This window comes from Lissotriton vulgaris, chromosome 1_1 (assembly GCF_964263255.1).
Source record: "Lissotriton vulgaris chromosome 1_1, aLisVul1.2, whole genome shotgun sequence".
Classification (NCBI taxonomy): Eukaryota; Metazoa; Chordata; class Amphibia; order Caudata; family Salamandridae; genus Lissotriton; species Lissotriton vulgaris.
The window spans coordinates 24,853,386-24,925,474 of NC_141685.1; the positions used below are offsets into that span (position 1 = coordinate 24,853,386).

A 72,089-nucleotide genomic window follows, 5' to 3' on the forward strand; every position below is an offset into this window, starting at 1 on the left:
AATAACGATTGGTTATATGTTGTTCTGAATTTCCAGACACATAGAAGGTCAACATGCATTGTGTACTGTGAATATGTCTTATCAACAATGATTACCGTATTTGGTTTATGTTAAACACACACAGGTTTTCAGCCTAGATATAATATATATGTATATGTATATATCATGTCGTTCTATATTGGCTACCCACAACCTAAGTGATATGATGTTTTATGTTTAAACAGAATACAGTTACATGCCCTTTACCCGTTCAATATCTCTCCAGGGCAATTAGAATTGTAAGACTAGGATTTTTTTTTTTTAAATACAGCTTGACAAGCAACACAGCCTTTGTGCTTCTAAAAGACATCAAGCTTAGGGCCCTGAAAACCAATTCTCAGACAATGACCTCACGGATCGAGCAAATTCTTCTATACACTTTAGACATACTCCCTTAACATGACGTCGATACTACATCCCGATTGGCTGTCCATGACGAGCCTCCGGGAAGTATCCAGCGCCTGCACCTCGCGGCTTGCTCACTCGCGGCCGGGCAGTGTTGCTGAATAGACTTGATCTAACGAAGCACAGAAGGTAAGCGCCCCACAGCAGTCAGTATGAGATATGTCAACTTCTCAGACCTGCTAAACTTGGCGTCAAGGCAAAGCATGTTTAAGAGGCCACGATATAATATTACCACGAGATGTAAAAACGATCTGTCAATTTCCCCTTTTTTGCACGTTTTGAAACCAACGCGTAATTTAGACAAATGGAAGCGATTTAACTGGCTAAAGCAACCCAACCATTATGTTTACAATAAGATCTGTCTTTACATAAATCGCAACCCCCTTTTTTCAAATTTGAGCGAGGCTTGTATAAGATGCGATACTACAGTATCACATCGGTTTGTGGAAATAATTTCCCTTTGCTGCGCGCCTTCAAACCGACGCGCAATTTAGACTAATTGAGGCAATTTATATTCTTGTGAATTTAACTTATCACAGCAACCTAACCATTGCCTTTACAATTAGACCCGTTTTTACATAAATTACAATCCTCTTTTTAAATCCTCAGAAATAATGCATCTGAAGGAACAATGCAAATGGATATGAAAACGCACATGGACAGACTGGAAAGCCCCGGAAGTCCCAGTAAGTTCCCCTTTGGTCTCGCGCTAAACACATTACAGATAGGGTTACATAATCAACCCAGTACTGAAACCTATACCTCCAATTCTTTTAAAACACCTTTAGGTCACTTTTAATTCCAGAGGAACCGACGATGGTCCAACTTTAACAGGCCACTGGACGGCCCAACATTAAGTAAGGAGCCCACCTTTGATACTTAAGTAGTTGTAGTACAAATGTGCCTCAGACCCAAGTTTTGATATATTCCCTTTCACAATTATATTACTTTTAGGCGCTCCTGTATTCTTAAGTCCTGAAGAAGACCCCAGAATGAGGCTTCAATCAACCCTTAATCCAGGGGTCGAAACGTAGACCGGATTACATTTATTCTCTTAGCACAGGAAGCAACCCATGGATATATACAGATCCTATGCTAAAGAGTCACATGGAACTAATGAACAAAATTAGTCTGTAAAGGTTGCATTTGAATATCACTGTGATTGAGTATAGTCACAACATCCTTTACCTAGTCCTCACCCTTACCACACCCATCCTACCTAAACTGTCTCCCTTTCTTATCACTTTTTGAGCGCATGGAAAATGTTAATCGTATAGACAATATATGTCAATTGAACCCACAAGGGAATGTTGAAACCAATTTTATGGAGATTTATGCCTGTTTGGTTTTGCTTGATCCAATGAAGTAATTGGTTTCTTGCGTTGTGTATTACTTGTGGTTTTCAAACACCTTGACTACTGAAATGTTTGAGTAAATGAAAACTTTTTATGTACTACTTTGAAGGAATCCTACAACAATTGATTTATGTATAGGTTCCCATGATGAATTCTTGGTTGTAATCAATAGACCCTGACCACTTTATACATACTTACCTTTACTGACCCAGGTCAGGGAGTTCTTAGGGTATACCCCATTGTAAACTCACTACTCTTGCTTCTGCTTGGCTTCTTTTCTCTCTCCTTTATCTCTTCCTCTAACTTTGTGGCAGCTAGGTGAGCTGCTTTTCGTAGCTCTTTCTCTAATCTGACTTCGTTTCTCTTTTTTCGTTGTTCTGTTTCTTTGCGCCACATGCCGAGACTGTCAAGCATAGTGGGCGTTGTCTTATTGTTACGAAGGGCTGCTTCCAGCACGTTTATTTTATTGTCATTGAAGGATCCTACCAGTGGCCACTGACTTTCTTGATCCTTTCTTGTATATTTGTGCCATAGCTTGCTATAGGCTATAGTGACTAGTCCATGCTTCATGAACATGTCCTTATTACGGGTGCCTTCCAGTGGAGCTGGATGGTTCATCTCTAATAAGCGGTCCGGGCTGAACCAACTACCAATCAGTGGGGAGAAGATAGGCATGACAGATTACAACGGGGGACAAAGGTCCGCACTACCTATCCTTCACTACTTGCAAAGACTAGACAGAATATTTCTATTCTACGTTATTTGCAAACAGAGAATATTTCTAAAGAACCAACTTCGAACAGTCAATGTTCGGACAATCAATCAATCAGTGGAGAGAAAAAATAGGCACAACAGATTACAACGGGGGACAACAGTCCACGTTACCTACCCTTCACTATCTGCAAAGGAAGAGAGAATATTTCTATTCTTCCCTGTTTGCAGGCAGAGAATATCTCAAAAGAAAAACAATTGAAGAGTAATACTAGTATTTTCCAAACAATCAAACAATCGTTTCGCAATTTGTCGTGCTACATGACCTTACCCGGACCGCATGGACAGTTTCTCGTCTTCCGCTTCCAGCGCCCGATCGTCCTCTATTCTCCGTAACCGTTGCGGCACTCCTGATGGTTCCGAGTCAGGACCGTAGATCACTCGAGAGAGGTCTGCTCGGAACCGGTGAAGTTCGGATGATCGGCTGCCAGACGAGGGTCTATCGGGCAGGTGCACTTCCCGATCGTTGCAGTCGTTCACTCTGTCGTCAGGACCTCTCCCACTGGATCCACGTGTCGCTGATGGGCCCCACGTTTGGGACGCCAATTTTTAAAAGGTAGGGCCGATATCGACTGATAACCTTTAAGTATTGCCCGGCGTTAGCCGCCTCTCATACCATTCGAGATTATCAAACAAAGAGGCAGGCGCTGGAGACTGGAATGCAGAAAACAGGAGTTTATTCCGACGGAACAGAACACCTCAAATCAGACAACAGGGTATCTTCTCGAGGTGCTCTAAACGCATCTCTGAGGCCTGGCCTCTTATATACAGGTTTATGGTCTTTATTACAGTTTATTACATGTGGCACATTCCTGCAAACACTTTGAAGTACGGAAAGACATCCTCGGAATCCCCGCTTCAAGCCCGTTCCCACATACATTTACAGTAGAAGTCCTCACCCCGGTCACAGTAGGTGATGACTGTCGCGCAGCTGGACATTCCGCCGGGTCCCGGAATGTGTGCAGTTGATCGGATCTCATAGGGTGGGGGCTTTGATCAGTTGTAGATCCTTTGAAGAGAGAAGCTTCCTGCTGTATGGGGGCAATAAACTGCATCCGCAGGGCCAGGTGGCGGCCTGGGAACGGGCAGGACAATCGGGCACAGAGGAAAAGGGAGGTTCATCAAAGGATGTATGATCAAGAAAGGGATGGAGGGAGGTGTTGGCTGGGTACGGGATGTGGTTCCGAGGCACGGTCGCGCTGAAAGGGAGGTTTATGGCCCAAGCATGTGAGAGCGGGGGCTGTCAGCGGGCGGGGGATGCTTTCGAGGTTAGAGGGAGAGAGAGAGAGAGAGAGAGAGAGACGCGCTGGCTATCGGCAGTGGGCAGAGAGGCCATGGCATTCAAAATGGCTGCTACTTACGCGCACATATGAGCCTGAAAAGGGACAAGATGGCGCCGATAATGTTGATGTCGCAAACTAGATTTCAACAAGATGAATTAATCTTAAGAATGGACTGTCTACTTGGAGAGGTACGTTAAAACGTAACCTATAAAATGTGCAATAAAGATATGTTTAAAAGAAAAAAGGAAAACATCAAGTCATTCTCAAAGCTGTTGCAAAGGTAACCCATGAAACTTACAAGAGGGGCTGTGAACTGTGCTTGGTAGAACCAAAGATTTATTTGAGTAATTATCAGCGTCAGCTTTTTGAGATTGGAAATAAACCAGTTTTGCTCTTAGTATACATTGTTTACAACCACTGCAATGGATATGACAATTGTTTCTGGCAAAGGGAATATTTTTAAGGTTCTTCACTCAGTGTGGGTTCTCTCATGTCAACGGGCGTCCATTTTACAACTCAAATGTTTCTGACATTCAGAACAGTGATAAGGATTTGGCACAGGACGTGTTCTTTCTTGTTCATTGAAAATAATTTTATGAATAAAGCTTTTCTGACATCCCGACCACTAATAAACGCTTTTCCTTTATAACATGGATCTTCCAACTGAATCTTTACATGCCTTCATAACACTCTTACATTAATTTTAGATAGTATGGGCTTTTACATGCGGAGTAAGAATTATTTTATAACTAAAGCTACTCTGGAATTCAGAGCACCGAGGAGGTACTTCCCCCATTGTGTGTTCTCTCATGAACAGTAAGGTGACTTTTCAGACTAATGGTTTTCTGGCATTCAGAGCACTAATGAGGTTTTTCCCCACGATGAGTTCTCTCATGTAAAGTTAGACTGAGTTTATGACTGAAGCTTTTCTGGCATTCACGGCGCTGATAAGGTTTTTCCCCAGTGTGAGTTCTCTGATGTACAATAAGACTGTTTTATAACTGAACTTTTTTAGGCATTCAGAGCACTGATAAGGTTTTTGCCCAGTATGGGCTTGTTCATGGTGAGTGAGACCAGCTCATTCACTAAAGTGTTTGTGACATTCAGAGCACTGATATGGTTTTTCCCCGGTGTGGGTTCTCTCATGTAGACTAAGAAGGTATGTACGACTAAGGTGTTTTTGGCATTCAGAGCACTGATGGGATTTCTGCCCAGTATGGGTTAACTCATGCCGAGTGAGAATGTTTTACCGACTGAAGGTTTTCTGGCATTCAGAGCACTTATGAGGTTTTTGCTCAGTATGGGTTCTCTCGTGTCGAGTGAGATCTGATTTACATTGATAACTATTTAGGCATTCAGATCACTGATAAGATTTCTGTCCAGTGTGAGTTCTCTCATGTTGACTGAGAAGGGTTTTACAATTGAAGCTTCTCTGACATTCAGAGCAATGAAAAGGTTTTTCCCTAGTATGTATTCTCTGATGTTGAGTAAGGCTGGATTTACATTGGAAACCTTTGTGGCATTCTGAGCACTTATGAGGTTTTTCCCCAGTGTGAGTTCTCACATGTCGAGTCAGATGGTGTTTGCAAGTGTAGCGTTTCTGGCATTCAGAGCACCGATGAAGTTTTTCCCCAGTGTGAGTTTTTTCATGCTGACTGACTAAAGCTCTTCTCACATTCAGAGCATGTATGAGACTTCTTTTTGGTGCTAATACCTCCATGTTCGGTTTTGTCTTGTATACATTCCATTATGAGGTATGGTTTCTTTCTGGAGTTAATATCTCCAAGTTGGGATTTTTCTAGCAGACACACCATAAGACAAGACTAAATCTTATTCAGCATGTGTTTAGCATCACCTACTCAAATGTGCTGCACTTGTTCAACTTAATACTGGGACATTTATTTAGCCAAAGATCACTTCTCTGTGGAGTTCAGTTTATAACCTCTGTAGGCAACCTAATTCACCCTACAACATTAATATCAGCAGCCCCTGGAACTTATGGGGAAGCCTCTCTTGGGATTATCCCATGAGATTATCCTTCCTAGGTCGGTCGTTCCCTCCCCGCTGCTGCTCCTCCAGCACTTGTGCCCTGCACCCTGGGTTCCACTGCCCATTCCTGGGCACGGTTTTCCTCTGCAATTTTTCCTCGCCCCCCCGCCCACTGCTCGCGGTTCCCACTGCTGCTGTCCCTGCGGCTCCGCCACCCGCACCCATTCGCTAACCCCTGACTCCCTCCACCCAGCTGCTCCTCCCTCCCAGATCCCCTTTAACTGGCGGTAGCGCGCAGTGAGGAGAGCGACCCTTGACCTTACCAGGTAGGTCACTCCCCCCCCGCTGCTGCTCCTCCATCGCTTGTGCCCTCGACCCTTGGTTCCACTACCCATTCCTGGGCTCCGTTTTCCTCGCCATTTTTTCTTCGCCCCTGCCCACTGCCGCACTTCCCGCCACTGCCACACTTCCCGCCGCTGCTGCCCCTGCGGCCCGCCCCAGCGCCCATTCGCTAACCCCTGCTTCCCGCCTCCCAGCTGCTCCTCCCTCCCAGATCCCCTTAAAATGGCAGCAGTTGCCTAGCCGCGCTGCTGATGCACTGAAGGCTCCCCTAAGGCAAGCCTGTCTGCGCCCGTCCGTGCCTGGTCCGTGCCTAGAGCCAGAACCCCTGGACCCCGTGAACGCCACGACACCAGACTTCACTACAACCGCCAGCAGCCTCCACGCCAGCCGAAACAACACCTGCTTCCAGGCCACCCCGAAATGGACCCACGGACCCTTCTCCTGCCGCACCTGCAGCTTCACCTGCGACAGAACCACCAAACCTCCAAGGACTGGACCCAACCACCTCGGCTGCATACTCCTCAAAAGCCAATCCGCATGCAAACACGCCGTTGAGATCTGGCATCTGCTCGACACCTCCGCCCCAGACGTGGTCATCCTGACCGAGACCTGGTGGAACGACTCCTCGGAGCTCGACATCGCCATAACCATCCCGGACGGCTACAAAGTCACACGCAGGGATCACGCCAACGCAAACAGAGGAGGAATAGCCATTGTCAACAAATCCACCATCAAGGTCGCCACCCACGCAGATGACACCCTCAACACCTGCACTTACGGATCCACACCGACCCCAACACCACCCTCAGAGGAACACTCATCGACAGACCCCCCCTAGCCCAATTCAGCGACTCCATTGCCGACCTCGCCAGCACCCACGCACTCGCCTCCACAGACTACATCCTCTTTGGGGACCTGAACTTCCACCTCGAGAACAACAACGCCAACTCCGCCACCATGATCGACAACCTCGCCAACCTCGGCCTCAGACAACTCGTCACCGCACCCACCCACGCAGCGGGCCACATGCTGGACACAATCTTCTCCACAGGCACCCACGTCGCCTTCGACCAAACCATTGAACTCCACTGGACCGACCACTGCTGCATCCATTTCGCCTTCAAGAAACCAACCACGCACCACCGCACCCAACAGCTGCCTCACCGCCGCTGAAGCAAAGTCACTGAGGACCAGCTGATCACCACCCTTGCCCAGAATCCACCCACTGACCCCACCAACCCAGACGCCGCAGCCTGCAACCTCAGACAATGGATCGACGACTGCGCCAACACCCTCACCCCGTTTAAGAAACCCTCCAACAACCTCGCCAGCAAGCGAGCCACCTGGTTCACCGACGAGCTCACGACCTCCAAACGAGCATGCCGGAAACTGGAGAAAATATGGCTCCACGAACGCACACCGGACAACCACGCAGCCCACAAGTACGCCACCTGCAGACATCACCACCTCATCAGATTAGCCAACAGATCCTCCTTCAAAGACCGCTTGGATAACAACGCACATGACAGCAAAGGGCTCTTCAGCATCGTAAAGGAACTCTCCAACCCCAGCACCATTTTCTTCCTCCGCAAGATCGCTGACATCCACGACAGCTTCAACACCACAACCGCACCAACTTACGCCAGACTCTACCTCCCCTGTGAACACCACCAGCGCCATCCGCCTGACCTCCTGGTCCAACGTCAATGACGACGAGACACGCAAGGTCATGAACTCCATCCACTCAGGATCTCTCCGTCAGACCCGTACCCACCCTACGTATTCAACAAAGCAGATGCAGCCATCGCACCCCAACTACGGAAGGTCATCAACATCTCCTTTGAAACAGCGACATTCCCGGAAAGCTGGAAGCACGCCGAAATCAACGCCCTCCTCAAGAAGCCCAAGGCGGACCTCAAGAGCTTCCGGACCATCTCCCTTCTCCCGTTCCCGGCAAAGGTCATCGAGAAAATCGTCAACAGACAATTGACCCGCCACCTGGAAGACAACAACATCTTGCACCCGTCCCAGTCCGAATTCAGACGAAACCACAGCACCGAGACAGCCCTCATTGCAGCCACAGACGACATCAGGCGCCAAATAGGCAACGGCGAAACATCAGCCCTCATCCTCCTGGACCTGTCAGCCGCCTTCGACGCGGTCTGCCATCGCACTCTAAAGACATGCCTCCTAGAAGCCGGAATCCAAAAGAAGGCCCTTGACTGGACCACGTCCTTCCTCTCCGGCAGAACCCAGAGCGTCCGCCTCCCACCCTTACGATCCGAAGTCACTTACATCATCTGCGGTGTCCCCCAGTGATCATCCCTCAGCCCGACACTGTTCAAAATCTACATGGCCCCCCTCGCACAAGTTATGTTATATGGGGATTTGTAGCGCACACAATTACTCGGGAGTATCCTGGCATGAAATGGGCTACAGACATACAGATGTAAAGGGCTAGAAGGCCCGTTTGAAAAGATGAGTTTTAAGAAGTTTCTTAAAACAGCGGAAGTCCTGTATGTGGCGTAGCGAGACAGGAAGGCTGTTCCACAGAATTACTACTTTGACTGAAAGGGACTGACCCCCATCCTAGAGCGGCGAAAGCGGGGGGACCCATCAAGCGAAGAAAAGCAGATCATACAGCACGGCGGGAGGTGTAGAAACGCACCCGTTTCTTGATGTAGGAGGCGCTTACATCGTACAAAGCTCTGTGAGCTAAAGTAAGGGCCTTGAATTGCACCCACTGGACCACAGGCAGCCAATGAAGGCCGCTCAGATGTGATTTAATACTAGATCTCTTAGAGATGTTAAATAAGAGTCTAGCCGCCGCGTTCTGGATCAATTGCAGTTTATTCACCAGGAAACCCGGGATGCCCAGAAAGAGCACATTCGCGTAATCCAAACGGGTGAGGATAAGTGCCCGAGCCACCATTTCCTTGGCTGGAAGTGGCCCACCATCACAGCCTCAACATCATCTCCTACGCCGACGACACCCAGCTCATCCTCTCCCCCACCAAAGACCCACACACCGCCAAAACCAACCTCCACGAGGGAATGAAGGCCGTCACCGACTGGATGAGGAACAGCCGTCTGAAGCTGAACTCGGCAAGACGGAGGTACTCATCCTCAGACCCACCCCCTCAGCCTGGGACGACTCCCGGTGGCCGACGACAATGGGAACCGCACCAACACTCACCGACTATGCACGCAATCTAGGATTCATCCTCGACCCCTCCCTCTCCATGGCTAAGCAGGTCAATGCCGTCTCCTCCTCTTGCTACAACACCCTCGGCATGCTCCGCAGGACCTACAAGTGGATCCCGACCGAAACAAGAAGAACTGTGACACAGGCCCTCGTCAGCAGTAGATTGTACTATAACAACGCACTCTATGCATGAATCCCAACCAAACACCTACGACAACTACAACGCATCCAAAACGCCTGCGCCCGACTGATCGTCAACGTTCCCCACCGCAGCCACATCACCCCTCACCTGAGAGACCTGCACTAGCTCCCCATCGACAAGAGGATCACCTTCAAGCTCCTCACCCACGCACACAAAGCACTCCACAACGCCGGACCAGACTACCTGAACAGCAGACTCAGCTTCTACAACCCCTCCCGCCAGCCCCGCTCTGCCAGCCTCGCCCTCGCCGCTGTCCCCCACATCCAAAGAATGACCTCCTGCGGCAGATCCTTCTCCTACCTCGCCACCAAGACCTGGAACACCCTACCTACCCACATACGGCAGACCCAAGACCTACTCGCCTTCAGAAGACTCCTCAAGACCTGGCTCTTCGAGCAGTAGCATCAACCCCTCCCCTCAGCGCCTTGAGACCCTCACGGGTAAGTAGCGCGCTCTACAAGTACTCTGATTGATTATTGCCTCTTCATTACATCCATGTGGATTCTCTAACCCTTTTCTCATACTTATTTATTTATGATTTAATGAAGCACTGATTAGGTCTTTGGTTGGTGTTCAGTATTTCAAATCTAGGTACATATTCACATAATGTATTGGTATGGACAGTGGAGAGGTGTGATGCAGCAGCCAGGGCAGCTGACTTCGGAGCACGGGGCTCACAGTTCTATCCCCGACTCCGGCGGCAGCTCAGCACCATGTCACTCTGGTTAATAGCTCACTTAATTTCCACGACAGCCCCCTGCGCCTTAAGACCCATAAGGGTGAGTAGTTTGCGCTTTACAAATACGGATATACATATCTTTACATTTATATTCAGAATGCTATTGTGTATCAGTAGCAGCACATTGTTTCTTGTCACCCTTCTTACGGATTCTTCTATGTCTGTATATAAGACTACAATGAGGATGTGAAGAATATCCCAGGTCTTGCCCAGTAACAGCTTCCGGAGGTCACTTCTAATGGGCAAGAATGGTAGTGGACATGTGGACCCGGTCTACATTGGTCACAGAGGTGCATTTATTTTCCCTCATTCTCCTTCCCTTTGTCCAAGATTTACCCACTTCGGTAGTTCGTAACTAGCAGATATCTTAGTGCTAACCTGACTACCTATCTTTTAAGCAGCTTCGTTTACACTGTAAAATGATGAGCTAATATTTGTTTTTGATTTAAAGACATTTCACTGGATATGGTGCTACATTGGCTGAGGTCTGTTAAAAACTCTTCAAGTCCCACTTGTTCTGTGTGTATTTTCTTCTCTTGGACTGGATAGAACTTTAGACTGATGCTTGTCCTCTCTGGTTCAGACAGATGGTCTTCCTGCCCTGGGTTAGCATCTCCAGGGCATTCTTCATATACCATTAGAGCAGCAGGAAATGTATTTAGAGAAACTGCTTTCACATTCTTTATTTTACTGTAATCCAAGTTCCTCACCACATCTTTTTTCTACATACTTCTCTCTTGTTGGAGCTCTGAAGCAACTTTACTTCTTTAGCATCAGTCCTTTAATAGTTTTCATTTATTTGCTTATTACTGATCACCATTTTATCTTCTACGCCCACTCTTCAATAACCTGTGGATTTAAAACCAGAGATTGTTAAATAATGAAAACTGGAACAAAGGAATAACATTTATTAGCTAATACAGACATCCAGAGTCTGAGTTCATTTTGGGCGAGGGACGAGAGGGCTCTAGGCATTCTCGAGATAGAAAGCTTGAGAACACTGGAACACTAGATTGAGGAGGTCTAAAGATGGAAATTCTGATGAACAGTTTTGTGCACATCAGTAATAATCAGTAAGCTATTCAAGTGTCTGATCAAAACTTCCTCCCACTCACAATGCGGTATACCACTCTGCACAACTCACCAAACCAGGCAAGCAATATCTCAAAGAACAAGCATCCCCACCCTCATAAGAGTCTCCCCTTCCCAGCACCACAAACAATGTTACTTCTACCGGGCAAGCATGTGTTAACAACTCAAGAGTCGACAATAGAAAAGATAAGACAAGAATTTTGGAATATCATTGCCAACCTTAAGCTGGCAGTTGAATTTACTACGGCTCAACCACCACAAACACACAGTATCAAGCACACCTAGATGGATCTCTATGCCTTTGCCAAACACAACTATACGCCTCAACAGGACAACAAACCAGATGTTAGAGGTGGACATTGATGACCTATGCCAATCTTACATAACATACCCTCACCACACAGAAACAACTTATAAAATATACACATTATAGCTATAAATACTTCTCTGGAGCAACGAATCATCATAGCTTCTACTATAAACATCTCAAAAGTAAGACAGATCACCTTCATTCCAGGTAATCAAGACAGAAAAAGAGAGCCTAAAAAGTCACTGAAAAGCTTACTGCACAACTGCAATCAGCAGCTAAATATGCCAAAGACATAGCCAACCCCATCCCGTCACATAATCTAGACCAGTGGAGTGGAATTTAATAAAATATCTACTTGTCCAAGGGGCAGGTTGCTCCATAAGTCTACTTGTCCTGTACCAAAATCCATCTGTCCATTTAGAGCTATGAAGTGTGGTGACAAATTATGGCAGCAATCTCCTTATATAAGAGCTCCGATATAGCCTCTCTGATTATGCCAGGGCTCATACCAGGGTAGTGTTTGAATACTTGCGTCCTCTTATGTTGCCACGTTTCTGCAGATCTACATACTGGGGCTGAAGGTAGTGGTAAGCAATAGTTCCAGGGTTAGAATGCCCTTTTGAGTCTGTGCAAACCTACTAACTTGCATATTTTAAGGGTTTTCAACAACTCATCTCTGATATTTTCCCATACTGAGAAATGTTGGAAATTTACTCCTTACAATGGCAGACGTAAACCTTCTTCCAGAGTTGTGGAAAAAAGTGGTTGACAGGAAACTGAACTTGCAAACACTCAGATGTTCGCATGAGCAAAGATACACATGCATATTTGCTCATGACAAAATTCAGTTCACAAGTATTTTCTAGGGGTACTATTTTTTGTCCTACTGTAAGTGCTTGGGAATTTATGAAAGCCGTATAGCTGCAATTAATGCAAAGGACATAGACTTCCTTTAATAATTGAGCCCCTAATTTGGTCTGGTGTTGACCATGACGCTTTGCGTTTATTAAAATGTTGTCTCTCTCTCTCTGTATCGGCTGGCTTCACTGTGAGTGACAGCATTCTGCTTTCACAAGGAGCATATCGAGACACAGTAGTTTTGCTCAATGCCAGTAAGAGTACTCTTGCAGGAGTCCCTCAAACCCAACCATCCAGATATAGAATCATTTTTTAACCTTAATTTCTCAAAAACTACTGAATGAATTTACATTAAATCAAAGGGTTTTGTTGGATTTCGATATCTGAGAAGATGATGAACTTAAAGAATCGATCTCATTATTCCTCAGGTTTTCTAGTTTTCCTGAGTACTAGCAATCTTTTTTGGAGGAACGGAAGGCCTAACTGGGCAATCTCTTGCAAAATGTCCTCCTTTTCCACAGTACAGGCATAGAATGTTTTTACGTCTTCTTGATTTTTCTTCCTCTGATATAGGACCTCTCACGCCGCCAATTTGCATGGGCTCTGGCATATCTTTAGATTCTTTTTTGTCTGTTCTCTGTATGACATACTTTGGAACCCCTGCTCGAGATTTTTCTCCTCTTCTTTCTTGTAATCGATGATTTAATTTCACAGTGAGTTCAATGAACGAAGGACAGTCCTCAGGTGGATTAACTATCTGAGATAATATATCCTTTAACTCATCGGATAGTCCTCTGTAATACAAGGATGTTTGCTTGTCTTCAGGCCAATACGTTTCTGCCAGTAATCTATTAAATTGCGTGATATACGTGAGAAGATCTTTAGACACCTGCTTTAAATTAAGAAGGGCTTTGTCACCAGCCTGCATGTATGTATGTTTGGCAAAGAGACTTCTCAGCTTCTCTTGAAAAGTGTTATAATCATATAACAATGGATCATTAGTTTCCACAAGAGGTACTGCCCATTCGGCTGCATTCCCAGCTAAATATGAAATAACAAATGCTACCTTCGCAGCATCATCAGGGAAAGCAGCAGCTTTGCACATAAACTGGAGGTGGCATTGAGTCATGAAACTATTGAACTTAGAGCTGTCCCCTGTGAACCTTTCTGGCATTGCTAATGGGACTTGACTAGGGGTATGAACAGTAACCTGAACAGGAGGTATAGCACCGGTGTCACCAGATGGGACACTTGCAGAAGAGGTCGGAACAGAAAAATAAGCCGGTTGAATATAGTTTCTCCTTCCCTTGGGAATTGCACCCAACTCTCCAGTTGCCCCTAGCTCTTGTGATTTTAATTGGGTGACTTCGGCCTGTAATTTTATATTCTCTGCACGTAACTGAGCTACTTCATGTTGCAACTCAAGTAACACTATAGATAGGTCTTCCATTGTAGGGGTTTGACTAGATAGGAGGGATGCCTGGTCGGAAGGACTGAGGGTCTTATCAATATTCATCTTCGCTCGGGTGGAATGATTTCGTGGGCTTGGCTTTCTGTCAGGGTTCCCCCCAATGGTGAGGAGACAATTAACACAGAAGCAAAGATGAAAGTCCCCCACACTTCCAAACGGCAATGACAAGAGTGGGATATAAACACACTCAATGCCGACTGCTCCCAAAAAGTGTGTGGGGAATAATCCAAGGAGTGTGCCAACTCTCCCCCAGCTGGACGTTGTAGCTGCAGTCTTGAAGTCAGGAGAAAGCTGTAACAAATATATACATATGCGTCTAAACTTCAAATATAACCTCCAAAACTTACATACATGTGTTCAACATGAACCCAGGATAGTGAGCGTCTGATCTTGAGTGAAGAGAGATCAGGATTACTCCAGAGAGGCAATGCGCCAGGTAGGAACGGAGTGACACCTGGCTAAATAGCAACAGAAATGAAAGACGCCCTCACAACCAGGGGAAGTCTTACCGGCTATGCACAAAACTCAGCGTGGTAAGAACATGAACTAGCCAGAGAGGCCACCCAGTCCTGCTCGTAAACTAAAGACGGAGCAGACCGGGAATACAAGAAACACAGATGAAAAACTCCGTCCCACTTATGGAGCTAAAGACAAAATGGAACGGAATACACACACCACGTCCGACTCATAACCTTAAGACAGAGCGGAACGGGTGTACACCAAACACGTGCACAAATGAGAAGCCCCGTCCGACCCCTAAACTGAAGACAGAGTGGTACGAGGCTCTCAAATGGACAGAATGACACGGACTTACAAAAGACACAATGGAGTGCCGTCCGACTCTTAAGCTGAAGACGGAGCGGAACAAGCACTTCACGGGACAGACAAACACAAAGACTTTACTCACGAACACCATTTAGACAATACCAGGTGGAGGTGATTGAGGAAAAATCAGGGGAAGGCGGAATACGGAAGTGCAGGATAGCGGGCAAGACACCCCGCCCCTCAAGGGAGGGGGAGGAAATCAGGGGAAAAATAGGTAGACAGGAAGATACCAAGGATCTATCCACCAAACGAATGGCCAAGGAAAAATATCAGGAACTCGAGCAGGAAGGAAACCAGGAAACAAGGCTTCGGCAGCTTCTACGAAGCACGAAGAGCGAACGCTGGTCAAAGAGGGCGTGGTCACGTCACAATCAGTAAGCCAAGCGGGGATTCCCGTGAGAGACGTCCTTTTCAGTTCCTTAGGAATCCTCTCCAAATTACAGGACAGGGCACAAGGAAACACAAGGAGCTCTATTAGGGGATATCTAAAAACATGCAATTCTGGTTAAAATGGAACACAATGCTGAACACATGCTACAGAGGGTCTGTGAATCCGACCAACCCTAACAGTTGGTGCCTGTTTCCACAGGATGGTCACTCCTTGACCACGAGGGAGATGTCTTCCGTCTTCCAGCCGAAATGGAACGTCGAAGGTCCAGGATATGTCTTTCAAAGATTCGTCCAGGGTAATCTAAAGTCCTAGGGACACAGCTCCTATACTTATACCAAGTTAAGGTGTGGGATTACCTGGGAGGTCTGTCCTATGGGTGGACCTGGGAAGGGGGTGGTTACACCCCTTTCCCTTTGTCTAGTTTCGCGCCAGAGCGGGGCTGGAGTGCCCCAGCAACTGGTTTAAACTGGGCTATGCATGTAGCACCTAGTGTGCCCCAGGCAGTGTCTGTAAAATGCATTCTGAATGCAGCCCTCCCTGCCCCAATACACTACAGCCTGTCTGGGGAGACACCTCTCTGGACAGGAAACCTATTGTCCAGGCCTCCCCTGCCTGAGTTTCATCCAGCAGCAGGAGGTCAGACTCGTGTCTGTGGCAGCAGCATCCATTTTGTGACGCTGAGGCTCTGTTTAAATCTAACCGGGTTTACCAGTAACTACATGTCTTCTCCCTCTAGAAGGGTGGAATGCTACCCCCTACGCCAGGACTGGCGCAGGGTGGTAGTATTCTAAAGTGTTTGACAGCTTACACAACATGTTTTGATACAGCCAAACCGAAGTTAGCATTAACCGCGAGGATTATAATGCACTTAAGAGTATATGGTATGGCTATATCATAGAACAGGTATAGGGAGATGGTTCCAAAAGCTGGAGAGGGGCTCAGCTCATGCTAGGGCACCCTCTCAAATAAAACCAAGTACTCTGCCTCCAGGATTGTTAAGGCCTGTCATAGAAGTGACTTATAGGTGCATATGTGTCTATATATAAGGTAGATATAGATATACTATATCTAAGTAAGAGGTGATTGCACCACCTTACCCAGGCTGTGTGAACAGACCTGTGGTGTCAGTTTGGATGGCCTGCCAGGGGTGGCATAATACATGCTGCAGCCCCTGGTAGGCCTTGGATGCACCTATGCCCTGGGTACCTATGGTACACTATACAGGGGCTCACAAAGGTGACCCAATACCCAATCTGGTATGTACCTAAAGTACATGGTATCAATTTAGAGAGAGAACAGCTAGGCTGTGGCCTTGATTAGCAGGGCCACGGCCAGTCTCGAGTCGAAAAACCAGAAAATCACAGCAAATAGTGGGGGTGACCATAGGAAGCAGAACCTACTCTCCTACACAGTCCCTGTGCAGACATACAAGGCCAGGAAACAACAGCAACTGACTAGCCTACGGGCAGAAGCTCTTTATGTACACACAATGGAGATGGAGCATTCGCTGCAGTAGAGAAAAGGAAAAATAGAAACAAACACATAGGAAAATAAACACCTACCAAACAGAAAGTGAAGGGAGAATTGAGAGTGAAAGCACAGTGAATGGAGATCGAGGGTGAAGAATGCCTTATAAAGGAAATCGAAGTTTTAAACAAGCTGTACATAATGATATTACAACAGAGAGGTTTTAAACAGAGGGACACAAAGAACAGAGCAGATTCATTTTTAGAGACAGGACACAACACTCTTGGCAAAGGTAGCAAGTTATCCATAGTTATAAATGCCAAGTTTCAAAGGTCCTGGCGTGAATTGCTGTCCCAATTCTGTTTTTTCTTTTCATTCTAGGAGTTATGGTCTTGAAGAAAAAGGACAATGCAAGTAGAGATGTACAGTTCATGGTTGAAAAAGATTCCAAGGAATTTTTTGTCAACCATTTCTCTGTTTTGGAGGCAATGATGCCGTTACATTTTTTCTCTAGTTCTTTTGGGATTTTAATGTGTATTATGGTATTGTCAGCATACGTGGTAGCCACTGCTGGTGTTGTCGAGGATAGAAGTGAGTCGAGCCATTGTAGGTGGTGAATAGAGTTTGTCTGAGAGATGAACCCTCAGAAACATCACTGGTCATTGCAGTTAGTTAAATGCGATCTGAGCCACTGGAATCAAACACATTTGAGCCCAAAAGAGGTCTAAATCTGACAAGAGAGAATGATGTGGTTGTCAGTCAGTCAGTCAGTCAATCCACTTTATTTGATTAGTTAAAATCATAAAAGTACAGAAACAAACCACAAACAAACAATATTACAAGTAATTTAACATCATGATTAAAATACACAGGCAATTTTCAATTCATTAAATAAAACATTATCACCGGGTCGCACCCCTTGTCCTAATAAAATAACGATGAGCCGCCTTACAATCTTACTTATGAAGAAATCATCTTCAAATTTCTCTTGTTCTTTAGCCTCACCACCGCTACTAAAAAAGATGCAATGTTGAAAATATCCCCATGGTTACACATAGACTGTAAAAAAACAAGAGCTGGTCTAACCTGAGTGAAACCCTTTCCTCTCAGAATAGGAACCAGAAATCTCATACGAATATTGGAATAAAAGTCACAGAACATCATAAAATGTAAGGTGTCCTGGGTTGAGAAATTATCACATTGGCAGGGTTCAGCGTCAACAGGGTTACACCATTCCCGATAATCCCCCAATGTGAGATGAATCAAGTTAAAACGGAGCCTAGTTAGGAGCCAACGATGGTAAGGATTGTTAACAATTGATAAACAAGGTTCGATGTTAATTGATGTTTTTAACAGGTAATAGGCCCTAACTAGAGGTTTCCATAGCTCCTGTTCTTTTGGCCCCATCATCAAAACTTTATTAAAATTCAGTTTTACCCACAACACATCCTCCTTCCTGATCTTATCAGGTTCCTCATAAAGTTCTGGCCGTCCTATTTTAAACAACATACATTTGACATAAAACAGCCATTTGATTTTTAAGGTCTTATCTCATTTAACACAGTCCTGTAAAATCATATTGTTTAGGGTTAAGTCAGGGTTCAGCCAAGTTTTGAGCCAGCAAAGCAACGGTGCTGTATTCAAAATATCAGTGACATAGCCTAGCCCTAACTCCTGGTGAATAGCATATGTTGGGGTAGATTGTGGTACAGACAGAAGACTCCAAAGGAATTTATTTTCAGCTATCTGTATCCCAGCCTGATCTTTATAGCCCCAGATGGAGGATCCATAGGCCGCAATGGCCAAGCGCTTTATAAACTTTTAGAATAGCCTCTATTGGCCTGGCTCCCAAACGCTGTGCAAACCCTACAAGCGACGAGAAAGCTCGTATAACTGCATTCTTTTTAACTTTTTGTTGCGGGACCCAGGATGACCTATTGTCAAATAGCACTCCCAAGTAAGTGAAAGAGGACACAGGGGAAACTTCGACTCCATTACAATAACATGTTTTTCTAGCTCTGTGGCCTTCTGTCATGGTGTGTGACTTTCCGTTATTCACGATTAAGTCCAGTAAGTGCAAAAACGTCCCGAAAGCATCTAGGAGCCGCTGAAGGCCCACCGCAGTTTGGGCTAAAAGTACAGAGTCATCTGCGTATAGGAGTACAGGGATAAAACAGTCTCCCACACGCGGAATAACCAAAGCCGCCTCCACAACCATTTTGTCCAGATCACTAATATAAAGGGTAAAAAGTAGGGGCGCTAAAATACATCCCTGTCGGACGCCCCTGCCAGAGTTAAAAGATCTGGTGCAATCACCAGCCTGGGTTATCCTGACCGAAGCTGTAAGATCTTGATGAAGGTTAGCTTAAAAAAAAACTAGACAGGGGCCAAGACACTTTCCAATAAAATATTCCAGAGCTTTGACCTGTTGACCAAGTCAAACGCGCTGGACAAATCCATAAGAGCCATCTTCAGGCAGCCCTCCTTGGCCATAGTGTATTTGCCTATTAATAAATGCAAATGTAAGCACTGGTCCATGGTGCTCCTCCCACATCTAAAACCATATTGCATATTAGACAAGATCCCCCTCTCATGTATCCACTCTGTGATTTGTTAAAATTACCTTTCCTAGAATTTTCACAGAGGAATCAATAAGAGATATCGGCCTATAACACCGAGGATCCCCTTGCTGCCCCTTTTTGAAGATGGGGATAATTGATTTTGACCAGGAGGCTGGGATACCAGCTGTGCCCACAGCACTAAAGACGTTAGCAAGAATTTTAGCCCAGAAATGAGGGTTGCTTTTATAGAGGTCTGCCGGTACACCATCTGGTCCCGGCGCTTTATTACTAGCAGTGTCTCTTATGGCTTTCTCAATTTCCCCCTCATTAAACTCAAGCGTGGTACTATCTTGATGAAATGAGGACCAGGGAATACATTCAGAGGTCCCCCTCGCCTCATAAATCGCTTCAAAGTGAGAAAGCCATTGCGCTTCTGTAATATTACACTCCTGTTCCTCATCATCCCCCCCCACCAAAAAAGGGGGTGTTTATAATAGTCCAGAACCTGGAACTATCCCTTAACACCTACACGGACAACAGTGAATTCCACACCTCATCCTTGATTTCTTTTTTCCGACTGTGCAGTACTAGCTTATACTACTTCCTCCTCGCGGCTATCAAATCCCTATCCCGAGGTTGTTTTTTCAAGGCTAACATTAGAGAGCAGTGAGCTTGTGAGCATTTTTCGTCAAACCACTTAGGGCCACACTTGGATCTCATTTGAGATTTTATACTTAAATCACGGCCTATCTGAGTGCAAATTCCCTCAAAAGCTCCAAGTACCTCATTCTTGGTGCTTAGAGGGTCAGTGCAAATAGCAAAACTATCGGTGCATTTCTCACATAGGCCCTTTAAAAAGATATCTGGAGTTACATTGGCCCATCTAAGCCTCCTCCCCTGGTCACAGGGTAGCACCTTATTTGGAACCCAGTTCCTGCCACCTTTGCTCAGGAGAATAATAATAATAATAATAATAATAGGGAAGCTTGTAAAGCGCATGGTTACGCTAAAAGCATGTCCCCGCGCTAAAAACTGAAAATACCTCCAAGCAGAAGTAAGGTGAGAGCTCTATTTTCTTGCAAACAGGTAAGTTTTTAAGTGTCACAGGTAATATCTAGGATAAGGATAACCGGATTATGATCGCTCAAAGGAGACTCCTGAGCATTATAGTAAATAACCTTATTCAGTAACGAGGGGGACATAAAAATATAATCTATAATAGTATTACTAGCCTTGGCTTTAAATGTGGGGCACCGATCTTGAGGGTTGACAAAACTAGCTTCAAAAAGATCAACATCAGTTAAAAGGGACTCAAGACCCTCGCCCCGTGTAGTGTGCTCAAAATGTGGGATCTTGGCAAAATAAAACCATGCGGATCATCTAATGAACAATGTAAATCACACAAATGTGTGTTAAAATCACCCATTAATAAAACATAAAAGGAAGTGGATGGCTTTAACTTATAATCAGTAATAAAACGATTCAAAGTACTTAAGTGTTGATTTACATAGTCGGACTCCCCCGAGTTGTCAATATTCACTAACAAGAGCTTTGGGAAATTTTGCTTACTAAGCCCCAGTATCAGGAAGAGTCTAGCTCTAACCTTTTTACAGAGCCTCTTAAGTCCAAAGAAAAGAGTAGCAAGAAACCACCTTGTGCCCTACCGCTGAAGCTGGACATGCAAGAAGAAAGTATGAACTAAAGCCGTCCAACCATAAGCTATCCCCCCTATACCAGGTCTCCTTGAGGGCAATTATATCATATGTTTATATAAAGGATAGCCAATTATGGTCGTCTCTCTTGGATCGTAATCCAGCTTAAAATTCTGCATTCGTGGGTGTAATCACCAACTTGTTCAACTCTACACTGGTTGACAGAACATGGGACAAAAAAGCGGGCGACACTGCCAATATTAGTACCCTTCAGATATAATGGGATGTGGTTGTCTGTATATAAAGCTGCGAACAGGACTAGGAGGATCAATATGCAGCTTTTACTGTGGTCCCTGGCAGAGAGGGATGCTTACCAGAGGTTCAATAGGATAGTTTTAATACTTTTTTGGTGCCTGATGACTGGCTAGAAGTCACTAAGACACTTCCAGGATTTAGTAATACTGATGCAAGCCAGAAATCAGTCTATAATTGGCAAGGACATTCAGGTCACTGGCAGGTGTCTTTACAAGAGGTGTTATTATAATAGCATGTATGTCTGGGATGTTTCCTATCAAGAGAGATGTTTTTACAAATATGGTGATTGTCACGGAGGCATATTGGTCAGGTTAAATGGTTTTGGCACTGCAGGCTTTTGAACAGGTGGTAATAGGTTTTAGTTTGTTGATGATTTTATTTACAAATGTTTTCAACTAGTGTGGCAAAGGAATCCCAGAAGGGGCTTCGGTCTGCAAAGACAATGATCTCATTCTGGCGGATATGGGACATTTATATTAGAGAGCATATTAATGATCTTGCTATTGGAAAACTTCACGTCAAATATGTAAAACCAGGATCTGAGGTATATTTCTTTCCCCAAACGTCCATCAGAACATGGGTGGAGCCTAGATCCAGCAGAGACTGAAGAGCCTTAGATGTAAGACCTTTATACTTTCTAGGGCCCGTGTCTACCGAATCCACATTCAAATTGATATTGAAATCCCCACACATGATAAGTGGAGTGGCCACAATGATAACTCAGAGTTTAACCACACAAACACCGCTGGGTCATCTAAGACTGGCCCATATACTGAACATAGTGTAAAACCCTCTTTGGGGAACTGACACTGAGCGATGACCCAGAGCCCTTTTTTGTCTACCCAAACCCTTGGGAACATGCCTCCGCCTTTTCATGCCATAATTGCAACCCCCGTTTACGTGCTCCTTGTGAAGTACTACCGACCACTTGGTACCCTAAACACTCCAACAGTGTCTTCCTAGGACCCTCAATGTGTGTCTCTTTCACACATGATGCCTTTCTTGAGATAAAGCATATCAAGGGCTACCCTACGCCTTTTCATGGGATCATTTAACCCATAAATGTTAATAGTTGCAATCTGCAAATAAATTCATAATTTGTGAAAAGCTAATTGCCACCCCCCTTCTGCATGACTGTCCCTGTCTACTTTGATGATCTCCCCTGCCCCTACCCTACCCCACCCCTCCCCCAACCCACCCCACCCTAAGGCACTCACCCCCTGACCACCTCCACCACAAACGAGCAAATAGGTCAGATCTGACCCTGCTAATGCTACCCACTCCACCTTCCCCGAAGTGCCCACAGGCTCCAACCCTCATGTAAAAACCAGGGCAGAAAAAAAGACAAACGAAGGAAAATAAAAATTCGGTGGTAAAGATAATATAAGTAAGAAGAAGAAAAAAAAAGAGCCCCCTTCTTAAAGTCCATAGACTGCCGGCTGCAGAAATCCTTACAGAGTTAATATTATGGGAAAAGTTTCATTCTAATCCTAGCACTCTGGACCCTCCTTTGATCTCCTTCAGATACCCTTGAGCCTTCATTTCAGACGTACAAATCTGCGTCATCCCATTACAGAGGACTTTAAGACGGGCTGGATTTAATAGATATGCTTCACTACCTAGTCCCTGAAAGGATTAAATCAGCTGGCGTAGTCACCATCGCCTTTCCACAGTAGTGTGGCAAAAGTCTGGGTTGACAAAGAACGTATGCACCTCATTGGTGTGCTTGCCTTCTGCTTATTGAATATGGCTTACCGGAGTAGGAAGTTATCAAAGAAAAATAAAACTGCCAGAGGCCATTCAGGTTGTTCTGCCACTTGGTTTTTTCTTGGCGTCATAAAACAATGAGCTTGCTGCACTTCAGCGTCCCAGTTCCACTGAGGTAAGTCAGGAAAAACTCTCTTTAGAAGTCTCACCATAATACATCTATCACTCCCCTCAACGTTTTCTGCTAGACCCAGAAACCTTAGATTGCTTCAGTGCTCTCGGTTCTCGTATTCCTCAAGTTCCCACATTACATCCGTCAAGTGTGACTAATGTGCCTTCTTATGCTTTTAGAGTTTCCTGCCTTTCCCCTCTGTTACTCTGGCCCCTTCCTCCACAAGGGTCACCCTCTCCTTCATTTCTGAGCAAGTTTTACTGGTTTTCCAAATTGACCCTTGCATTTTTTGGGGCCTAGTGGGCCCAATGATTTTCCAAACGGACCTCCCCTTGCATTTGCTTTAAGGCGGAGTAAATATGTTCAATAGAGGGAGGTCTTTTGGATCAGGGAAGTTACCAGAGCCGACTTGTGTTAAGCTTTTTCCTCGCCCGTCCTCACTGTAAACCTGATGGGTAGTAGAATAGTCCCATCTTAGTTTGCCGGCAGTGCTGGTATCCGTGTCTTGGCCGGTTCAGCTTGTTCTGGTCTTCTTTCTCCATTTTTGGGTTTTTGTCGGGGACTACCCCCAGGACTGACTGATTAGCATCAGTCCATAATTATTCAGCTCCACATAAAGTTTAGACAAGGCTAGACTATTTTTATTTATTTCCCTAAATCTTTTGCAGGGTAGCCGAATGGAGAAATATCCCATGGTCATGTCAGACCATAACCCGTTGGTCCCTCATCTAGATAAGTTAGGTCAGTCGTGGGGTTGGTCTTTTGAACGGGCTATTTCAGTTTTTTTGTAAAAAAAACATGGGTAGTGCTCCCGATGCCTTCAAGGATGGGGTTCGAGGCAAGACTGACTGGTACAGCTGGGCCTGTCAAAGCAGAGAAACTCCTCTGGGTGACCTCTATAAAAGGCTGTCACTCACAGAAGCTATGTTGAGGGAAACAGTGGCCTTGGGTATGGAGATTCAGACGGCACAGCTGAAAGTGGCTGTGGCTAAAGCAGCAAAAGTGAGTCCTTGGACAAAGCAGGCCGCAGACAAATTTCTGGCACAGAAATATAAATCTTACAAATATAGTGAGGGGTGGGTCATCTCTTGGCGGTGTGGATTAGGCAGCAAATAACCCAGTCCCATATTCAGGAAGTTCAAGATCTTGTGTCAGGAATAGTCTCGGATCCAGAAGGAATAAAGGCTGCCTTTTAGAGATTTCACCAAAGGTATATACCAAGGATGTGGGAGGGGAGTCTGAAGACTTGATAAGATATCTGAACTCTGTGGTGATGGGGAATATAGGAGAGGAAGACTAGGAATATTTAGGTCAACCAATCACTGTGGAAGAAATCGAGTTAGCAACCTCCGCCCTTGCAGCTGGGAAGGCAGATGGAACGGAACTCATTTCGGGAGAGTTCTAGAAGATTTTGTCCCCCTGCCTCAATAAGTACCTGCGGGAACTTTTGCTGATAGCACAGGGAGGGGAGGCGTCACATGGGTCTTGGGCCTTAATAAATATTGTGGTATTCCCAAAATAAGGGAAATCTCCATTAGAACTAGGCTCATACCAGTCGATTACCCTAATGAACAGTGACTCTAAAATCTACTCCAAGATCTTGGCTACAAGGCTGTCTGGAACAATTAGCAAAATCGTGTCTGCTTGGCAACACAGCTTTGATCCGGATCGAGGAACAACTGACCACGTCAGGCGGGTAATTACACTTTGACGCAGCGGCAGTGAAGGGAGACTCTATGGCGTCAATGCACTTGGATGTTGAAAAAGCATTTGACAGGGTCTCCTGGCACGGTCTCTGATCAAGCAGATTGGTTTAGGGGCCAGGCTTTAAATTGCCTTGAAAGCATTGTATCAGCAGCTCAAAGCTAGGATTTCCATTATGGAAGGCCAGTCGGAACTTATAAAAAAAAGTGAGGTACTAGACAGGACGTTCCTGCTCAGCAGTTCAGCAGATTTTCTGGATATCCATTAAATAAGGATAAGAACCAAATTGTTAAATAAACTGAAGTAGAATGGGAGGATTGGGGTCTGGTAGAGAGGGCTACCTATTTGGGGGTAAAAATCATACTTGAAGTAGATAAAATTATACAGACAAATTTGGATCGATTAATAAAAAGTACAAGGGTAGAAACTGGCAGAATAAACAACTTATAAATGCCATTAATAGGTAGAATCAATTTGATCAAGATGATTTTTTTTGCCTAAAATACTCTACTTTTTTAGGCCCATCCCTCTTGAAGTAGGGAACCAATGGTTTAAGGTTATTGATAGAACGATCTCTCGATGTTTGTGGGCTTATACTAGGCCTATAAGGGTGCTGAAATATGTGACCCTCCTGAGAGAGCGCAGGGGGTTAGCGGTACCTAATATAACAATCTACTACTGGGCCATTGCCCTGCAACAGAGATCTATTTTATTGGGGATCAAATGAGAGGCTTATCAAAGTACTAATCCTGCCCAAGCTTCTGATAGGGGATGCGGCATGGGGTGTACTTTGGAGGCAGCTTTAGTATGGATACTGTAAAAGAGTTCGTTTTAAGACCCTCCATTGTTTGTTCAAAATATGGGCCGCGATCCGGAAGAAAGTAGGGCTGGGTGTGCTGAACTTTTACACTGCATTACACAAAAACTTTAATATCCCGGTAATTTCTGGGGACTCTTATAGGAATTGTTTGAGACCCTACGGTACAGGTTTAATCTAGGGCATCACAAGCTTTTTAAAATATCTTCAGCTATGTGATTTTTTTACTGAAAAAAGCAGAGGGGCAAAGGTATTTCTAAGGTTGAACTGGTGGATAGAGTCGATTAGCAAACCCCCCATTGGGAAGCTTTATCAGTTGCCAGATGATATAGAAAAGCTGATAAAGTTGTGGGAAGAGAAGGTTTAAGCAGGAACAGACGTCCTCTCAAGAGTCCAGAAATCTGGCACAGACAATCTTAAGTTTTACCTTTCTCAAGTACAGCATTTTAAAACAGATTGCATGTTGCACTACACTCTGGGGAAAATACCTAAATGGGGTGGAACCAGAAACGAGCATTGTACCTGGTGCCATTCATACGGGACGCGTTTGATACGCTGTTTGCAACCTGCCCAGCCTAAGGTGGCCAGATTGGGGACATTACTGAGTTCCTGGAGGGAAGACTCGGACCAAGTATAGTACAGAGCCCACAACTTACATTACCTGGGATTAGTAAAGAATCAATCAATAGCCAGGCACAGGCATTTGTGTTTATTGAAATGATGGATTTTCGGCTAAGCTTGGCTACGGCATGGCAAGGCCTCTCTACACCATCGATCCAACAATGGATTGCTCGCCTAATGGCTATTTATCATACGGTAGTGGCAGTATATGCAAAAAAAGGAGAGGGGGCAAGGAGGTATGGGTCAAAGGTATGGGCACTCTCTGACGGGTGGGTGGCTACACTAGAAGAGGGATAGTAGAGCACCATTCTATTCACTATAAGATGTGGAAATGTTATGTTATGGGGGAGGAGACAGAATACTATCAGGAGAATAAATGTGTTTCCAGCTGCCTCCTACACAACTGGGTCCTGGATGGAGCGTAACGCAAGAGGGAGGGCGTTCCAGGCAGTCGTTGCCTTCACCGAGAAGGAGCTGCCCCCAATTCTCTGAAACTTAAAATGAGGGACCAAAGCATAGCAAAGGGACGAGGACCGCAGAGAACGTACGGGAACATAAAAAGAGAAACGCCTCTGTAAGTAAAGAGGGCCACAGCCATGAAGGGCACGATGGACCAGAGTTAAAGATTTAAATTTGACTCTATCCAGCATGGGAAGCCAGTGAAGATAACGTAGCTGTTGGCAGATACTGTTTCTAGCCAGAATGCCCAGAAGAAGTCTGGCTGCTGTATTCTGGACCACCTGTAGTTTTTTCATCAGGTACCCAGGAACACCAGCATAAAGGGCATTGGCATGGGAATGGGGGGTCAATTTGGTACATTCTTCTGCAGGTGTCTTCTACGTGGGAAAGATAGTAATATATGTATACATGTTTGATCTGTGTATAAGATGTGACAAGAATTAATCTTAAGAATGGACTGTCCACTTGGAGGGGTGCGTTAAAAGTAAGCTATAAAATATGCAATAAAGATATGTTTAAAAGAAAAAAGGAAACATAAACCTTAGAAGAGGGGCTGTGAACTGTGCTTGATAGAACCAAAGACCTGTTTGAGGAATTATCAACGTCATCTTTTTGAAATTGGAAGTAAACCAGTTTTGCGCTTAGTATAGATGGTTTACAGCCACTGCAATGGGTGTGACAAGTGCTCCTGGCAAAGGGTATATGTTTAACGTTTTTCACTCAGTGTGGGTTCTCTCATGTCGACGGGCGTCCATTTTACAATTCAAGTGTTTCTGAGATTCAGAACAGTGATAAGGATTTGGCACAGTACGCATTCTTTCATGTTCATTGAAATGAATTTTCTGAATAAAGCTTTTCTGGCATTCAAAACACTAATAAACACTTTTCCTTTATAACGTTGACCTTCCAACTGAATCTTTACTTGCCTTCATAACACTCATACATTTATTTTAGCTAGTATAGGCTTTTACATGTGGAGTGAGAATTATTTTATAACTAAAGCTTCTCTGGAATTCAGAGAACTGAAGAGGTTCTTCCCCCATTGTGTGTTCTCTCATGAACAGTAAGGTGACTTTTCACACTGAAGCTTTTCTGGCATTCAAGGCACTGATAAGGTTTTTCCCCAGTGTGAGTTCTCTCATGTAAAGTTAGACTGAGTTTATGGCTGAAGCTTTTCTGGCATTCAAGGCACTGATAAGGTTTTTCCCCAGTGTGAGTTCTCTCATGTAAAGTCAGACTGAGTTTATGGCTGAAGCTTTTCTGGCATTCAAGGCACTGATAAGGTTTTTCCCCAGTGTGAGTTCTCTCATGTAAAGTTAGACTGAGTTTATGGCTGAAGCTTTTCTGGCATTCAAGGCACTGATAAGGTTTTTCCCCAGTGTGAGTTCTCTCATGTAAAGTCAGACTGAGTTTATGGCTGAAGCTTTTCTGGCATTCAAGGCACTGATAAGGTTTTTCCCCAGTGTGAGTTCTCTCATGTAAAGTTAGACTGAGTTTATAACTGAAGCTTTTCTGGCATTCAAGGCACTGATAAGGTTTTTCCCCAGTGTGAGTTCTCTGATGTACAATAAGACTGGTTTTATAACTGAACTTTTTTAGGCATTCAGAGCACTGATAAGGTTTTTGCCCAGTATGGGCTTGTTCATGGTAAGTGAGACCAGCTCTATCAATAAAGTTTTTGTGACATTCAGAGCATGTATATGGTTTCTCCCCAGTGTGAGTTCTCTCATGGAATTTAAGACCACTTTTCGTCCGATATCTTTTCTGGCATTCAGAGCAGTGATATGGTTTTTCTCCAGTGTGGGTTCTCTCATGTTGAGTGAGAAGGTATTTACGACTAAAGTTTTTCGGGCACTCAGAGCACTGATGGGATTTCTGCCCAGTATGGGTTAACTCATGCCGGGTGAGAATGGTTTTCCGACTGAAGGTTTTCTGGCATTCAGAGCACTTATAAGGTTGTTGCCCAGTATGCGTTCTCTCATGTCGAGTGAGATCAAATTTACGTTGGTAACTATTTAGGCATTCAGAGCACTGATACGGTTTCTGTCCAGTGTGAGTGCTCTCATGTTTACGGAGATAGGCTTTTTGAGCGAACCTTTTGTGACATTCAGGACACTGATAAGGTTTCTCTCCAGTGTGAGTTCTCTCATGTTGACTGAGAAGGGTTTTACAATTGAAGCTTCTCAGACATTCAGAGCAATGAAAAGGTTTTTCTCCAGTATGTATTCTCTCATGTCGAGTAAGGCTGCATTTACTTAGGAAACCTTTATAGCATTCAGAGCACGTATGAGGTTTTTCCCCAGTGTGAGTTCTCACATGTTCAGTCAGGTGGTGTTTGCGAATGAAGCGTTTCAGGCATTCAGAGCACTGATGAAGTTTTACCCCAGTGTGAATTTTCTCATGCTGACTGAGTATGGATTGACAACTAAAGCTCTTCTCACATTCAGAGCATGTACGAGACATCTTTTTGATGCTAATATCTCCAAGTTCTGTTTTGTCTTGTATACATTCCATTATGAGATAAGATTTCTTTCCGAAGTTAATATCTCCAAGCTGGGGTTTTTCTAGCAGACACACCATAAGACAATACTAAATCTTATTCAGCATGTGTTTAGCATCATCCACTCAAATGTGCTGCACTTGTCCAACTCAAAATTTGGACATTTATTTAGCCAAAGATCACTTCTCTGTAGAGTTCAGTTTATAACCTCTGTAGGCAACCTAATTCACCCTACAACCTTAATATCAGCAGCCCCTGGTACTTATGGGGAAGCCTCTCATGGGATTATTGCCTCTTCAATACATCCATGTGGATTCTCTAACCCTTATCTCATACTTATTTATTTATGAGTAAATGCAGCACTGATCAGGTCTTTGGTTGGTGTTCAGTATTTCAAAGCTAGGTACATATTCACATAATGTATTGGCATGAACATTCAGAATACTATTGTGTATCAGTAGCAGCACATTGTTTCTGGTCACCCTTCTTACGGATGTCTTATATGTCTGTACATAAGACTACAATGAGGATGTTAAGGATTTTGCAGGTCTTGCCTGGTAACAAATACCTGAGATCACTTCTAATGGGCAAGAATGACAGTGGACATGTGGACCCGGACTACAAGCAATAGGTCATTGGTCACAGAGGTACATTTATTTTCCCTCATTCTTCTTCCCTTTATCCCAGATATACCCACATCGCTAGTTCGTAACTAACAGGTATCTTAGTCCTAACTGGACTACCTGTCTTTTAAGCAGCTTCTTTAACACTGTATAAGTGATGAACAGATATTTGTTTTGGATTTAAAGACAATTCACTGGATATGGTGCTCAAGTGTTCTATTTGCTGAGATCTGTTAAAAACTCTTCAAGTCCCACGTGTTGTGTGTGTATTATCTTCTCTTGGATCGGATAGAACTTTAGACTGATGCGTGTCCTCTTTGGTTCACACAGATGGTCTTCCTGCCCTGGGTTAGCATCTCCAGGGCATTCTTCATATACCATTAGAGCAGCAGGAAATCTATTTAGAGAAACTGCTTTCACATTCTTTATTGTACTCTAATCCAAGTTCCTCACCACATCTTTCTCCTAGATACTTCTCTCTTGTTGGAGCTCTGAAGCAACTTTACTTCATTAGCATCGGTCCTTTAATAGTTTTCAATTATTTGTGTATTACTGATCACCATATTTTCTTCAATGCCCATTCTTCAATCACCTGTGGATTTAAAAACAGATTGTTAAAGAATGCAAACTGGAAGAAAGGAATAACATTTATTAGCGATACAGACATCCAGAGTCTGAGTTCATTTTGAGAGATGGATGAGAGGGATGAGAGGGCTCTAGGCATTTTCGAGATAGAAAGCTTGAGAACACTGGAACACTACGTTGAGGAGGTGTAAAAATGGAAATTCCGATGAACAGTTTGTGCACATCAGTAATCATCAGTAAGCTATTCAAGTCTCTGATCAAAACTTCCTCCCACTCACTGTGCGGTATACCTCTTTGCACAAGTCCCCAAACCAGGCAAGCAATATCTCAAAGAACAAGCATGCACACCCTCATGAGAGTCTCCCCTTCCTAGCACCACAAACAATGCTAGTTCTCCCGGGCAAGCATGTGTGAACAACTTAGAGTCGACAATAGACAAGAATTTTGGAATATCATGGCCAACCTTAAGCTGGCAGTTGAATTAACTACGGCTCAGGAAACTAGGAGACCGCATAGATCTCCAACGACCACAAACACACAGTATTAAGCAGACCTAGACGGATCTCTATGCCTTTGCCAAACACAACTATACGCCTCAACCGGACAACAAACAAGATGTTAGAGGTGGACATTGATAACCTTTGCCAATCTTACATAACATACCCTCACCACACAAAAACAACTTATAAAATACACATTATAGCTATAAATACTACTCTGTAGCAATAAGTCATAGCTTCTACTATAAACCTCTCAAATGTAAGACAGATCACCTTCATCCCAGGTAATCAAGACAGAAAAAAGATAGCCTAAAAAGACACTGAAAAGCTATCTGCACAACTGCAATCAGCAGCTAAAAATGCCAAAGACATAGCCGACCCCATCCCGTCACATAATCTAGACCAGGGGTGTGGAATTTAATAAATTATCTACGTGTCCATGTAGAAGGTTGCTTCAGAAATCTACTTGTCCTGTAAAAAAAAAACACTTGTCCCTTTAGTGCCATGTAGTGTGGTGACAAATTATGGCAGTAATCTCCACATATAAGAGCTCGGATATAGCCTATGGGATTATGCCAGGGCTCATACCATGATAGTGTTTGAATACGTGCGATCCTCTTATGTTGCCACATTTCCGCAGATCTACATACTGGGGCTGAAGGTAGTGGTACACAATAGTTCCACTGTTAGAATGCCCTTTTGAGTCTGTGCAAACCTACTAACTTGGGTGTTTTAAGGTTTTTCAACAACTTTTCTCGGATCTTTTCCTATACTGAGAAATGTTGGAAATTTACTCCTTACAATGGCAGACATAAACCTTCTTACAGAGTTGGGAAAAAGAGTGGTTGGAGGGAAAGTTAACTTGCAAAGCTCAGATCTTCGCATGACCAAAGATACACATGCATATTTGCTCATGCCAAAATGCAGTTCACAAATAATTTCTAGGAGTACTATTTTTAGGTCGAAGGCCTAAAAGGCTGCGCTTGCGCAGACTTAGGTCTGAGATTTAATGACTCTCAGTAGCGCAGAAGGTCCCGCCTCCCTGCCCTGTCTCTCCTTCATTGGCTGGCTTCCTAAACGGAGGCCAGCCATTGGAGGAGAGATCAGTCACTCCGATGTAGCCCCGTCCTTTTCGGATTTGGGAGTGTAATTTTTGATGTTCTTTAGACAGTGACGTTGTCCGTCACTCAGAACATCAAAACCACGCCCCTAAATCCGAAAAAATCTCGGAGCTTGTGTCCGCCATTTTCGATCCTTCGCAGTGAAGGTAAGATCGTGTCTGTTTCCCTCCGTGCCTTCTTCCCCCTGTCTGTTTCCCGCCCCTGTCTGTTTCCCGCCCCCCTCCCGCTCTCCGTGTATTTTCGCTGTCCGTGTCTGTTTGTGCCTTCTTCCCCCTGTCTGTTTCCCGCTCTCCGTGTATTTGAGCGCCTCGGCTGCTCCTCCTTCACCATTTCCCTGATCCTTGGCGCCCGCTGTAGCAGCCCATAGTTCCCGGGTCTGGCGTAGGGGGCAGCAGTTTTGGCTCTGTCGGCCACCGGCAGCAGTGATTAATGCTGTGTAATGATGGAGGCAGAATCCACTTCCCGCCATGTCTTGGGGGCAACTAGGCTAGTATCGGTTGTCCCGCTCCCCCCCCTCCCTCCGCCCGCAGCTCTCCTTCGTCCCGCTCCCCCCCCTCCCTCCGCCCGCAGCTATCATCGCTCCCTTTTGAATCATTACAGGCCTGTGGGGTCCCTCTCATTACCTGGAATCCCCTTTTGTCCCGGGCCCCATTATCCCCCCAGGAACCCATTCAGCCACCCCGGGGACCCCCCTCTTCCCAGCCGGGCCCAGCAGTCACGGCAGCGCTACCATTCAGCAGGCCCAGCTGGACTTACAATCACAGGCCTGCCTTCGCCTTAGGCCTGCTCAGCGGGAGCCTAAATACAACCAAGCGGTGCCCGGGCTCCGGGGAGGGGGCAGAGGCTGTTTACACCCCCCGCACCTGAGGACACAACAGGTAGAACAGGACCCTCACGAACCACAACCTGTAATTTTTGTATTCCTGCATCTCCCCATGTAATCATTTGGCACTTTTCTCGTGGTTGCTGACAGCGTGCTTTTCAATCTTCTGGTCCTGTGCAGCCCTCGCCCCTGCAGTCGTCTCGCTACAGTCGAGCCACGGGCAGAGAAAGGGGGACACCTATGCTGTTTAGGGGGGTGGGAGGGGTCCAGACATACCCTGAGCTCGAAGGGTCTGGTGCCTTGCAGAAGACGTGGGATATAGACATTTGGCGACGGGGAAACGAGTTAAGCGGTCGGAACGGAAAAATAAATCAGTAGGTTACACCTTCGCTGATCCAATAAGTACCCTGTGCCTTGCCGCCCCCTCCCCCCAAAATATAACCCAACGTCCCTAATAGATGTTGATTTATTTGGCTGCTGCCAAGTGAGGTTTGCCCACTAGTGTCGCGGCGTGCCGCGTGGGTAAAGCTACTTCTGCGGTCGCATCAGTGCATGTGGGGTGGACTCGAGGATGCGATTGTGTTGTTGAAGCGGATTGAGCGTCACTGGGGAGTTCTCTTTGCTTCGAGTGGGATAGTGATAGTTTGGTTTTTTTATGTTCAACTGCGACTGAAATGAGGATTAAAGTTTCACTCACTGTGCACCTGTCATATTGGACGCCTGAATGTGCGCGCTTCTATGTGGTTGTTTTTACTATGTCTGCCTGAGGCTGTGTGTGGTTGCCATGTGAGTGCAGTCCAAGGGACGCGTGTACGCGCAGCCTCATGCACACGTGTGCCTTCCAGTGCCTGCCTCCTTATCCACTCAAGCGTGTCAGCACGTGTAGTCATGTTTTCTTCTGCCATGACATATTTTATTGCGAGTTTATGTTACGGCGGACGTGCGTTGCTGCCCGTGTGTCTCTATTTGAGGTGCTTCGGGTGTTGGCGTGTGTGTGTAACTGTCAATGATGCTGTGCAGGTGCTGGTATGCACATATGCATGTAAGGGCGACTAGTTATTTTAATGGTGTTGTACTGATTGGTGTTTACTGCCATTGCTACTGTATGTGTGTGTCAGTGTAGGGAATACTCCTGTGCGATTAGCAGTGATGTATGAGGAGGTGTATTGTGGGGTCTTTGTGGCTGCTTCTGTTGATTTGTGTGCACCAGCGTGCCTGAGCGTGTTGCTGTTCCTGTCAATGGTGCCGCGTATGTGTTGATGAATGTCTGTGCTATTCAGTGATGCCATAAATGGGGTTTTAAACTGTGCCCGGGTTCCTAGCGCTGGCAGTACAGCATTTGGCTTGTTGCTGTCTATGTGTGAGTCTGTGTCTTCGTAGCAATGTATGTACGCTAGCATGTCTGTTACTGTGCGTGCGTGTTAATGATAGGAATGCTACGTGTGTTTTGTTAGTGTTGCAATCTGTGATACTTTGGTGTGTCTGTTGCTGTCAGGGAAGAGGTATGAATGGCGACTGCCTTACCGTCGGAGATGCAGCTGGTGTTTTGTGCCTTGTGTCACTTGAGGATGTGTTAGTGTGCTTGTTTTCCTCGGTTCTGCTCTGTGTGCAGTTTGTGGCACTGTTAGCGATACAGTGAGTGTGCAGGTGTGTTTGTATCAAAGAGGCTGTTCTGTTGTGTCCTGTTCTGTAACTGTGTGGTTGTGTAATGTACTGTGTTGTGTGTCTTTGTCGGGGATGCTGCGCCTGTGTTACTGCTCAGGTATAATACCATGCGAGTTCTGTTATTGTGTGTTACGCTGGAAGCATATTGTTGTATCGGTTTCAGTAGCACTATGTTGTGTAGCTGTGTGTCAATGACGTGTGTTAGTGTATGAGATGTTGGCTGTAGGTGTGTCTGTGACACTTGTGTAGGTGATTTACTGGGACTTTCCCGGTTTATAAGTTCTGTTCTGGTAAAGATAGCACAAGGGCCAGTTTTCAGAGAGGGTAGACTGAACGCAGAAGAAAATCGTTCATGTGCTTCAGTGTAGGATTAATAAGCAGCCCTTATCATAAATTGTCAGAAAGCAGTTTAATGAACACATGGGACAATATGTGCAAACGCGCCCTTAATACCGCACGGCGGACAGTTGTCTGGTCAGGGTTTTGAATTTGTAACTTGCATGACGTGTGCTGCTAACAGTATCCTAATCCATAGTGAGCTGCAGAACTCGGACTGGAGCAGCTCGAGCCCTCGGGGTACACACGGATCCCTGGAGTGGAGAGACGCGCTCTCGCTCCCTCGCCCCACCCGCCTACTCCCCTTGTGTCTAGAGATGCAGAGCTCGCGAAAGCCCTTGGCCGCCGAGGCTGCCCTTGCCGGCCCTGCCATTTAGGATTAAGTCTGGTGTGGCAACATCTGCTGCTTACGGCAGCCGCACAGGGCTGCGGTAGCGACGCGGGCTGCGGGAGTCTCGCGGAACATGAAGTCAAGAGGCCACTCAATGTTATCTCCATTTGGGTCTCTGCAAGCCCAGCTCCTTCTTCTCTTCTGACCTCCATCTTGGCAAACCCCAAGTGTCCTTGGCTCCAGCTAGCCGCTCTGCGGTAGGCCTTTCTGCTAGCGAGAGACCTCTGTGGTTGGCAGTGCCCTGTTTCTGGACGTGGCTAAATGAGGCCCTTTGGAGCGGTCGCCCTGTGCCCGAAGACAGAGCGAGATAGGCGGACCACCACACTGCCTCGATAGCTTTGCATGCGATGAAGAGGACGTTCTGGCTGGTCCCCGCATGAGATGTCCTATCTTAAAGCGCCTGGACGCCAGCTCGAGCGCTTCGACGGTCTCTCCCTCATTTACTGGTAATGGTTCTTCGGCCTAGCCTGGCTGCGCCCACGGTGACTGTACAAGAGTGCGGCTCTGTCCTCGACAGTGTCTTTCACGGCATACCTGTGTTTTGTGCCTATAGGCGCCTCTGTCGGTCTACCTGTGTGTGTCGGGAGAGGGGGGGTGGGGGGGGGGTGCTGGTGATACTCGAAGTAGGGCCCTGCTGACAGTGAGTGTGTACAGTAGCGATATCTGCATAAGTGCTTGTGTCGGTTTTTGTCCATTGGTGTATCATTTCTGTGGGTGTCTGTGTTTGCTTGCTGTATTTCTTAAAGCCTTTGTGTTTTCATTTTGATACTTTAATGTTAGTATGTGTTGGAGCCGTTTGTTGTTTATCTGTCTTTAGGTCTCTGCTACAGAGAGTTTTGGCTCGAGCTGACTGTAGGCATACCTATTATTGCCAACGCAAAATATATACTTAGAGTGGACCTTGGGCCTGTCTGAGTTGTTGCTCTTGATCCATGGTTTTCCTCTCTATACATGTGTGTGCCTGGGCCAGGAGCATTCTGGTCTTCCAGTGTTGTGATTGGATGACGTGTATCTTTTCACTGTGTACTTAAAGGACTCTCTTTTTAGGTATCGCCGTCCACACAGCGCACCTACCTGGTTGCAAAAGACCTATTCTGTTCTTTCCTTGGTTGGCTTTATTGTCACTCTCAGTTGCTCGCTTCTTCCTTGATCATGGCTTGCATTCTCATTCTTCTGCTTCTACCTCCCCATGACCACAGTCTCTTCCTCATCCTCTTGATTTGATTTCTTGTATCCTTCCACTGCTCACAGTAGGACAACTACTTTTTTTCTTTTTCTTTCAGTGCTCCATGGGTGTCCATGTGCTTTCTAGCTCCCTCGGTTGTGAGCTGCTTTCCTCATCCAAACAACCCACCCTCGGCGCTTGCGCTCTGTGTTGCTCTCTCCCTCTTGTGCAGGTCTTTCTTATGTGGCTCTCTCCATACACCTGCATTCCATATTGCTCTCTCCCTCGTGTGCTGCTCTCTATCTGCGTCTCCACCACCACCACACTTCATGTTGCTCTCTCCCTCGTGTGCTGCTCTCTATCTGCTTCTCCTCCACCACCACACTTCATGTTGCCCTCTCCCTCGTGTGCTGCTCTCTATCTGCTTCTCCTCCACCACCACACTTCATGTTGCTCTCTCCCTCGTGTGCTGCTCTCTATCTGCTTCTCCTCCACCACCACACTTCATGTTGCTCTCTCCCTCGTGTGCTGCTCTCTATCTGCTTCTCCTCCACCACCACACTTCAAGTTGCTCTCTCCCTCGTGTGCTGCTCTCTATCTGCAGCTAAAACCTGGAACTCACTCCCCACTCACCTTCGTCTCACTCAGAACCACCTAGCATTCAGAAAGCAACTTAAAACTTGGATATTCGACAAGTAATTCCCCACCCTTCTTCAAGCACCTTGAGACCCTCCGGGTATGTAGCGCGCTATATAAATCTTTTTGACTTGACTTCACCGCCAACACCACACTTCATGATGCTCCCTCCCTTGTGTGTGGCTCTCTATCTGCTTCTCCTCCCTACCACACTTCTTGATGCTCTCTCCCTCGTGTGCTGCTCTCTATCTGCTTCTCCCCACCACACTTCATGTTGGTCTCTCCCTCGTGTGCTGCTCTCTATCTGCTTCTCCCCCACCCCACTTCATGTAGTTCTCTCCCTCGTGTGCTGCTCTCTATCTGCTTCACCACCACACTTCGTGTTGCTCACTCCCTCGTGTGCTCATGGTCGGCTTCGATACTGTTGGTAACTGTGCCTCCATGCCCGGCATAAGACTTCAATAGCTCCCTTCCTGTTAGACCATATGCCACATATTACTGTTTGTTCCTTTGCTGTGATCAGCATTTGGTGTTCTCTGAGAACTTCGCATCCTATTGGCAACAATGTGGCAACATTATGTTACTCGCAGTTATTCCCGCATAGCGCTTCAATGCATAGGTACTAAGAAGTGTTTGTGTAACTTGCAACTTGCGTTTCACGCAACAGAAACATTCATTTGAAAGAGCGCAAATATATGTTCAATACTTTTCAAATTTTGGTGGAACACGCCACACGAACAGACTGTAATGACAAATCTTCAGTTTGTATATATCTAGATCATTTGGACTGTAGTATTGGCAGGATTGAGTTTATTGCAATTGCGCTACACGTTAGGCAACAGTATTTCATTGAAAGGTCACTGTGGCTCAAAATCAGTATTACAATATACATGCAGGGCAAAATTTTAAAGCGCATGATGGCAAAGTGTATACATTTTTACACCTCCTGTTCATTATTTTCATTCGGTGAAATCAATGTTAGTACGGTTTTTATTTTCATGATCAGGGTGGTTTTAAAAGCAGTGTTCAATCTGATGACTCGCTGATTGATAAAGGCTGTTCACAGCCGAAACGTGTCTGTGATTTTTCTACAGTGTGTGGTGGGACCTAACCTCATTAAACTGGCTGGAATAATGAATTCTCGTGTGTGTGCCCCCTTTTTAGGTCGAGGACTCCGTTGCACTGGGGATATACATGCATCCCTGCAGAATAACCTAGGTTGGCGTGTGTGACACAGCATCAGGAGTGGTGTGCAGCATGTCTGTTTGTGTGGCTCTGTCTGTGTGTGTGGCTCTGTCTGTGTGTGTGGCTCTGTCTGTGGCTCTGTGTATGTGTGTGGCTCTGTATGGATAGCTTTTTTTGTAGGTGGCTCTATGTGTGGGTGGCTCTTTCTGTGTGTGTGGCTCTGTATGGATAGCTTTTTGTGTAGGTGGCTCTATGTGTGGGTGGCTCTTTCTGTGAGGGTGGCTCTGTGTAGGTGGCTCTGTGTGTGTAGGTGGCTCTATGTGAATGACTCTGTGTGGGTGGCTCTATATATGTGTGTGGGTGGCTCTGTGTGGGTGCAAATGCAATAGATCATGCATATACGAGCAATTAAGCTATTGGCATTGTAAATGACTGCCATTTATTTAACGATTAAGCTATTGGCAATGTAAATGACAATGCTATTTATTTATGATAAAAAAAGATGTCATGAGCAATGCCAATAGCTCTACCTTTAATAATGCCGAGACCATTGCATTGTAAATGCTTGTTTGTCCTACTTCTGTAAATTCTTGGGAATTCACGAAAGCAGTATAGCTGCACTTAATGCAAGGACATATACCATGGGTGCACTTTTTAGACTTTCTTTAATAATTGGTTCGGTAATTTGGTCTGGAGTTGACCATGACGTATTGCATTTATTAAAATGTTGTCTCGCTGTCTGTATCGGCTGGCTTCACTGTGAGTGACAGCATTCAGCTCTTTCACAAGGAGCATATCGGCACACAGTAGTTTTGCTCAATGCCAGTAACTAATGTGGCAGAATGTGCTATTTAAGACCAGAAACAATTGTTGCTTTTGCCAATGTTTGTTATAATGGTGAGGGCCCTGCATGCTTGTTTCCGGTCTAGGGAAGACATGGCTTGGCAGTTCGGGCTGGACTGTTCCCATGAGGCACAGGGTCAGACTGATTTGCATATGGCCATGTCTGTACTGGGGTGGTGGAGCGAGCTTAAGAATGGTGATGGATTAAACCCAGATCAGTTGACTGGGGGTGAGTGTTTGATTTGCTCAAACGCTCCCTCCATCATCCCCTTTGGTATCGCTTTGTTCGCCCTGTGTTGGCAGGGTATGCCCAGACGTGTGTCCCTTGCTCACTCTACCACTGGATTCAAGATAGCCTGGCTGATGAGGATTATGAATCCGAAACTGTTCCCAGGATGCTTGTTTCTGGTCCAGGGAAGACATGGCTTGGCAGTTCGGGCTGGACTGTTCCCATGAGGCACAGGGTCAGACTGATTTGCATATGGCCATGTCTGTACTGGGGTGGTGGAGTGAGCTAAAGAATGGTGATGGATTAAACCCAGATCAGTTGACTGGGGGTGAGTGTTTGATTTACTCAAACGCTCCGTCCATCCTCCCCTTTGGTATCACTTTGTTCGCTCTGAATTGGCAGGGTATGCCTAGACGTGGGTCTCTTGCTCACTCTACCACTGGATTCAAGATAGCCCTGGCTGATGAGGATTATGAATCCGAAACCGGTCCCAGGATGCTTGTTTCCGGTCCAGGGAAGACATGGCTTGGCAGTTCGGGCTGGACTGTTCCCATGAGGCACAGGGTCAGACTGATTTCCATATGGCCATGTCTGAACTGGGGTGGTGGAGTGAGCGAAAGAATGGTGATGGATTAAACCCAGATCAATTGACTAGGGGTGAGTGTTTGATTTGCTGAAACGCTCCGGCCATTATCCCATTTGGTATCGCTTTGTTCGCCCTGAGTTGGCAGGGTATGCCCAGACGTGGGTCCCTTGCTCACTCTACCACTGGATACTAGATAGCCTGGCTGATGAGGATTATGAATCCGAAACCGGTCCCAGGATGCTTGTTTCCGGTCCAGGGAAGACATGGCTTGGCAGTTCGGGCTGGACTGTTCCCATGAGGCACAGGGTCAGACTGATTTGCATATGGCCATGTCTGAACTGGGGTGGTGGAGTGAGCTAAAGAATGGTGATGGATTAAACCCAGATCAGTTGACTGGGGTGAATGTTTGATTTGCTCAAGCGCTCCGTCCATCATCCCCTTTGGTATCACTTTGTTCGCCCTGAGTTGGCAGGGTATACCCAGACGTAGGTCCATTGCTCACGCTACCACTGGATTCAAAATAGCCTGGCTGATGAGGATTCTGAATCCGAAACGGGTCCCAGGATGCTTGTTTCCGGTCCAGGGAAGACATGGCTTGGCAGTTCGGGCTGGACTGTTCCCATGAGGCACAGGGTCAGACTGATTTGCATATGGCCATGTCTGAACTGGGGTGGTGGAGTGAGCTACAGAATGATGATGGATTAAACCCAGATCAGTTGACTGGGGGTGAGTGTTTGATTTGCTCAAACGCTCCGTCCATCATCCCCTTTGGTATCGCTTTGTTCGCCCTGAGATGGCAGGGTATGCCCAGACGTGGGTCCCTTGCTCACTGTACCACTGGATTCAAGATAGCCTGGCTGATGAGGATTATGAATCTGAAATCACTTCATTTATTCATGAACATTTTATTTTGAAAGCAAAGAATCATCAATCTTGCTTTCGATTTTCTGCAAATATTTGAATCAAATAAGGGAGCATTTTGGGAGCATTATCCATAGCCTCATATTGCTAAACTTTGAAAACGTTTGTACACTTATCTATAGTGGAACCCGTGTCAGTAGTGCAGTTGGAGCTTACAACATTTACTCTCACCCTAATAATAAATGCTTTCAATTACTGAACCATAAATACAAGCTTGAACAGCATTAATATATGGACAAAAATATTACCTTAACTGCAGACAGTGCCCTTCCCTGATCCATAATGTGGTACTGTAAACTGGCAGCCAAAGGGTTTGTGCTGCAGGGGGTTGGGCCTACTTGTCCCAATGACAAAATACAAATGAAAACTTGTTGCCCTTGGCCTCAAACAATATGTCCTGGGCGTCGGCCTATAGGAATTCCACATCCCTGGTAGACACAACAATCCTAACAGTGACCTGACTAAATAACTCTTCCACACCACTATTAGATATCTTAGTTCCACCTAACTACAACATCATTAGACTGAACCACACACTAAAACCAAGTTGGGGGGGTGCGGGTTGCGTGCATTCACAGATCAAACGATTCCAAATGGAGAAGATATCCTCCTGTGAGTTGAAGTTCTCATGGGTTAGGGGGATTTATTCCCTGACCAAATTACACATTATCTACCACCCTCCTGGAGACAACCGGACCCTCATGAGCAATTAAGAATCACAGTACAGACCTTAAAACATCCGAACACAATCTTTCTAGGCGACTTCAACCTAGATTGCAATTAAATGGAGGACCCACATGTGACTGCACTAAATCTTTTTTCAAAGACCATAATCTGTTGCAATCATGCAATCAGGGGAGAGGAGTTGGCCGAACGGCTAGGGCGGTCGATCTTGAATCTTGGGAACTGGGTTCGAGTCTCGGCAATGACGCTGAACATACTGCGATTCTGGGTACATCTCTTAATCTCCCTGTGCCTAATAAAATTTTTTTTTTTTTTAAAGTGTCCTCATGTAATGCAACTGGTGCTATGTAAAGCGCTCGGATGCCCGATCTGGGTCAAGATCGCGATATATATAACTCTGTAAAAAAGAAAAACACGCACAGGTCGAACACACGGCAAAGGAACATCACTAACCCTCATCTCCATGGCAGAAGCACTAGGCATAGACTCCATAACGGCATGCGATTGGTCAGATCATCACAGCATCTCATTCCACATCTCAGCTCCTGAAGCAAAGGCAATGAGATAAGAGGTTAGACCTAGACGGTGGGTCAGGGATACTAGAAATAAGAATAGAGATGAGCTGTATGATCTATACCAAAGAAAACTTCAACCCCAGGAAAGCATTTCCGATGTTCACAAACTCATGGAACACTACAACAGAACTATGAATGACATACTGGAGTCGTTAGCACCCCACCCCACAACAACAAAAAAGGACCAAAAACAAATTAACACAACCGTGGTAGAACGGTCACCAAAATGAAGAAAGAAGCAGACTCCGATTTGCAGAGAGACGATGGAGGCTAGCACCCTCACCACACCTAAAACAGCTCAGAACTCTGAGAAATTCATATAAAAATGTAGATTTGTTTTTATTTATAGTTTTGTATTGCGCAAACATGACCCTAGTGGGTATTAGAATGCTTTATGGAGTGGTAAAACAGACATGAGTAAATGACAAACACAGCAATGAAAATAAATAGAGTAAAAAGCTTGATCTCAATAATAGTCAGCAATAAGATGGTCAAGCATCATAAAGAGTAGTTAGTATGGTTACATTTTAGTAAGCATAAATATATTGTGTTAGGGTAAAAACCTAGTCAGCAGAAAAGATTATGCCTCTTTTTTGAAGGAGGTGGTAGAAGAGATTAGACAAACGTCCGGTGGTAGAGAATTCCATATCTTAGGTGCGACAACGGAGAACGCGCTGGCGCCCATTTTCTTTTTATGGTTTCATTTGGGTTTCAGAAGCAGGGTGTGCGCACTTCGCAAAGGTCTGCAGCCCCCTCATGGTTTGGTTTTTGGGCCTAATATCTGGAGGTATTGATGTGTGGCACTTTATGAGTCATGCATGCAATTACTTGTTGAATTCTTGCTTTGTACAGTAGCCAATTCAGGGATTTTAGGGCCGGGGAGATGTGTGTATTTCATTTTGTTCCGGAGACAAGTCTAGCTGCGGTGTTGAGGGAGGCTCTTTGAGAGGCCAACTTGTATCGAGGTAAGCCACATAGAGTGGCACTACCATAATCCAGTATGGGCAAATCAAGAAATTAGACCGCTTGTTTTAGGTCTGCATGTGGAAGGTAGGGTTTAAGTTTCCGCAGAATGCTCAGCTGCTAACTCGCTCCTTTGGTGACTGCGCTAATGTGATCCTGTATATTCAGATGTTTGTCTAATGTGATACACAAGGATCTAGCAGAGTGTATGATGTGTGGAGAGCAGTTGAGGGCTGCAAGAGGTTTCAACCAAAGATCGATCTTGGGGATGTTATTCGGCGGTGAGATGAGAAAGAATTCCGTTTTGGCAGTAGAATGTTTGAGATGGTTTTCTGTGACCCAGAGTTGTGTATTTTGCAAGGTGGAATTGAGGAATATAATGTCCTCTGGGAAGGTGATTTTGAGATTCATCAGTGTACATATTATAGTGGATGGTAGCGGATTTTAAGTGGTTTGCCAGTGGTTCTAGAAAAAGATTGAAGAGAATGGGTGAGAAAGCAGATCCCTGTGGAAAGTCAAGATTGATCGCATGGGGCTTAGACAGAGATGGATTCATTGTGACTACCTGAGATCTGTTTTAGAGGAATGAGGAAAACCATTGCAATAAGACCCCTAATAAGCCCATCCTTTGTTCCAATAGTCTATCGTGATTAACTGTGTCAAAGGCGGGTATAAAGTCGAGCAGTATCATGAGGGATGTTTCATTTAGATCCAGTGTTAATATGTCATCCACAAAATGAGTAAGTGCAGATTCAGTGCTGTGACCTTGACGGAAAACTGATTGGTGTTGGTCAAGGAGTTAAAAGTTGTCTATGTGGTTGCAGAGTTGGATCTAGACACATTTTTCTAAGAGTTTTGCAAGAGTAGGGATGTTGGAGATGGGCTGAAAGTTATTAGGATCAGAGCAGTCTGCGTTGTTTTTTTTAAAAAGTGGGGGTATCCTGATTTTAGGCAATCAGGGATAGTGCCTTGATGTAGCGAGACATTTACTATCTTAGACCATAGGGGAAAATGAAGGGTGTGATCTCTTTGAATATAGATGGAGGTAGAGGGTCAGTGAAGTGATTAGATGGGTTTAATGATAAAAGGATTTTGTAAATGTCACTTTCGTTGATTGAGGAGAAGGTGTGGCAGGAGCATTGTTTTGGAAGGGTGCCTGGATGGATCACTACCTTCAGTATACTGCGTGGTGAGTGAAAAACGGAGTGAGGAAGCCGGTAGTAGTCCATTCACTAGTTGTAGCTCATTCTCTATCTTTTTGGTTTTTTCCATGAAGAAGGCAGCCAGTTCTTCACAGTTTGGGAGGGCGCTGGTTCCGGCGTGACTGCCGCTTGACTATTTCAAATCGTTTTGTGGCGCATTTCTGGCTTGGTCAAGCTGTGCTCTAAAGACATTAGCTTTCACTTGCCTTACTCTTTTGTTGTATGTGTTCCTCGTTGATCTTAAGCATTTTAGAAGTTCCAAGGATGGAGAGGATCTTCGGGCTCTTTCTGCTAATCTTAGATTACGTCTTTCGGTGTTCAAGTTGTGGGTGAAATACAAAAACTGAATAGACAAAGAAATCCTGAGCACACCATTATAGGTGTAACAATTTGTTAAGTGCACGATGTAAGCACAAATTATACACAAGGTATTTCAGTTTTTTTGCAACCCACAAATGGATTCAGTATCTTGTGCGATATCAATAAGGCAGTCCATGCCTCTGAGGCTGTGGTTCCCAAACTGTGCGCCGCGGCGCCCCGGTGCGCCGTAATGAGGTGCCAGGGGTGCCGCGCACACTATCTGTAATTTTGGCCATCACAGGGAGCAGCGCTGCTCCCCTGTGAGAGGCCTCACCCCTGCTGCTGGGGGCGCCTCGCACTCCTCCAGGAGCACAAGAGCAGCCCCTCCCGCCAATGGTCATTCAGTATGCCGCTGATTGCCACTTACTGAATGACAATGGGGCAGTCTGGGGGTGTGACACCATGTGGCGGCCTCCTCCTGCCTCAGAGTACAGAAGGGCATTCTGTACGATAAAAAGTAAAAACGCCCACGCTGCAACGTTAGAAAACACTTCATTCAAAGAAGCCTGTAAAATAAGTTTAAAAGAACACTGTCCTGTCATTTTAGAACTGAAGTATTTTCAATATTGTATTCAACAAAGCCATGGTTGCTCCTTTTTTTTTTTTTAAAGGAACTAGCAACCATTGACAAAGCCAATAGTCCTGGCTTGTTGGGGTGTAATGATACTTTCTGTATTATACATCTGGATGCAATGACAGAGACAACATAATACCAGTGAGGCAGAACACTATGCTAAGCGCATATTTTTAGCCTAGGTGTTTTAAGCTGCGCTCTTAATTATGTCAAACACCCCCTTTGAAGAGACCCCCAAGTTTTTTTACGCCGCTTAAAGCCCTGGAAACAACACCATGTTACATTAATCTCACATCCTGGCACTGTGCATCATGCATGACTTCTACGTTTTCAGTCTGCCTATGTGCAGGGGCGTAGTGAACTCTCCACCAGCCCACCCCTTGCTTTAGTTCATTCTTGATGGGACTCTTCTGCCTGCCACTCTGCAAACAAAGGCTCAGCTCATAATGTGAAAAGGTGGGTGAGTAAATAGGTGAAGGAATGTCTGAATGGCTGGATGGATTACTGAAAGGATGAATGCATGAATGGAAGGGGGAATAGATAGATAATGAAAGAAAGGATGGACGGATGAGTGAATGAATGGAAGTATGGATGAGAGAAAATGTAAATAGATGGATGTATGGATGGAAGGGTAGATCTATGGGTGGAGGGGTAGATGGATGGGTAAAAGTGTGGATGGGTGTGTGAAAGGATGGATGGATGAGTGAAAGGGCAGCTGATGGGCGAGTGAATTGGTGGATGGGTGTGTGAAAGGATGGATGGATGGGTGGATGATGGGCAAGTGAATGGGTGGATGGATGAATTGATAAGTGAAATGGTGAATGGATGGATGAGTGAAAGGGTGGATGTAAGGATTGATGAGTTAGTGAAAGGGGGTAGATGGACAAAAGGATGGATAGATGAGTGAAGTGAAAGGGTGGATGGATGAGAGAACGGATGGCTGGATGAGTGAACGGATGGTTGGATGAGTGAAAGAATGGATGAGTAATAGGATCAATGGATGGATTCATGAATGGATGAGTAAATGGGTGGGTAGATGGATGGATGGATAAGTGAAAGGGGGGTGGAGAGAGAAAGGGAGGATGAATGACTGAAAGGGTGAATCAGAGGGCTGCAAGGTGGAAATTAAGATGATTAAGCGACCCCCCATGTGACTGTCACTGGGGTTTCCGGCGGGCGGCCCCCGCCTCCATGTGTGCACCACATTATCTTCTTGTTTCTAATGGGGTTTCTATGAAGGGCGGTTCTAGAGTTTGTTTGTGGGATGGCTTTAGCAATTTTGGGCTGCTGAAGTGGGTGTGGGAGGGGAATGGCAAGGTTCAAAAGCTGGGTTTGTTAATGTGATTGAATTACCAGACGCTTGAACTCACATTGATCGCATTATTTGACCTTGGCAGCAGGACACCAACACAATTACACTTAACGCCTCGTGATGACTATGGGTGAGAAATATAACTGTGACATGGAATGTCAGAGGGCCTAATACTCCCTAAAAAAATCAGACAAGTGTTCGCCTACTTAGATCTCCACAGCGTACATATCGCCCTCCTGCAGGAGATGCATTTTAGTATGTCCACTGAGGTGAACATCGCCGGCATATGGGCAGGATACAAGCTAGTCTCCTCGTACTCCTCATATGCCAGAGGGGTACTCATATTAGTGGAGAGGCATTGCATTTACGCCTATTAACACATATATAGGCAAAGACGGGCGATGCTCCATGGGGCATGGTAAGCTCTGACTCTCCCTTGTCACCACCATAAACACTTCAGGGCAGATAGTGGACGAGCCGGACACTTTCCTGCGGCTGCGAGGCGCTCTGCACGAATGGCCTGAAGCGGCCATTGTGTGTGGGGGGACCCAAGCACATACCTAGAATCTCAGCTGGATATATCAAGCCTGCAGGGGTAACGTAAACCCCTCCTCGTACTCCTCATATGCCAGAGGGGTACCCATATTAGTGGAGAGGCATTGCATTTACGCCTATTAACACATATATAGGCAAAGACGGGCGATGCTCCATGTGTCAGGAATCGCATATGGCGCCTACAGAACTACAACTCCCACAAGTAATAGGTGAACAGAGTTTATAAATTGGTGGTGGCCACTAGATGGCGCTGTATTTGATTGTTTCTCTTGAATCCTGAAGGAGAGAAGTGTGGTCGTGTTCCCTGGTGAGGGGAGCTTTTGTTTCCTGGACTAGAGATTTTGAAGATTGCCCGTTCAACTGAAGATTCGGAACGACGTGATCATCCCAAAGACAACGAGGGGGAAGGCTTTCCCTTTCCCGCTGTTCCTGCGCGAGCGGCTGCCGCGAGGAGAAAGCCGTGTATTGTTTGCCGGCTCGCAGAGGACGTTTTCGGTGAGGAGTCGGAGTTTCCCTGTGCGCGAGCGGCTGCCGCGAGGGAAGATTCCCATTGTCTGTGCTCGTAGAGTGGGCGCATCAGTATTGACATTGTGAGAGCTTGAAGCAGAACTGATTACTGAAGCAAGACCGCGTTTGGTGCATTCTCGTGAGCGGCTGCCGCGAGGACGAGGCAGCGGTTACTGGTATTGACTGAAAGTTTGTGCAACTATAATTTGGGGACCTTTGCCAAACTATAGAAAAAGGAAGTCGGTAAGCCTCGGATGAGGACGCATTCGTTCTGAACTATTTTTGTTAGTGTTCCATAAATAGTTGGGCCCAGCTAGGAATGCTAAATGACTTTATCATTTTTTGTTCTTGAATAACTTGGAAGATATACAATATATTTATATATCGAACTCTTGATCTTCAGTGATTGGAACTGAGGTTTCTGGTGATATCCCTAATCATATCCACTGGGTTACTGGAGAGAATTATTACAGCTGCAAAGGAAGCATTTTAAGGGTATGTGTGGTGTATGGTTGACCCGTGTGATGCTTTACAGAAGGTTGTGGAACTGTTAGTAATTTATGGTTTTCTTCCAGGTAGCACTCAGAGATAGAGAAGTATCTATGTTTTTAGAGGAAAGAGGTCCCCTCCTGATTTCAGTGGTATGTATCGTTCCTCTAGCGAGAATTGAATGAGAGTAGGTAGAACTGATGTGATAATATTTCTTGTTCTTGTCGTTTCAGCTATCCCATCCGTTCCAGACCCCATCCCTACCTTCCCTGTGTTATCCCTCGCTTGATTGCCTTTACGCTCTGTGTTATATGTACAGTCAGAGTGTGGGGAAATCAGGAGGTGGACCCCTTTCAGCATCACCCTGATCCTGAGGTTCTCCAGAATCCTGACAGAATCAAATACCCAAGAAATATTGAACCTCCCGGTCAGGGTCTGCTGAAAGATGACCACACTTGATGAAGTGATGCAGGCATTGGTTCTTGTTCAGCAGGAGTTGGTTAATTCTCGGGCAGAAGTTACTGCTCTTAAAGAACGTTTTGACAGACAGGCTAGGAATCCTTTTGATGCCTCTGCAGGGGTACCCCAAATACAGGTTACTGTGCCTCCTCCGATACCATTGGCTAGTCCGGAGAGTTATGCAGGGGATCCTCTTAAGATACAGACATTTTTGACGCAAATTACCTTGCATTTTTCATGTAGGCCAGCTTCCTTCCCTACCAATCATTCTAGGGTAGCGTTTGCGATTTCTTATATGACGGGGGAGGCCGCAAACTGGGCTGTCCCTTTAGTACACAAAGATGATCCTCTGTTGACGGACTGGAATGCCTTCCGCAGCGAGTTGGAGAGGGTTTTTGATAGACGGGCTACCACCCTTGGTGCCGATCGTGATTTGTTGGGGTTACGTCAAGGGAGAAAGGATCTGTTAACCTATATGACAACATTCAATAGATTGGTGGGCGAAACGGCCTGGCCCGAAGAGAAAAGAATGGCACTGTATTATCAGGGGTTGAATGAAGACATGAAAGACGTCCTGGCCCAGATCGATCCTCAGCCCACGAGTTGTTTAGCATTGATTAATTTGACCTTGCGGTTGGATCACCGCCTTTCAGAGAGGGGAGGTGAGCGGAAAAGAGGAGGGAGAACATGGAGTGGGTATGAGGTGGAGAGTGTTACACACAAGAAGGATTCAGGTCCCGAGGCTATGGAAATAGGGGCGGTTCGCCCTCCATTAACCAAGGCAGAAAGAGAGAACAGACGTGCCCTGGGTTTGTGCATGTATTGCGGCAAAAAGGGGCACTATGTGAGAGAATGTCCGGCTAAACCCCAAAAACGGGGTTTGTTTTTTCCTGCCAAAAAGATGGTGGCAGTAGTAGCAGACAACACCTATGCTGTACAGGAGGATAACGAGGGGGCTGAGAGTAGTCCTGCTCCTCCTAAGGAATGGAGAATACCGTCCTTGGGAGTAGTGGATAGAATGGAAGCAGTGTCTCATGTGATATTGCCCATGTATTTGGGATCAGGACAGCAAAAGGTATCGGTGAATACAATGGTGGATTCAGGGGCTACTGGAAACTTTATAGACTATGGGTTGGTGCAGAAGCTAGGTTTAAAGAAAGTACCCACTCAACTACCAGAGCTGGTGTTGGCGGTGGATGGCACCCCTCTCAAGTCTGGTCCCATTGTAGAACATACTGAAGCCTTAGAATTGACTCTTTGTGGACATCCCTGGGATCATGTAGAATCTATTGTACTAAATATGATCGAAGCTCCGCAATATGAAGTCATTCTAGGGATGCCGTGGTTGTGGAGACACAATCCTTTGATGGATTGGAAGTTGAAAACTATCCAGTTCACGTCGGAGTATTGTGTATCCGAATGTTTGCAAGACAAGGAGGGGTCACATACCCTATCCTTGGCCCAGAGTTTCAGGGTGGCTACGGCAGCGGAGAAGGAGGTGACTCTACCGGTAGAATACCATCAGTATCAAGCCGTGTTCAGCAAGGTGGAGGCAGAGAAACTTCCACCTCATCGCGACTACGATTGTCGTATTGATTTGGTGGAAGGTTCCAAGATTCCTACTTGTAGGGTCTATGCGTTGTCTGACTCTGAGACGAAATATCTAAGAGAGTACTTAGAACATCTGTGCTCGTTGGGGTTCATAAGACCTTCACGATCCCCAGCGGCCTCGCCTCTTTTCTTTATTTCTAAGGCAAACGGTGAGCTGCGCGCTTGCATAGACTTTAGACAGCTAAATAAGATCACGATTAAAAATCGTTACCCTCTTCCACTCATACCCGTCCTGTTAGACCAGGTGAAAGAAGCCAACATCTACACCCGGTTAGACCTACGAGGGGCGTATCATCTGGTGCGAGTTCAGGACGGCGATGAGTGGAAGACGGCGTTTAAAACGCGCTTTGGGCTATTTGAATATCTGGTGATGCCGTTCGGGCTCTGCAATGCCCCTGCGGCATTTCAATTCTTTCTAAATGATATCATGAAGGAATATATTGACCGTTTTGTTGTCATCTATATCGATGACATTCTGATTTATTCCGATGATCCATTTCAGCATGTCAGTCAGGTTAAATTGATTCTTCAGACATTACTGGAACAAAGCTTATATTGTAAATTAAGTAAGTGTGAGTTTGGAGTGACTGAAGTGGAGTTTTTGGGGGTGATCTTGAATCCTCAGGGGTTTAGGATGGCGGAAAGAAAAGTGAAGGCAGTGCAAGAACGGCCAGTACCTAGGAGTGTGAAGGATGTGCAATGTTTTCTAGGTTTCTCCAATTATTATCGGAGATTTATTGCCCATTTTTCACAACTAGCCTCTCCAGTGACCCGGTTGTTGAGAAAGGGTGTTACATTCTGCTGGAATTCGGAGGCAGGAGAGGCCTTCGAACAGATGAAAAAGGCTTTTTGTTCTGCCCCTATCTTGAGACATCCGCAATCCGATGTTCCATTCATTGTAGAAGCTGATGCTTCGGACATCGCCATTGGAGCAGTCTTGTCACAAAGAGATAAATCCACCGGTCAGCTGCACCCGGTTGCATTCTTGTCCAAAAAACTGAATCCTGCAGAGGTGAACTATACAGTGGCAGAAAAAGAACTGTTGGCAGTCAAAAGGGCATTTGAGGAGTGGAGGCCTTACTTGTGGGGGGGTCAACATCCAGTTACGGTGTTCTCTGATCACCGAAATTTGCAGTTTATGAAGACTGCTAGGCACCTTTCGCAGCGCCAAATGCGTTGGATGCTATTCTTCGCAGAATATGATTTTACAATCACCTTTCGTCCTGGGGCGGACAATCGAAAGGCAGACTCTTTGTCCCGCCAATTGGATCCCGGAGCTTCATCGAAGGGAGAACAGTTGTCGATCCTGCCTCCAGAGCGAGTGGTGTGTGCCACTACTGTTGAAATGTTCCTGGAAGCTGTCCGTAAACAACGTCCCTCCTCACAATGGCTAACTTGGGCGAGTAAAGAAAAACAACGTACCTTGAAACATGGACTACCTATGCAGAATAACGCCCTGTTTCTTCCCACGCATGAACTGCGTCTGATGGCCTTTAATTGGTGTCATAATGCCATGGTGGCAGGTCACCCGGGACATACAAAAACCTTCCAGATGTTACAGAGACAATTCTGGTGGGAAGGAATGATGAATGATGTGAAGTCATGGATTGAGCAGTGTGAAATCTGTGCAAGAGCTAAGAGTGAACAAACCAGAAGTAAGGGGTTGTTGATGCCTCTTCCCACCCCCTCCAGACCCTGGCAAGTGATAAGCATGGACTTTGTACTGGGACTACCGTTGGATAAGGGTTGCTATGCCATTCTGGTAGTGGTGGATAGCCTGACCAAAATGGGTCATTTTATTCCTTGTCGTAATCTCCCTACGGCTGCTCAAACCGCGCAGTTGGTGTTGACGGAAGTGGTGCGGTTGCATGGAATCCCCAAGACCATCGGATCGGATCGTGGCCCGCAGTTTGTCGCTAGGTTCTGGCGTACTTGGTGTAAGGCTCTGCAAGTAAAGGATGCTTTGTCTACGAGCTTTCACCCACAGTCTGACGGTCAAACCGAGAGGCTTAACCAGACCCTCAAGAAATATCTGAGATGTTACGCCGAAGAGGCCAATGATTCCTGGGTCTCTTTGCTGTGGTTAGCCGAATTATCCTATAACAACGCATGGCACAGTTCTACGGGGGAATCCCCTTTTAGGGCCAACACGGGTTATCATGCTGACATCTTGCCTGTTACCATCCCTAGTGATGTGCATAACCATCCTACCGTGGCGGCTAGGATGAAGGCCTTGCTGAAGATACATCGGCGGATACAACAGCACTTGGAAAAGGCAAAAACTTCATACAAGAAGTGGGAAGACCGGCGACGTCAGAAGGGTCCAGTATATAAAGTGGGGGATAAGGTGTGGCTGTCGACCAGAAACATACGTTTCCGCTTCCGCAGTATCTTTCACCCTAGGTTCATCGGACCCTATGAAGTGCTGCGGGTGGTGAATCCTGTGGCATACAAACTGAAGTTACCCGCATCCTTACGGATCCATCCGGTTTTTCATTGCAGTCTTTTGAAACCTGCCAGAACTGGGAGACGTCAAGCGGTCCCTCCAGTGATGAGAGACGGTCAACTGGAGTATGAGGTGCGTCGTATCTTGGACTCCAAATACCAACGGGGTAAGCTGTGGTATTTGATATCTTCGAAAGGATACGCCTCGGAAGATGACTCCTGGGAACCCAGTACTGAAGTGCATGCCCCTCTTGCGATTCGTAGATTCCATGCTCAGAATCCTGGGAAACCTGGTGCTAGAAGGCGCCGTTAAGGGGGGCATACTGTCAGGAATCGCATATGGCGCCTACAGAACTACAACTCCCACAAGTAATAGGTGAACAGAGTTTATAAATTGGTGGTGGCCACTAGATGGCGCTGTATTTGATTGTTTCTCTTGAATCCTGAAGGAGAGAAGTGTGGTCGTGTTCCCTGGTGAGGGGAGCTTTTGTTTCCTGGACTAGAGATTTTGAAGATTGCCCGTTCAACTGAAGATTCGGAACGACGTGATCATCCCAAAGACAACGAGGGGGAAGGCTTTCCCTTTCCCGCTGTTCCTGCGCGAGCGGCTGCCGCGAGGAGAAAGCTGTGTATTGTTTGCCGGCTCGCAGAGGACGTTTTCGGTGAGGAGTCGGAGTTTCCCTGTGCGCGAGCGGCTGCCGCGAGGGAAGATTCCCATTGTCTGTGCTCGTAGAGTGGGCGCATCAGTATTGACATTGTGAGAGCTTGAAGCGGAACTGATTACTGAAGCAAGACCGCGTTTGATGCATTCTCGTGAGCGGCTGCCGCGAGGACGAGGCAGCGGTTACTGGTATTGACTGAAAGTTTGTGCAACTATAATTTGGGGACCTTTGCCAAACTATAGAAAAAGGAAGTCGGTAAGCCTCGGATGAGGACGCATTCGTTCTGAACTATTTTTGTTAGTGTTCCATAAAGAGTTGGGCCCAGCTAGGAATGCTAAATGACTTTATCATTTTTTGTTCTTGAATAACTTGGAAGATATACAATATATTTATATATCGAACTCTTGATCTTCAGTGATTGGAACTGAGGTTTCTGGTGATATCCCTAATCATATCCACTGGGTTACTGGAGAGAATTATTACAGCTGCAAAAGAAGCATTTTAAGGGTATGTGTGGTGTATGGTTGACCCGTGTGATGCTTTACAGAAGGTTGTGGAACTGTTAGTAATTTATGGTTTTCTTCCAGGTAGCACTCAGAGATAGAGAAGTATCTATGTTTTTAGAGGAAAGAGGTCCCCTCCTGATTTCAGTGGTATGTATCGTTCCTCTAGCGAGAATTGAATGAGAGTAGGTAGAACTGATGTGATAATATTTCTTGTTCTTGTCGTTTCAGCTATCCCATCCGTTCCAGACCCCATCCCTACCTTCCCTGTGTTATCCCTCGCTTGATTGCCTTTACGCTCTGTGTTATATGTACAGTCAGAGTGTGGGGAAATCAGGAGGTGGACCCCTTTCAGCATCACCCTGATCCTGAGGTTCTCCAGAATCCTGACTCCATGGGGCATGGTAAACTGACTCTCCCTTGTCACCACCATAAACACTTCAGGGCAGATAGTGGACGAGCCGGACACTTTCCTGCGGCTGCGAGGCGCTCTGCACGAATGGCCTGAAGCGGCCATTGTGTGTGGGGGGTATACACCCGTTACAACGCATCTTTTACTCCGCACTACCATTACAACGCGACTTTTACAACGCATACCATTACAACGCATTGCGCTGGGGGGCGCTCTAGGATAGGGAATAAGTATAATTTACTATCCAACATCTTCCCTAGGGTCCACGGGGACTGGAGTTAGAATAGTAAATTATACTTACCACTATCCAGCACCTCAAAGCGGTATGCGTTGTAATGGTAGGTAGCTGTAACGGTATGCGTTGTAACATGGTACATCCGTGTGGGGGGACCCAAGCACATAACTAGAATCTCAGCTGGATATATCAAGCCAGCAGGGGTAACTTAAACCCAGAATAGCGCAGTGCATTAATGATGCTATACTCAAATTTGGACTTGTAGATGTCGGAAGACTACGTAATGGTACAGCTAAGGAGGGTACGCATCCTACACCTGCACACAATACATGGTCTCAATTGGACTACTGGCTACTCAGTGAGCAGGCCAATGACTGGGTTACGGACATCACGATCCTCCACGCACATTGTCGGATCATAATCCGGTGCTGCTTGCCTTTAAACATGCAACTAATGTACATTGCCCATACATATGGCACTTCCGTGCGCATGCTCTTTTGTATCAGATGTATAATAATACTGTCAAGGAAGCCATTGAACAATATTTTGCTGTAAACACGGGTACGGTGGACAGTGCATCCACACTGAGGGAAGCTTTCAAAGTGACTATTAGAGGGGTTCGTATCAGCACCACAGTGGGCATTCTTAAAAATGTTCGAGGCCAACTAACACTTTTAGGATAGATGAATAGGAGAAGATAGGAAGTATAGGTAAAACCCCACCAGGAGCTGGCTCCAAACAGCTCAGCCTGAGTTGACTGACACTGTGAGCCAGAGAGACGCCCAGGCATCTATTCAGTGGAGAAGAGTGGAGAAGTAATTTACTACAAAACTCTACGTCAATACCTGCTAGGACTGGCTTCCACTGACATACAGTTTGATTAGCGTCACTACTAATATAATCAAATGATGTGCTGCCGCAGGATAGGTTTAATTGGTCACTGCAAACGCGGAGGAGTCATATACTGGTATTGTTTAAACACTGTTGGGGTAAAACTCAGTCACAAATGGTTGTACGATTGTTCATATTGCACTGCCTAGTGTGGCAGTGAAATTGTAAGTATTGTTTCAAATGCCAATATCAATTTGTTTTAAATATATGAGATAAATACTAAGACACTAAAAAATAAGGATGCAATAGGAACAGAAAAGACAAATTGATACGATAGTCAACAATATTGTTATGTCTTTTAGCAATAAAACCCAATTTTAAAAAGCTCCAACCGTTCCATTAAATTTTCACTTTCGAAAAAAAAAAAATGGTGCGCTCCCCCTTGGCGCGGGAGTTGAGGGTTAAGAGGGGGAAGGAATACACAGGGGAACGCAGAGGGGATCCGGGCGGGGTTACAGTCTCGGGCGGCCGGGCGCTTCTGAGAGACCTTAAACACGACGGAGGGAGGGGGAGGAGGTCACTCCTCCCCAGAGAGTCACTGGGAGCCCCGCGACAGAGGAGGGGGTTCAGGGGTGCACCCCCGGGGTGATGGAGGGAGGGACAGACCCGAGCTGGATCCCTGGAGGTCACTCCTCCTCAGAGAGTCACTGGGAGCCCCGCGGCAGAGGAGGGGGTTCAGGGGTGCACCCCCGGGGGTGATGGAGGGAGGGACAGACCCGAGCTGGACCCCTGGAGGAGGTCACTCCTCCTCAGAGAGTCACTGGGAGCCCCGCGGCAGAGGAGGGGGTTCAGGGGTGCACCCCCGGGGGTGATGGAGGGAGGGACAGACCCGAGCTGGATCCCCGGAGGAGGTCACTCCTCCTCAGAGAGTCACTGGGAGCCCCGCGGCAGAGGAGGGGGTTCAGGGGTGCACCCCCGGGGGTGATGGAGGGAGGGACAGACCCGAGCTGGATCCCTGGAGGAGGTCACTCCTCCTCAGAGAGAGTCACTGGGAGCCCCACGCAGAGGAGGGGGTTCAGGGGTGCACCCCCGGGGGTGATGGAGGTTGACCCCTCCCGGGCCCCTCTGAAAGGGTGGCACGTACCTGCGTCGGCCTCGCGCGCCCCTCGTCTCTGGGGTCGTCAGCACGCTGGCCTCGCGCGCCCCTCGTCTCTGGGGTCGTCAGCACGCTGGCTTCGCGCGCCCCTCGTCTCTGGGGTCGTCAGCACGCTGGCTTCGCGCGCCCCTCGTCTCCGGGGTCGTCAGCACGCTGGCCTCGCGCGCCCCTCGTCTCCGGGGTCGTCAGCACGCTGGCCTCGCGCGCCCCTCGTCTCTGGGGTCAGCTGGCGGCGTCGGCCTCGCGCGCCTCTGGGGTCAGCTGTCGGCCTCGCGCGCCCCTCGTCTCCGGGGTCGTCAGCACGCTGGCCTCGCGCGCCCCTCGTCTCTGGGGTCAGCACGTTGGGCTCGTGGCCTCTCGTCTCTGGGGTCAGCGGTGGGCAGCTGACCTTCGGCGTTTCCTCGCGCTCCGCTCCTTCCGGGTTCTTCTCTTCCGCCTTCCAGTGACGTGGGCGTGTTCTTCCGTTTCATAGGTCCCTGGGTCATGACGTGAAATCCAGGCCAGGCACCTGTGAGGGTCAGCCCGCGTTCCCACTCGGCCTCGGAAGGATGAAAGGCTGACCCCCGCCTTGTTAACAATGCTTTAGATGCCTGCTCCCCCGCCTCCTCCAGGTGTGAGGGGTCCACGTGGCCCCTGACCGCCTCACTCCATTCTTCTTACCTTGTAAGCCCTCCCCCGGGGCGGCCTGGCCTTGAGCGACCCCCTCCCTCCCTGGGAGACACAGACATCGCCCGCCCGCCGAGGGTCACCGGAGGCCGAGGCGCCGAGATTCAAACCTTGACCCAGAGTGCACCGGTCCGAGCCTCGAGGGGGGGGGATTGGGGGAGGGGTGTTGAGGGCACTGTCCTGTCTGCAGAGGATCACCGCCTGTCCGTGCCGCTCTCCAGAACCCCCCCCCCCCCCCCTGATCTCTGCCATGGACTCCCCGCAGCCCCCCGCCTCTCCCCCTCACATTGGTGCCCCCGGTGCTGTGCCCGCATTGTCCTCCTCTGCCCCCCTCTGTAGGTGCCAAAGCCCCGCACCCCCCCCCCTCGCCCATGAACCCCTGCGTTGTCCCTCCCTCTCCCCCCCCCCCCCCCTCCCAGGACACGCACCCCCTGATTGCGCGGCTGTCGATGCTTCGAGTCTCTACAAGTGCCCATTGAACTCCGCTCCGGGCGCCCTGCTGCTGTCTGCGAGTTACTACTTATTTATTTATGCGATTTTCACAGCTGCCACGGTTTCAGATTGCTATGTATGACATTTTCAAAATTTCAATGCAATTATGAGTGACAAGGGAAACACAAAAATGTCAGAAATTAGATCAAGAAACTCTAAAAAGATCTTAAAACTGGTGCAAACAACTGCGGTGGCTGACTTATAATTACAATGAAATAATGAAAATGTCACATATAGCAATCTGAAAACTTGGCAGCTATGGGCAGGCAAACCTGAACCCTCACCTGGGACAATGCCTGAGCAAGAGTTGATGAACTCCTTTGCCCCCTTATCATTAATGCTTCAGTCCTAGTGAAACAAACCTCCTTTGTGAAGAATACTCAGAATGGTGAATACTGGACCCAGTGTCCCAACCTCCCCTATCTCGAGTGTCATGATAGTATAAGATGCTGATCCCAATGTGATGTTGTTGCAATCCCGTATCTGAAGAGGGCCATGCAATGGAGGTGTGAGGTAACAACAGGTCATTTGTCTTTGGTAATCAACACACATACATGCCTTTGCAGTGTACAAACTAACCCGCTCTCCATGACGGATTTTGTCACTGACCTTTCCGGTGAGAGTCAGATTTATATGACTGGAGTTCTCTTCTCGGGCTCCGCTTTAGTGCATACCTTTCGTGCTAACACTTGCTTATGTTATGTTATGTTAACATTTGGTAGAGCGCGACAGCTTCCCCAGCAAAGAGGCGTCCCGGCGCTAAGAAGACCGTGTCTGCACCTGAGGGAAGAGGGGGAGGGCCAAGGGGACTAGGGAGAGGGGAATAAATGGGTTTTGATGGCTTTGCGGAAGGCAGTCAAGTTATCCAAAGAGCAGATGTGCAGAGGAAGGGTGTTCCTGACCACATACATATTAAATAGATACACATTTGTATGCGCATATTCACAAATTATCGCACACATGAATACAATCAAACCTATAGTCAGACGTACAAATAGAGAGGGGGGCGTGGACATGAGCTGATGGAGTGAGGAGCAGAAATCGAAGCTTCCAGCCGGCGGGTCCCATCCATGGTGGTGCTGGGGAGTAAGAGTCTGCCCCCGCAAACAAGACCCCGTTAACACTATTAAACTGCTCAACATGCAGTTGGGTAACACTGCACATCAGGACATTAACAGGGCTAAGGTCAGACAAATATAGGTGCCACTGCTGCCACAAGCACAAGACCAAACTGCCTGCCAGTCCGGACCTGTGAAAATGACCTTAAGGTGCACTCGCTGACAAGTTCAAGTTCAGGAATTTGTATAGCGCACTACTCACCCAGAGGGTCTCAAGGCGCTTGAGGGAGGGTGGGTGCATTACTTATCGAATAGCCAGGTTTTCTGAAGGAGAGGTGGTTCTTTGTAAGTCGGAGGTGAGTGGGGAGAGAATACCAGGTTTTGGCCGCTAAGAAGGAGAAGGATCTTCCTCCCATGGTGGATCTGTGGATGCGTGGAATTGCGGCAAGGGCTTGATTGGATGATCGTAGTTGGCGGGTGGGTGTGTAGAAGGACAGTCGTGTGTTGAGGCATTTGGGTCCTAGGTCGTAGAGGGCCTTGTGTGCGTGGGTGAGGAGACGGAACGTTATTCTCTTGTTGACGGGGAGCCAGTGGAGATCCTTCAGGTGACCGGAAATGTGAGCATGACGGGGAATGTCCAGTATGAGTCTGGCTGAGGCGTTTTGGATGCGTTGGAGTTTTTTCTGTAGTTTGGCTGTGGTCCCGGCGTAAAGGGTATTGCCATAATCCAGTCGGCTGGTGGCCAGTGCGTGGGTGACTGTCTTTCTTGTTTCGGTGGGGATCCAGCGGAAGTTTTTTTTGAGCATGCGTAGGATGTTGAAGCATGAAGATGAGACAGCGTTGACTTGTCTGGTCATCGAGAGGGAGGGGTCTAGGATGAAGCTCAGGTTACGTGCGTGATCTATAGGTTTGTGTGCTGTACCCAGGGCCGGTGGCCACCATGAGTCCTCCCAGGCAGAGGGGGATGATCCTAAGATGAGGACTTCCGTTTTGTCAGAGTTAAGTTTTAAACAGCTGTTCTTCATCCATTCGGCTACTTCTTTCATTCCTTCGTGTAGATTGGTTTTGGCGGTGTTTGGTGAGGGAGAGGATCAGCTGGGTGTCGTCTGCGTAGGAGATGATGTTGAGGTTGTGTTGGCGCGCGATGGATGCGAGGGGACTCATGTATACGTTGAAGAGGGTGGGGCTGAGTGAAGATCCTTGTGGTACACAACAGATGACTTCGGTGGCCTCTGATTTGAATGGGGGGAGGTGGACTCTGGGTTCTTACGGCGAGGAACAAGATGATCCAATCCAAAGCTTTTCCTTGTATTCCGACGCTGTTGAGGCGTTGTATGAGTGTGCTATGACATACTGTGTTGAAGGCGGCGGAGAGGTTGAGTAGGATGAGGGCAACTGTTTCTCCGTTGTCCAGTAGCGTTCGGATGTCGTCTGTAGCTGCGATGAGGGCGGTTTCGGTGCTGTGTTTGGCTCGGAAGGTGAAGGGTCGAGGGAATTGTTGGATTCAAGGAAGGCGGCAAGCTGACTATTGACGGCTTTCTCAATGACTTTGGCAGGGAATGGGAGGAGTGAGATGGGGCGTAGTTCTTAAGTTCAGAGGGGTCTGCTGTGGGTTTCTTCAGAAGGGCGCTGAGTTCGGCATGTTTCCAGCTTTCCGGGAAGGTAGCAGAGTTGAAGGAACAGTTGATGACATTGCGGAGATGGGGTGCGATGATGGAGTCTGCTTTGTTGAAGATGTGGTGGGGACAGGGGTCGGTTGGCGATCCTGAGTGAGTGGAGTTCATCAGGCGGATGGTGTCTTCAGTGGTGATTGGGTTCCAGGCGAAAAGGTTGTGAGAGTGCTGTTTTGGTTCGGAAGTGGGTGGAGTGGGCTGTTCATCGGACTGGTTTTCAAAGCTGTTATGTATGTCGGCGATTTTGTAGTGGAAGAAAGAGGATAAAGAGTCGCAGAGGTCTTGGGAGGGAGTGATGTCGTTGGTACCGGCGGTGGGGTTGGTAAATTCTTTGACGATGTTGAATAGTTCCTTGCTGTTGTGGGTGTTGTTGTCGAGTCGATCCTTGAATGCTGATTTTCTTGGTGGATTGGATCAATTGATGGTGTTTGCGGGTGACGTCCTTGAAGGTGGTCAGGTTGTCAGAGGTTGGGTTTTTTCTCCAGGTTTTCTCGAGGGTACGACATAACTTCTTGGATTTCTTAAGGTCATCGTTGAACCAGGGGGCCTTTTTGCTACCTTGTTTGATCTGATGGTTTTTCAAGGGTGCTAATACGTCAGCGCTGTGGGTAATCCATTGTGTGAGTTTGGTGGCAGCTTGGTTTGGGTCCGATGATATGGCAGGAGGGTTTTGGTTTAGCGATGTGAAGAGTTGGTCGGTGGTGATTTTGTTCCAGTTTCTTCGAGGAATAGGTTGTGGGAGGTTGTGGGTCTTGGTCTTTTTGTAGCTGAAGTGAACGCAGTTGTGGTCTGTCCAATGGAGAGCTGTGGTGTGATCGAAGGAGATGTGTTTGCTGGCGGTGAATAAAGGGTCGAGCGTGTGTCCGGCCAGGGGGGTGGGGGTGTCAACAAGTTGTTTGAGTCCGAGATTGGCCAGGTTGTCCAGAAGGGTGGTGGTGTTGCTGTCGTTTTTCTTTTCCATTTGGAAGTTGAGGTCTCCCAGTAGAATGTAGTTATCGGAGGTGAGGGCATGTGGGCTGATGAAGTCGGTGATGTGAGGTACCAGGTTTTTATGGACCCGGCGGTGCCAGGGAGAACACCCAAAGACCCCGAGTCCTTCCTGTTTCGGACCACAGAAACACAGAGTCTTCTAGGTGATGTCAAAGATCGTATTTATTGGCTGCAACCAGTAACAGGTGTCCTAGAAGTACAACAGCATGTATGTTCTCAGGAGACTGCTCGAATTTACAAAGCCAGCCTTCTCTTTTATACACAATAATAAGCTTCAGGCAAACATTCCTTATTTTACGGTTTGACCATATACATGTTTTCACTACAAAGAAAAAGCAGAGTCATGATGACAAGCCCACATTTCAGTTTGTCCAGTCTATGATAAATTACACGGCAAGGCCCAGAACTTCCATCAGATATCGACGGACCCCCATTAAAAACGGGCACCTCCTCCTTGTAAAACAAGTCATAAAGAAGAAACAGGGACAGGTGTGTGTGAGATTAGCCATAGCTTGTATGCGATGAACGGATTATGACAGGTTGTGCTTTGATACTAATCTCATTCGGCCACTGGGATGGGAACTGCCCGAACAGGTTTGGCTTGAGGCAGTGGAGTCAGCTCGCCCAGGTCACAGAGGAGTCAGCAAAGGTGTACGTGTCCTTTCAGATCGAATCGGCCTTAGTCATTTGACTATGTAAGGGCAATCACAAAATGGATGCCGCTCACAAAATGGAACCCGAGGGATCAAGACTTATACTACGATTTCAGGGTGATTTTGTCACTCGATCATGACGCAAATGCTTAGGCATAGTATCTCAATCATTACCGGTCTGCCAATACCAAAATCGTCATGATACGATGATATTTGACACGAGTGTAGAGCTTCGGTACCACACAATAGCAGGGTCCAGAATTTTCAGTACCACAGACCCTCCTTTTGCCCTTATATAGGCAATAACCTATACTCACGCTAATCTGAGTCCAGGTCTATATTCATAAAGTCATTGAGATGTTGCTGTAGCATCATCCTATTACTTAGTTCATCTCTTGATACAGGTTTCCTTACACATGATGTAGCACAGAGGCCACATATTGCAGGAGCACACTGCACACACAGACAGAACAGAACAAGCATTGGAAATGCAATAGGTCTCGCACCATTAGAGTTAGTGCTTTTAGAATTGTTTATGGGTTTTTTTGTAAAGGTTTAGCATTTTTGTTTCCTGTAGCCAATGCTAAAGTATTACAAATAAAAAAAGCCATAAACATTTCTAAAAGCTCTAACTGAAATGGTCTGAGAACTATTGCACTGTGTGAGGGTGAGGGTGAGTGAGGGTGAGTGAGGGTGAGGGGTTGAGGGTGAGTGAGAGTGAGGGTGAGGGTGAGGGTGAGTGAGGGTGAGGGGTTGAGGGTGAGTGAGGGGTTGAGGTTGAGGGTGAGGTGTTGAGGGTGAGTGAGGGTGAGGGTGAGTGAGGGTGAGTGAGGTGTTGAGGGTGAGTGAGGGTGAGGGTGAGTGAGGGTGAGGGGTTTTGGGTGAGTGAGGGTGAGGGGGAGTAGTTGAGGCTGAGTGAGGGTGAGTGAGAGTGAGGGTGAGTGAGGGGTTGATGGTGAGTGAGTGAGGGTGAGGGGTTGAGGGTGAGTGAGGGTGAGGGTGAGGGGTTGAGGGTGAGTGAGGATGAGTGAGAGTCAGGGTGAGTGAGGGGTTGAGGGTGAGGGGTTGAGGGTGAGTGAGGGTTTGAGGGTGAGGGGTTGAGGGTGAGTGAGGGTGAGTGAGGATGAGTGAGAGTGAGGGTGAGTGAGGGGTTGAGGGTGAGTGAGGGGTTGAGGGTGAGTGATGGTCAGGGTGAGTGAGGGTGAGGGTGGGTGAGGGGTTGAGGGTGAGTGAGGGTGAGTTTGAGGGGTTGAGGGTGGGTGAGGGTGAGTGAGGGTGAGGGGTTGAGGGTGAGTGAGGGTGAGGGTGAATGAGGGTGAGGGGTTGAGGGTGAGGGGTTGAGGGTGAGGGGTTGAGGGTGAGGGGTTGAGGGTGAGTGAGGGTGAGGGGTTGAGGGTGAGTGAGGGTGAGGGGTTGAGGGTGGGTGAGTGAGGGTGAGGGGTTGAGGGTGAGGGGTTGAGGGTGAGTGAGTGAGGGTGAGGGGTTGAGGGTGAGTGAGGGTGAGGGGTTGAGGGTGAGTGAGGTTGAGGGTGGTTGAGTGAGGATGAGTGAGAGTGAGGGTGAGTGAGGGGTTGAGGGTGAGTGAGTGAGGGTGAGTGAGTGAGGGTGAGTGAGGATGAGTGAGAGTGAGGATGAGTGAGAGTGAGGGTGAGTGAGGGGTTGAGGGTGAGGGGTTGAGGGTGAGGGGTTGAGGGTGAGTGAGGGTGAGGGGTTGAGGGTGAGTGAGGATGAGTGAGAGTGAGGGTGAGTGCGGATGAGTGAGAGTGAGGGTGAGTGAGGATGAGTGAGAGTGAGGGTGAGTGAGGGGTTGAGGGTGAGTGAGGGGTTGAGGGTGAGTGATGGTCAGGGTGAGTGAGGGTGAGGGTGGGTGAGGGGTTGAGGGTGAGTGAGGGTGAGTTTGAGGGGTTGAGGGTGAGTGAGGGTGAGGGTGAGTGAGGGGTTGAGGGTGAGTGAGGTTGAGGGTGAGGGGTTGAGGGTGAGTGAGGGTGAGGGGTTGAGGGTGAGTGAAGGTGAGTTTGAGGGGTTGAGGGTGGGTGAGGGTGGGTGAGGGTGAGTGAGGGTGAGGGGTTGAGGGTGAGGGGTTGAGGGTGAGGGGTTGAGGGTGAGTGAGGGTGAGGGGTTGAGGGTGAGTGAGGGTGAGGGGTTGAGGGGGAGGGGTTGAGGGTGAGTGAGGGTGAGGGGTTGAGGGTGATACCAGTGACTGCCATACTAGGAATGAAAATATCAGGGAATTGCCTGGTAGACGAACCAACTAACCACGCTAACAGAAAAATGTGTAATCTGAATTTCTCCATCAAAAATTAAAAAAGTGGGTCTTTGCAAAAAAATCCCATCAATGAACCAGTGGACATTACCCACGCAACTATCATATCTTCCTGCCAAGTCAGGCAAGCTCTTGCCACACTACACATTTCGTTTCCAGGTCCATATCTCTGAAAACAAGTTAGAAAAATCAACAGCCCCCCGGATATACAATACTGTAGGCTAGCAGGTCAAACACGGTGGATTTCAAGATATTGTACCAACGGCTCATGCAGCGAGACAAGTCGATGAACGAAGGCTTTAAGAGCCAACTTCTTGCTTTACAAAACGTATATGGATATCTACAGCAAGTGGAAAGAGCAAGACGCATGCAGACCCCCTGTCATTTACATGCAGACAAATCTTACCACCTCCCCAATAAGTAATACATCTTGATAAACCATCCACAGGACAGCTCTGCTTCAATAGTTACGTATTTATTTCAAATTGTGGGAGACCACAGCTTTTAGATTATCCGCCCCCCTCATCTAAGGAATGTATGAAATTACAAACGCTTCTTGCAACGATACCCTGTATTACTCAAGATGATAGGCACGTCTATAAAACCCCGTAGTGACTGGACCTACTGCCACCACCGTAAGTGCATTTATGACCAGTGAAAATAACCGCATTAGGGGTTAAGAAAGCACTATCAGAGCAGGTATTAAAAGGGGGTGTGATAAGAACTACCGAAGCTTATGTTCGTTAGACATTGAATGGAATGCAAGACACAAGCAAGGTGGCGAATGCTTCTATGCAAACTAACCGGCATCCCCTTATAGGTTAAACCACGTTTTAAAGGTAAAACAAACCAAACCACTGAGATCAGCAGAGTGAGGGGAAGGCGGCCAAGATGAAAATGAAGGTCCGGGAGGGCTCGCCAGTGGAAGACCATGGAAATGGTGCGACAGCTGTGACGGGTTCAGTGGACTGCGACTGCTCCATGTGCGGGATGGGCGGTACCTGAAAGAGTCTACGCAAAGCAGGGTAACCTGACCCAGGAGGGGGGAGGAGGGAGGAGAAATGCGTCTCGGCCGGAGCAGGGGGCGGAGCAGGGAGAGCGGGCTTCACACGGCCGGCCGGTCGTGAAACTGAAAGCATGGCCGGCCGGCCGTGAAAGCCTTTGATGCCGCAGGGGGTGGAGCGGCACCAGCTGGGAGAGTAGGCAAGGCAGGCGGCTGGGGGCATGTGCACGCGCTTTTAAGCTCAATGCGCATGCGCATTGAGCTTAAATTTCTCGTGCACTGCAAGGAATCGCCACGATTCCTTGCAAGTTGGATAAAGAGTGGATAAGCCACCATAGTCTCGCTTGCTCGATGCGCATGCGCATCGACAGGCGAGACCTAAAAAGGATGGCTAAGATCATCCCAATAACTATCAGAATCTTCCATCCCCAGGCAGATATCAGCTTCCAGAACCACCCCATCAAGGACCAGTCTCCTTCATCCACGCGAATGGATTCAGAGATCTTATGCAGTTTGGAGATGGCCTGGTATACTGTCGGAGCCTTATCTGGGATGAAGATGCAGCAACTGGATTGGATCACTTTACATACCCCACCTCGGTCTGCAAGTGTGACATCTAGGGCAACCCTGTTCTGAAGAGTCATAAGGCGGTCCGACTGGAGCTCTGCAGTCAAGTTACTAAGGGCACCGGCAGTTTCAATCACGGTGGATTCAACTACCCTCGTCAATTGGCGTGGAGAAGTGTGGCTCAGGGGTTAGAGGCGGCAGACCCGGAAGCTGAGATCGGCCCTGGGCCAGGGTTCAATTCCCCGCCTCGGCGGGTCTTGGGCTCAAAAATTCCACGGACTCGATAATTCTCGCTCCGGTGCCTTCTCGACTCACGGGTTCACACTCTGCGACTCTGGGCAATAGCTTGCTTAATCTCCACAACGGCCCCGTGGCGGGATGCCTGGCTTTCACCTTGTGGATACCCTGCCGGGGGTTATCTCACAGGGGAATACCAGGACGGGTTCCCTAAGCAAGCGCCGGGAAACCCTTTGTGGGTAGCTGTGCGCTATATAAGCTCAAATACATTTACATTTACATTGGCGAATGTTCCTGCTGTTCACCATAGGCCCCCAAAACGGCAGAAAACCTTTTGCGAAATCCCCAAACTCCAGTTCCGCAGTGTCGTCTTCACTCGCAACACCCCTAACTGTCCTTGTCCTATGGTAATCTGCCGCGGCCGTGTAGGTGGGTGGCAACAGGAACGAGATAAAACATGTGCCCGAAAAGTCAGGGGGCAGCCATGTATATGCTCTATCATGGCAGATGAAATATGTACCCTTAGCTGCCAAGAATGAAGGGTAGATCTGAGATGAGAAGACATATGTTTCGGTACAGACACTCTTCCCTAACTGAGCTCTGGGGTTTTTGCCATTTCCCTGCAGACATAGGTGACCCTGATGGGGTACTATCCAAATTGGGGAGGACTTCTTTGCTCGCTGGTTCTCACTCAAGGAAACTCCATATTTTGTTATATTCCACCTAACGTAAGCTTGCAACTCATCTCTAGGAATCGATCTGTATGAGTCAATTGTTCTGTTCATATTCGCAATTCCTACTACTAACGCTTTGTTGCTGGAATTCCTTCCTGTGGAACGTGGGGGATATGGTTCGATGGCAAACATGAACACTGTTTGAAATGCCCATAAAGAACCATAGTAGCTGAATGACAAGACCAAATATGGAATACCTTTATCTGTCGTGTGTGGCATAAGTCCACACACCCAACAATCTGTTGTGTTCATTACAAACTGGTGTTGGTGTAGGAGCTGAACGAACAAGTTATTTATAAATTCTAATCTAGAGGATTCATGTTCGGGCAGGGGGTGAAAAGAGTGTGAGGAAACAGTAGGAGGAGGTATGGGCTGTGTAGTGGGTGCAAATGAAACTTGAAAGGTGTATAAAACATATCCTATTAAAAATATCATGACACCGAGCAACATAAAAATACAACATATTAACGATCTCTTCTTTGACATTAATATACACATTTTGTCTTTAAAGTTCATTCGTTTGGCAGGTCTCTCCATCTCAGAAAACTCCATCCTCTCTAATTTGCTGCCAGCGGTGGTAGGGTGTTTCTGCTGAAGAGTGCTTCAGTTAGTCCAGGGTGACTCCTTTGAACCAACCAGAACTGTCGACCTAACCGTCTCCAGCTGCACACCAAAGACTGTGGCAACCGCGACCCTAGCAGCAGAACCGGATGGCGGTTCAAAAAACAAAAATGAGCAAGTTTCTTGGATGGGAGAGCTGCAAAATCAAAAAGGAGAAAGGAAAACATTTTTATTTGTCCATAGTAGTCATAGTTCTAGACCTCAAATTGTAACAATTTCTGCCAGGTGCTGTCTGGTCTTGGAATAAGAGTTCAGGCTCTGTAGTGTTCAATCGAATTGACGGAGGCACAGCTTCTTGCAAAATGTTGTCGCTCTCCTTTTCAGAAGTTGTTCCTTTTATACGTGCATCGCTAAAAGGTAGGAAGCGAGGCACAGTCTCGGCTTCAGAGTCAGCGATTCCCTCCTGGACCCACCGGTCATACGGAAGAGGCAGTGGGACCCTCTTACAATGATTGCCGTGGACCCAATGTTTCTTTCCTTCTACTCGAATGGCAGATCTTGTCGAGAGAAGAACTAGATGAGGGCCGGTCCACCGGGGCTGGTCATTCTTTGTTCGCTGGAAATTCTTGACCAGCACGTAGGACCCAGGATCGATAGGATGCCCTGGAGCTTCAGAGGCCTGAGGTAGAATGTCGTGGACCTGTTGGTGTAAAACACACAATTTAGCCGTCAATTCATACAGATAATCAAGCAGTACAGGGTGCTCTATTTCGCTAAACGTGGTGGGCCTTGGCACTCCCCATATGTTGGCCGGGCGGCCGAACACAATTTCATGTGGACTAAGTCCCACTCTAGAGTAAACACTCATTCTTGTTGATAGGAGTGCCAAGGGCAGGGCGTCAGGCCATTTAAGACCCGTGCTCGCTTGAATCTTGGCCAGTTTCAGTTTTAGCGTGCCATTATAGCACTCTACTAATCCAGCTGATTGGGGGTGATTTGCAGCGTGGAACTTATGTTGTATGCCTAGCCCCTCACACACTTTCTTCATCACTCGACCCACAAATTCACTCCCATTATCACTCCAGACCATTCTAGGCATTCCGAATCTGGGGAAGAATTCCTTGACAAGGGCTTTAGCTGTGGATAAGGCAGTGTTGTCCTTAAGGGGATACGCCTCCACCCACCTGGAAAAGGCACAAACAACAATGAGTACGTATTTCAGATTGTTGCACCTTTCCATGTGGATGAAATCTAGCTGTAAAACCTCGAACAGATACGTTGGAGGTGCAAAATGACCAGCTGGAGATGGGGTTCCCCTACCAGGATTGTATTTCAGGCACACCATACAATTCTTGACCACATTCTCTGCACACTTAGGGATCCCAGCATTTTGCCATACTGGAGCCAACAACTTACAAATCACTTTCACGCTGATATGAGTCATTCCATGAGCCATTGTCACCACTGCATTCACATACGCATCGGGTAACAACCGTCTCTGATGCTCTGACAATTCAATCCAACAACCATTGGCATCCAATTTACCCTTACTTTCTCGCCATTCTTCAACTCTTTCTCTGTGGCTTCAGCTTGAATGGATTTCGCGCTCTCAATCGTATCTTCACACATACCAACGTCACCAATCCATCTCGCAGGGCCTGCAATATACAAACGACTCATTACATTCCTTGCAGTTTCTTTTGCAACTTCATCCGCAAACGCGTTTCCACGACCAACATCATCAGTGACCTTTTTGTGTGCACTGCATTTCACAATCGCAACTTGTAACGGCAAGGTCAGTGACTCGAGAAGCTCATTCACTAACTGACCATGCTGGATCTTAGCACCATGCGATGTCAGGAACCCATGTTCTTTCCACAATCGTCCAAAACTGTGAGCCACACTAAAGGCGTATTGGCTGTCCGTGTACACATTCACTCTTTTCCCTTTCGCCAACACACATGCTCTTGTAAGTGCAATCAACTCTGCTGCTTGTGCTGAATTGTGTGGGATACGTGCAGCTTCAACAATCGTATGCAACGTCGTCACAGCATATGCTGCAGTCGTATCACCATTCAGCAATTTGAAACATGAACCATCAACCCATAAAGTACCATCACATTCAGGAAGAGGAGTGTCCCTAAGGTCTATTCTCCCTTTTGACTCTTCTTCTGTCCTAAAACAGCAGTCATGTTCTTCGACCTCATCTGTTTTTACTGAAATGGGCAATAACGTGGCTGGGTTCAGAGTATCGCACCTCTTTATGTGTACATGACTTGCTAACAGTGTCAGCTCATAACTTGACAATCGAGCACTAGTTAAGTGCTGTGTCCTTGTTCTGTTTAGCAAAATGTCTACTGCATGTGGGACCATGACAATTAACATATTATTCATTACTAACCCAGCAGACTGTCGAATAGAAACAGCTGCTGCCGCAGTGGCCCTCAAGCAACTTGGCAGCGCCTTAGCTACCGGATCTAAAATTGCTGAAAAGAACGCGCATGGATGCTGTTTGTCCCCAAAAGACTGTGTCAGAACTGATAATGCACAACCTTGTTTCTCATGGACATACAATGTAAAAGGCTTACTGTAGTCTGAGGTACCCAACACAGGAGCCGAACACAAAGCATTGCGCAATTCGGAAAAAGTTCTCTGACACTCTTCAGGCCACGGAATGGGTTTCGGTGTACCCTTACAAGTTAATGCCACCAAAGGTTTGGCCAACAAGGAGAAATTCGGTATCCATTGCCTGCAATATGATGTAATGCCCAAGAAAGCACGCACTTCTCTCTGTGTCCTTGGGACAGTCAATTTTGCAATGGCCTGAATTCTTTCTGGGGTCAGTTTCCTTCCCTCTTTCAGTAAGAGGTGACCTTAGAAGGTCACTTCTTGTCGACAATATTGCAACTTTGAAAGAGAGACTTTGTGGTGCAGATCACACAAATGACGCAACAATGACAAAGTAGCTTGTTTGCAAATCTCCTCGGTATCTGCAGTGACCAGCAAATCGTCAACGTACTGAATAAGGGTAGCGCCGTCCGTTAAAACAATCGTATCAAGCTGTGTTTTTAAAGCCTGACTGTATATTGATGGACTTTCACAGTAGCCCTGAGGAGCGCGTTTGAAGCGGAAACTTCGGCCTCCTAGATTGAAGCCAAAAATATCTCTGCTCTCCTCGGCAATCGGGATGCTGAAGAAAGCATTCTTCAGGTCAATCACTGAGAACCAAGTCGCTGAAGCTGGAATCATAGTCAATAGGGCAGTGATATCAGGAATAACTGGGAACTGTGGCACAACAATCTTATTCACCTCTCTAAGATCAATCACGAACCTATAAACAGGTGGTTGGGAAGGATCAGTATGCTTTAAAACCGGCAGAACAGGACTATTGCAAACGTTGCCTGTTGTCTCTTCAATTACATCTTTCTCAATCAGATCATAAATGATTGCTAACAATGCCTTTTCACCTTCGCTAGAGATCTTGTATTGGGGAATACGCGGCATTCTAACATTGGCTTTCAATGTTACAACATATGGCGATATTTCCAAGAGACCCACATCATTAGAGCCAGTAGCCCAAAGTATATCCGGAAGAGAAGACAATTCTGTCGGAAGTTCTTCCCTTGACAAATACATTGGAGAAACCACTTTCTTACCCAGTGTAAGTCGTACTCCCGAAGGAGAACAGTACAAAGTCGCATATAATCTTTTCAATAGATCCAATCCCAACAAGTTTTCACCACAACCTGTTGTAAGAATGAGGGGTGCTTCTAATTCACATGGCCCGACAGAAAAAGACATAGGACTAGAGATCAGGTTCCTAACCGGGGCGCCAGAAAAACCTACTGAAACGTTCATTTCGCCAGACAAAGGTGCGCCAGGGAGTTTTGAGTGCATAATAGAACTCTTTGTAGCACCAGTATACAACAGAAAAGGTTCTGACACACCTGATGTAATCACCTCAACATAAGGTCCAATCTGGTCTACTGGAACTGAAACAACTTCCTCTCTTTGTCCATAGCTGTCCTAGCAATCATTACCCTCCATATTCTCGTTTTCTGCATAGTAGTCATCAGCATAGTACTGAGCTGTCCTAGAAAACGCGTTATTCTGCTGTTCAAAACTATTCATAGAATTCTGAGGCGGGAAAGAAGGAGCGTTCTGGGGGAAATTTCCACGACCCCTACCTCTAGGGGCTTGTTGAACACCTCGACCTCTTGCGCCAGAAGTACCATTCATACGCCGTAACAAAACCGGACAACTACTCTTGAAATGACCCTCTTCCTTGCAATACGCACACTGATTGGGACCATACGGTAAACGTTGTTGAGAAGACTCGTTCCTTTGCGAGTTTCTCGAATACTGCTGAGGTTGCTGATAGCCATGCTGACTATTATTACGGGGTGGATAAGCTCGCTGTAGGAGGACTTTAGTTTTCAAGTCCTTAGTCTTTTTGTCTGCCTTCTCTAACTCATCTTTACGCCTATTCTCATAGTACTGGGCCGTAGCCAAAATCTGTGCTGACGTGGAAACAGCCCAAGCACTCTCGGAATCCTTCAACTTATTGCATAGTTCAGGAAGCAAGTTATGTACAAATTTGTCAACAAACAACCTCTGGCCACCCTCAGTAGCCATATCCTGACCACTATGATTGACGAAGGTCTCTTCAAACCGCGTGAAAAAGTCAGACACAGTCTCATCATTCTTCTGCTTGCACGCAGACAACTTATCCCAATTCACACGCAATTCGGGCATTAAAGTCTTCATATACGCAATAATCCTACCAGGAAGCTCTG

The 72,089-nt window shown here is 46.8% G+C and overlaps 1 protein-coding gene and 1 pseudogene across 5 annotated transcripts; both read right to left on the bottom strand.

Annotated features, from left to right (window-relative positions):
- Positions 1 to 4,620: 4,620 nt before the first annotated feature.
- LOC147737018 (uncharacterized) lies at positions 4,621 to 5,573 on the bottom strand (annotated as a pseudogene).
- A 16,938-nt stretch (positions 5,574 to 22,511) lies between these two features.
- Positions 22,512 to 56,849, bottom strand: LOC147737019 (uncharacterized). 5 transcript variants are annotated; one of them, XM_086958135.1, is made up of 5 exons: positions 56,700 to 56,849; positions 56,385 to 56,622; positions 41,999 to 42,090; positions 28,029 to 30,467; positions 22,512 to 27,859 (listed from the first exon to the last, which is right to left on the bottom strand). In XM_086958135.1, exons 4-5 carry the CDS (start codon positions 29,330 to 29,332, stop codon positions 27,829 to 27,831), a joined length of 1,335 nt encoding a protein of 444 aa, XP_086814261.1. In that variant the 5' UTR covers positions 29,333 to 30,467; positions 41,999 to 42,090; positions 56,385 to 56,622; positions 56,700 to 56,849; the 3' UTR covers positions 22,512 to 27,828. The 5 variants fall into 5 exon arrangements, with proteins under 5 accessions (XP_086814261.1, XP_086814002.1, XP_086814093.1 ...); XM_086957876.1 differs by having other exon boundaries at positions 22,512 to 30,467; positions 56,385 to 56,589; positions 56,737 to 56,836; XM_086957967.1 differs by having other exon boundaries at positions 22,512 to 30,467; positions 56,351 to 56,589; positions 56,737 to 56,836.
- Between the last annotated feature and the right edge of the window lie 15,240 nt (positions 56,850 to 72,089).

Bases quoted from the DNA above. Each gene is read 5' to 3' on its own strand.
- LOC147737019 (XM_086957876.1), bottom strand. From the start codon at position 29,332: ATGGTGTGTCTGCTAGAAAAACCCCAGCTTGGAGATATTAACTTCGGA.